At 32.6% G+C, this 72,089-nt stretch overlaps 1 pseudogene; it reads left to right on the top strand.

Annotated features, from left to right (window-relative positions):
- Positions 1-40,243: 40,243 nt before the first annotated feature.
- Positions 40,244-48,873, top strand: LOC138340623 (uncharacterized; annotated as a pseudogene).
- Positions 48,874-72,089: the final 23,216 nt, after the last annotated feature.

Below are 72,089 nucleotides of genomic sequence, written 5' to 3'. Positions count from 1 at the left end.
CGTGAACGTCTTGGTCGTTCCTTGCCATTTGACTTCAAATTCAACCTTATTGACTTCAAAAAACATATACACATTTATTAAGCTAGTTAAGAGACCTTAAACCACTAGTGAAGCTCTAGATATGCCTAGTTCATTTTTAGGGTTGTCACAATTAGGAAGTGAAGATATGTGCAGAACGCATGATAAGAGGTAGAGTAAGTGTTGCAAGTCAATATAAGCTAAAGTATACCTTAACTAGAAAGGGATTATGATGTTGTGTCATTGTGCTAGTAATGAACAGTGTAAGACGTGAATATATAGAAGGACAATAGTATTCTTAAAATGATAGATCTAATCTAGGATTATGAATTTTGAAAGGAGAAACTCATGTTATTCGAGGATGATAGAGCTATTTGTGATATAATGTGCAGCAAGTGAGTACATGGTATATAAGTTTTGAAGTGGAATGTGATGGTAATTTGAGTATGCACACTGAGAGGTAAGGATTGACTAATTATCATGAGGTCCTAGTGGACAAGTGTTTCTAAATTGCCGTAGTAGTGTTGAGATATAAAATAGTAAGCGAGCAATCACATTGATATTCAAATTCAGAAATAAATATTATGCTTGAATTTGAGGTGAGTGTCATTATTAAATGAATGGCAACATGAATGTGATGATGTCAGTCTTGAGATTTGATATGGTAGACTTAACCTAGAATAGGTGAGGAGTTGAGATAGTTGTTCAATGTATGCAAGTAGTAGAGACCCTAACATTTAGATAAGGACAGTGGACTGGTGCTAAGTCAAAAGAGTAACAAGAGCATTAAGAGAATGTACACCAATTAGAGATGTGGAATAGGTCCATAGCTTTATAGTTCTAGCTTTATGACTAAGTGTGAAATGATAATATGAGAAATCAAGTAAAGTGTTGAGAATAAGATAGTAATGAGTTCCAAAGTGATTGGGAGTCTAAGGTTTTACAATGAGAAATAGTTAAACGAGAGCCCATAGGTTGTTCCGAAGGAGTTTGTTAGTAGGATTCCATGGAGTTGTTAAATTACTAAGCTTTAATATGGTGGTAAATAGTAACAATCTTGGGATTAGATTTACTATAGAGAGATATAGAATCCGAACATAAGTATTTAGTTTAATCTTGACTGTAGTATGAGCAGATCATTAGATGTAGAATTTAGTTAGAGTAACTCATTTTATACTAGTCTAGTGATCATTGGAGGACGAACGATCCCAAGGGAGAGATATTATAACAACTTGGAATTTATTTTTACCTAAGTCTAAATCCATTCATCCTTTTGAGTAAATTTTTTGCAAAGAATTTAGATTTCATATGTGTTATGGTTACTAGATCTAGCAACTTAAGTTCCTGGAAGAACCAAAGAAAAAAACATTCAAGTCATTCATAAGTTTTCATAAATATTTGGTCAACTTATGTCATAAGCTAAAAAGAGTTGTGAGAGGCACCCACACTTAATCTCCTAGGTAGGAGAACCTACAAGTTTAACCCCAACTTATAAAATAAAATCACAATGCGGAAGCTTAAAATCTTATTAACTATTGTTTCCCAAAACCTGAAAGTCATCACATCAAGGACATCTAATCTTCAAAATACTAAGTCTAAGGTTATTAAATAACAAAAATAAATGAATACAATAGTTTATGTATGAAAACTAAGGACATCATGCCATGAGCAAGAGAATCCAACACACTCTTGAATGAATAACACACTCTAGAACCTTATATGTTGTAGATTGACTAGAGCTGAGCGCAAGCCAAAGTCGTTGGTACACTCGTTGCACTCCATAAAAGGAAACAAAAAATAACACAAGTAGAGCTCAGTACGGGGCAACATGTACTGAGTAGGTATCATCGTCCAACCCAAAATAGGAACTAATAAACAATGAATAATAGTATGAACTCAAATATAGAACTTAACAGGTGATAAGAAACAAACAACATGAACCATTGTCAACGACACTAAAGTAAGTATGTCATAAGTTGACAATATTGAAATCATCCATGAGGACTCATGCCTCTAACCAAACAATTTGGGAAATTGAGTTCTTTGAGATTGAGTATATTCCGATAATTCATATGTTTTTCCTTTAATATTATCGTGTCAGAACGTGACACTCCGATCAAATTATATCATGTCAGAACATGACACTTTGATCAAAGAATACCGTGTCGAAACATGACACTCCGATCTGAGAATACAGTGTCAAAATGTGATACTCCGATCAAAGAATATTGTGTCGGAACGTGACACTCAGATCTAATTATACTATGTTATAACGTGACACTCCGATCCAATTATACCATTAATTTATTATTTATTATCACCACTTTAAATTCATTGATGATATTTCATCAAGCCTTCTTTATTCAAGGCATCACTTCTATAAGGAGGTTTTCGTAATATAAATTTCACGATCTCAGGTTTTCACACAAATCACAAAACACACAACCAAGCCACACAACCAAACAATCAAGTACATAGAAAAATTCACAATATCACTCAATTTATATCAATTTCTATTAAGAGTTTACTATTAAATAGCATAAACATAACCTACCTCAACCGAAGAACTGAAGACAAGGAAGCTACTTCACCAATACTTTCCCTTTCCTCCATGCTCCGAAACTTTCCAATATATCAAATATATATACGCATAATTTGTACGTTAACGATTCTATTAACACTAATATTATCCTATGTCTATCCTAGACCCTAACACTCACTTAATTCTATAATCAATTTGCTAACGTTCGAACTAAGGATATGTTTTACATCCTCCAATTAACTTATCTTTAGTGGAATTTAAATAATTCTCTACACCTAATATTTAATTGCCTTTCTCAATGTAATAAAATTTATTTTATAATATGATAATAGAGTAAAATAATAATGATAAACTTAGTTTATTAGCAAACTATGGCGTACTACAAAACAATGACAAAATGTTTAAAACTATAGCATTACTCAACCCAATAATCTGCAATAATCAAGCATAAGGACCAATAAAAGTTGTTATTGTTAAGTTTCAAAACACCACTGCAGTAAGACAAATTGGACCTTACTATTACAATTCTAATTCTATCCTTCTTTCTCAATTTCAATAGCACCTTAATAATATCATAGGATTGCTAATCATCTCCTTTATTTTTATTTAACCATTATTAAATTAATGGCCATAAAAGTTTTCCCCACAATCACATAATCAGCTCGTCGCCAAACATTATTTCAATTGAAACTCAATTCTTGCCGACTAACAACAATAATATAATAATCATAAAGCCTTTTCCACATTCACCATGTACATATTTAATTTTGCTTGAAGCACTCGTTGTCCTATCTACTAATTGGATCGCCGTAGTTAATGTTCTTTGAGTTTTAAACTCAAGATGGGAACCCCTAATTATCATTTAAGACTAAGTTTGATAGTAATAGAAGTGACCCACTATTAATTCTTATAGTATTTTTCTTAACAACTAACTAAATAAATTATAAAAACTACCCCATTAAAATTTACGGTAAGAGTCAAAATAGTTCTAGTTCTCAAAATGACCTAACAAGTCGCTACAACAGATACCAATTAACCCATCGTTTGTCCTCGAACGATCCAAAGAAAGGTGAATGTGAGAAAGGGTAGTTGTCTCAACAATTCCTTCAAAATATTTGCATCCAAGGTGAAAAGTATCAAACCAACAATTGGAGATCTACAACTCCTCCCATGTAATGCCTCGAATGGACCATTCCAATATTTTAATGATAACTATTATTGTGTGTAAGCTCAACTAACAACAAAACTATTCCCATGTGTACTCTTCAACTAGCCGATTCTTCCACTAGACATTTCCACAACCATCTACATAAATATTTTCTACAATAACCATGATAAAATCTTCAACCAGTATTGGTTAGAACCAAGCTTGAACCTTAACCAACAACCACACACTCGTAGTTAATCAACCATCAGAGAAATTATAAAGATTACATCTTCACAACAAAATATTTCCTCAAGCATAAACTATAAAAATACGATATTTAGACATTAATTAATCATCAAATAGAATCAAACTCATATAATCCAAAGATGGAACTAATCAAGTACCATCGAGTGATATACTCAACCATACAGAACCTCTTACAACATTGTCAAAATTCTAGATTAGTAGCTATTTTAGACAAAGCTTAAGAATGACAAGACTAGACAAAATGGTCCTCACATTAAATCACATATAGATAAAACATGATACCGAAGATGAAACAAAATCTTATGTCTATCAAAAAACTATGAAATTTCATGGTAGCTCTGTTATAAATTCTCATAATCAAAGTTGTATGTGTTAAGTCACTATTATACTTTAACTTTTTCAAACAACACCAAATCTTCCATAACTGGAATGGACAAGTCTAACCAAGGATGACACCCTACCAAAAGGACAATCACATAATAGGTACACCCATCCACTACTGCGAACTCACCCATAGAAGCGAAAACACACACGAACGTAAATATTAAATCCTAATCTAAACAACACCCAAAAAAGTAGTTGGTCACATAATAATGTACATAATCAAGGTTGAATAACTCTAGATACTCTTTCCATAATTCCCATATAAAACATTTTCATTCATCTGAGTCTATCTCTTTGATTTTAAAGCTATCCATTATCACAAATTTAATCCCTATAAGAATTGCACACATATTTGATTTATCGAACTCAACAATCACAAAAATCAACAATATCAATACTAAAAACACATTATAACCACATCGATCGTCTACCTTATCCCCAAGTCATCTTTAGTATTAAGTTTTCTTCTCAAAGACATGTTAAAACTCAATCTATATCTCAACCTATTTAAGCATTTTATAAAAAAAATGAGCTCCAAAAAAGGCCAATATTACTAATTCCAATTTGATAATACCATTTCATCAAGATAAAATTATTAAATAACCCAATGGTTATACGAGAGGTCTTATTCCTTCACTTTTCTCAAATTCTTTCCATGGTGAAAAATCTAAATATTTCAACCCTTCAATATTTCATTCTTTTGTTTCTCTAGCTCGCTAACCGATCTCATCGTTTAACTAACAACCCGTGACATTTTAGTTCACACTCTCAAAATCTGAAGTAACAAACTTATGATACAAATCATGTGTAATTTCTTTAAAATTCTCAAAAATCGATGCAATTAGTCATTTATTACCTAACAAATTCATATCTCGAGAAGATATATCACAACAAATGCATACTTATTATGGAAAAAATATTGAATTATCGATCAAACGATTTATTCCAATGCCCTTATATATCTAGAATTGCTTCTACTTTGAAGACTTCTATAAAGTCCTTTATCTTTGCTTATCAGTGATCGTAGCTTCATCGACCTTACCATATTCATCACGAAAAATTCAACCATACTCATTATTAAGTTCAATACTACAACAGATCTTATTATCTCACTTGAGTTGAATATTTGTACATACCTATGGTTTATCAAATAACATTTTAAGTGATCTGATGACATGTGACTCTGTCACCTAAACCAAGACAAAAATAGATAAAATCACGCATCCTTTAACCCGAATATGCTCCAATAAGAATTTTTTCACCTCCCTGGAAGCCAAATACTACCAGATTTTAGAGTATCAGGTCTTGCAAAGTTATTGGCTAAGGACTTGACATCCAAAGCCAAGGGAAATTATGCCAGATGTACCAATGGTAGACTACCTATACACACTATCTTTGAACCTAAGGCATCTACTATGTTGTGAACCAAATTGACCCTTTAAGGGCCCACCGGCTATTAGAGAGTTTTATTTTGTATCCTGGACCATTTAAACTTTGTTAATAGAGGACCAGGAGTTTGAAAAACGGTTATGAAAATTATGTCGAAGCTTTCACTTTTAGTTATCTGTCATTCTCTTTCTCTGTTCTAGTATCTCATCCACTTTTTGTTACCTTATTCTATGTTAATTTATTTGTTATTAGTATGTTATTACTTTATTGTGCATATTATGCGTTTTAATATGTATGCAGTGAATATTATATATATATCAATGTTTATATTGGAAATCGTGTTTGTTTCATATTGCCACATTCACTTTGCCAAAACAATAAATAATAGTCATTCCATCATCCATGAGAACTCTAATAATCTCCATTGTCCTAAATTAAGATAACTCTTATTAAATATTATACTAAAACACCTCATAATATACACGATAAATACAATGCCTCTACAGTTTTAGTGCAAGCACCACCCAATTGCAGCTGCTGTTCAAGACCAAAAAGTGATCTTGTGGACATCCAAATCCAATGTCCACCGCTCAAATAAACCACCAACATTTCCTGAATACATAGTTCATATTTTAGCCCGATGCAGTTGTTATTTAATTTAGATTAATAATTTAAAGGTTGCTGGTAGGAGAAAAGGTATGCAGCAAAATAAATATTTTTCCTCTCTTCTCTGTTGTGGAAAGCTCTCTGAAAACCTCCTCTATGTCCTAATGTATTTGAAGGAGAATTCTAATGAGTAGTTCAATTTTTCTCTTAAGATCATCCTCTATTTATAAGATTGTGTTTTTCCTTACAAAGTCAAAATCAACTACAAATAGGATTACCAGTTTTTTTCCTAACAGAATTGGAAACCAAATAAAGAGAATAATTTTAATTTTGTTTTCAACTAAGATTAGGCCTAGTGTCCTACTCTGAAGCAAATACTAAATTCGATATCAGAACCGGTGAAACAGTTTCAAGACTTTGTTGCCATTAAAACTGATTCTAAATGAGAATTTTTGATACTAGTACAACAAACATAAATCATATAGGTCATATATTACTTTTTCTTTTTACCATCATTCTTAGCTAGACCATTTCATCATCAAGATGTGAACCTTTTCCTCGACATGACACCTTAAGCTAAGGTATACCAATCAAATTTAAGGGACTAACTCTATTGTATAAGAATTTTCTTACTAAAATTTTTAATTTAGTTCACCCAAGTATAACCAATAAGACTTTCTTTCCCTACATGTTTATCATTTTAGTATCAATCTACCTTTTGAAGCTTAAGATTAAATCGTTTGTCCTCATTCAGAACCCTCAAGATACATTTCACAATCTAAATGTATTATTTTTGTACAAAAGATCCACCTCTAAAATTTTCCTTTAAAATAATGGTCAATCTAAGCTCCTGTAGTAATAAATTAGTTGGTTTCTGAAATGTGAATGCAACACTAAATCTTATTATCTGACCATATCATACAACTGGTAACTCCTTTAGTAGTTAGCATTCTTACTTGATAATCAACGTGCCCGTGTCCACATAACCCTAGTAATGCCACGCCGTGAAAGTCCATTAGACACCTCATTAGAACACATCATATTATCGAGAAGATCATACATCATAGCCAACATATATCTATACTTTGAATAGATCCAAGATATTATTAAAGTCATTCTTAGATTAGGTCGATGACATAAATAACACATGTCATAACTTTAACCAAGTAACTATCGATATTAGTGTAGTAGTCTTATCATGACCCTTTTTTGTATACAATCCATCTATAAAATCATAATAGAGATTCTGCCCTCAATTGACTCAACAAGATTTCATTATTCACTAAGCAACTCATATATCTAGTCGTCCCTTACAAACTTTTTGAATGTTGTCACCTTGGCAAAGCCAATTTGCTTCACTCCATCTACCTCATATCCATTAAGATCCATAGTATATACATTCCCATGAAGAATAGGGGTTTCAACTTGAAGAAATTAATAAACAGATCATACTAGTCACTAGTTATTACATGTCTATAGTGAATTGTAGAAACATATCAAATTTTACGGGTGTATACTCTCTTGCTGGTGTTGGTGTTTCCAACTCTTCTACTTCAATACTCTATAAAATAGAGTGAAGAAGGTTAGATACCGATATATATCACCTAGATACCAATTGGACTCAAGAAGTAGCACGAAAGAAAGACGTAATGAAGTTTTCTTAAAGTCCTATAGCCTCTCGAGGAAAAGTAAAGGCGTCCCCATACCATTCTGCAAGATTCTACTAGACTTGTCCTTCTGTGATGAGATCCCCAAACCTAACGCTTCAATACCAAGTATGTCAAGACCCAAAAGGAGTTGATAGTGGCACCCGCACTTAATCTCCTAGGTGGGAGAACCAACAAATTTAACCCCAACTTACAAAATACAATCACAATGTGTAAGTTTTAAATCTTAATAACTATTGTTTCCCAAAATCTGATTGTCACCACATCAAGGACATCTAATATTCAAAATACCAAGTCTAGGGTTGTTAAATATAACAAAATAAATGAATACAATAGTTTCTGTCTGAAAACTAAGGACATCATGCCATGACCAAGAGAATCCAACACACTCTTAAATGAATAACTCAGCCTTGAACCTTATATGTTGTAGATTGACTAGAGTTGAGGGCAAGTCAAAGTCGTTGATGCACTCGCTGCACTCCATAAAAATAAAACAAAGAAAAACACAAGTAGAGATCAGTACGGGGCAACATGTACTGAGTAGGTATATCGGCCAACTCAAAATAGAAACTAATATATAATGAATAATAGTTTGAACTCAACTATAGCACTTAACAGGTGATAATCAACAAAAAACATGAACCAGTGTCAACGACACTAAAGTAAGTATGTAATAAATCGACAATATCAAAATCATCCATGAGAACTCATGCCTTTGACCAAACCATTTTGGGAAATTCTGTTCTTTGAGATTGAGTATATTCCGTTAATATAATATGTTTTTCCTTAAATATTATCGTGTCAGAACGTGACATTGCGATGCAATTTTATCATTTCGGAACCTGACACTCCGATCAAAGAATACCGTGTCAGAACGTACCACTCTGATCCACGAATATCGTGTTCGAACATGACAGTCCGATCCAAGAATAACGTGTGAGAACGTGACACACTTGTCCAATTATATGGTGTTGGAGCGTGACCCTCTAATCCAATTATACCATTAATTTATCATTTATTATCACCACTTTCATTTCATTGATAATATTTCATCAAATCTTTTTTATTCAAGGCATAACTTCGATAAGGAGGTTTCCAGAATATAAATTTCACAGTCTCTAGATTTCAGACCAATCACAAGTCACACAACCAAGCCACACAACAACACAATCAATTACATAGAAAACTTCACAATATCACTTAATCCATATCAGTCACTATTAAGAGTTTACTATCAAAAAGCATAAACCATAACCTACCTCCATCGAAGAACTAAAGTAAAGCAAGCTACTTCTCCAATACTTTCCCTTTCCTCAATGCTTCTTAACCTTTCCAATCTATCAAATATATATATATATATATATATATATATATATATATATATATATATATATGCATAATTTGTAAGTTAACGATTCTATAAACACTCATATTATCCTATGCCCATCCCAGACCCAATAACTCACTTAATTCTATAAAAAAATTGTTAATGTTCAAACTAAGAGTAAGTCTTAAATCCTCCAATTAACTTATCTTTAGTTCAATTTAATTAATTCCCTACACCTAATATTAATTACCTATCTCATTATATTAAATTTTATTTTATAATATGAAAAAATGTAGAATAATAATGTTAAACAAAGTTGATTAGCAAACTATGGCGTACTACAAAACAATTGCAGAATGTTTAAAACTATAGCATTACTCAACCCAATAATCAGCCATAATCAAGCATAAGGACTAATCAATTTTGTTACTGTTAAGTTTCAAAACACCACTGCAGTAAGACAAATTGGACCTTATTATTGCAATTCTAATTCCATCCTTCTTTCTCTATTCTAATAACACCTTAATAATATCATAGTAATGCTAATCATCTCCTTTATTTTTATCCAACCATTATTAAATTAATGGCCATAAAAGTTTTCCCCACATTCACATAATCAGCTCCTCGCCAAACATTAATTCAATTGAAACCCAATTCTTTCCGACTAACAACAATAATGTAATAATCATAAAGCTTTTTCCATATTCACCATGTACATATTTAATTTTTCCTGAAGCACTCGTTTTCCTATCAGCAAATTGTATCACCGTAGTAAAAGTTCTCTTGAGTTTTAAACTCAAGATATGAACCCCTAATTATTATATAAGCCTAATTTTGAGAGTGGTAGAAGTGATCCACTATTAATTCCAATGTTATTTTTCTTAGCCACCAACTAAATAAATTATAAAAATTACCCCATTTGTTTCATAATTGTGGAATAGTTCAAAATATCCATTGTAAAATTTATAGAACGAGTCAAAATAGTTCTAGTTCTCAAAATGACCTAACAAGTCGTTACAACTTCAAATAGTCATAACTTTTAGTACATAAGGGTTTACGAGACCCATAAGATGTTAAATTAAATCCCTTCGACTCCTATTTTCAACACCACCAAGTTTGCTCAATTTTGAGCTATGAGTAAATAGTTATGACTGATTTATAAACGACGCGCAAACCTGACAACAACTCTTCTATGTAGAGCCAATATGGTTCTCATTGCCTCGTGAAAGATTATTCCGATTCCAAGATTTTTTTATTATTTTTTAAGGGTATTTCTGTCCTAAAAACCCATTAAAGGTCATCTATATTTCACTAAACATATTGAAAATCAGTTTTTATAAGTCAAACCCTCTCATCAACTCCAAGATTCTACGCTTAAGAAAACTAAGAAATGCTAAGGCTAGGGTTCATGTTTCGATGTTTTCCTTCAAGTTCTTCAAGAAGTTGATTTCATTAGGTATATAAGTTTTCAATGTGTTGGTTTTGTTCACCCATATGCAAATCATGTTAATTTCAGCGAATTTAAGTTCTTGAAATCTTAGAAGTTGAATACTTGATGGGTGTGTTGAAATTTCATTACATTCTTGTTGTTTTTAATTCGTTGAGGAGTTATTTTTTCCTTATACGTAAAATTAGGTTCAATTTTGAGTAAAATATGATGTACTTTGACATTTAATCGATTCTATGTTTTGTCTAAAAGAACCTATGTAATTTAGAGAGCTTAAAGCTGAAAAACGAAGAAGAAATTTCGTCGGACGAAAACCGGAAGTGGTGGCACATCGCGAGGCTGGTTCCCAGATTTGGGGCATTTTTTGCTTCGTGTTGTGAATCCTTCACAGACCGTTCTGCCTTGAAACATGTTTTCAAAACAAATTTTAAAAGCCTCTCCATATCGCGAACCTACTTTCAATTGTGAGTACATAGAGATAACTATTGTTTTGAACTATATCTTGAGGAAGTACATAAGAGAATGAGAAGAATTGTATACATGAAGTTCCATGTAGTTATGTAGACATTCGAGTTGAGTCGTTCATACCCATAAATTCCTCATGGACTCTATAAATTTGAATATCATGGAGAGGAGTAGTATCTTCAAGTTCTATTTCAACTTGAGTAGTTCATGCTTATAATTCCACATGAACTCTCTGAGTTGAACAATCTTGAAATGAGTGGTACAAATGTTGAAGCTTCTTGAGTTCTTAGTATTGAGTTTTATCTATGGTTATCGCAAACCTTGCATTGAGTCGTTTACGTCTATAATTCGGCAAACCATATTTAAGAAGTCTTTTACAAATGTTTTAACTTTTTTGAGACTTAAGTTTTGCGTTGAGTAAATATTACGAGTGAGATTTCCTAAAGCTTTTTGACCAAGAAAGGGAACATCAATTCCAAAAGAGAGCTTTTAAGCTAAGATTTGAGTAATAATTTCAAAACAAAGAAAATAAGTTATTTTAAAAACATATGAGCCAAGTATATTATTGGGAGTAGTAATGAGAACCAATATGGGGGTGCAAGTTCATATTAACTCAGTCTCCATAAATCATATAGCCATCATGGGTAGAAAAGGATCATACTTTTTAGATGATTCATCAGTTCTTTTTAGCATAGACTAGTGGATATACTAAGTTAAGTCAAGTCCTATGGTGATGGAAATATATAGAATAGTCCTGGGAAGCATAAGATAAAGTGTCGTATCACTACTTAGGATCATTGTGGAGGTTGTCGGTTAGAGACACCCCCTCATAAATTATATTACATTATATAAGGAAATTCGAGTTTGTTATTCTATTTTCTTTCACGAACTAAGTTTATTTTACTATTTTATAAAACTTGCCATATATTTAATATGTATTGTCTCTTTATCTTGGTTTGAGTAACCAGAGTTGAGTATCATATCTTTGAGTTGAGTAGCTAATATCTAAGTTGAGTATCTTATCCTTGAGTACTTTTAAGTTCAGTAAGTTTAGTAGATTTGAGAATCTTTGAGTATTCTTGAGTTAAGTAAGTTTTAAAAGTATAAGTATATTTCCTTTTTTATCAATTTCAAGCTTACGTTATACTTTAGAGTTCAACTTACACTGAGTTATTTGGCCTGCATCTTCTCATGATGCAAACACATGTATTCACGATCATCAGCATGAGCTTCATTGATACATCGGAGAGTTAGAGTTAAGTATGGTGAACCTCCTTGGTTTCGGAGTATTTCATTTACCTTTAAATTGTATCAGTTGTTAGGATGTCATTTTTCTTCTACCGATTTGAATCTTTATCGGTTAGAGGCTTCATAGATAGTCACTATTTTTGAGAAGTATGTATCATTGATTTTGTTAATCTTTTTAAAGGCTTAAGTTGCCTATTGTATGGAGAGTTGAATATATTTATTTTGTTTAGATTTTTTTATTTGAGTTGAAGTTTTGAATTTCAGTTACATGAATATTTATTCAGTTCTATGATTTTGCATGCTTAAGTTAGTAACCTATTTGTAGTCAACTAGGATAAGAGTTCTTTGAGACCAACCATGGTTCTTGAGTGCCGGCCATATCCATGGTGTAGACTCGGGTTATGACAATCATTGACTATTTAACATAACCTACTAAACATGAATTTCCACGTCATTTTTAGTGACACATCATAATTATTTATTTATTTTCAACTACTTATCAGAAATTAAAATTTTAGAAATAAATAATATACAAAGAAAAGAATGTAATTTTCTCTCTCACACACATTTCCCCTTCTTCCCCTATTCTTCACTTTTAATGTGTTATTGGTACTCATTAGTTACTATGTTTTTTAAGATGTGTCGATAATTCTTTCTTTATTTTTTTTATAATATGATAGATTGAAAATTTAAAACTTTCACATATCAGAGTTCTATCTGAAACAAAAGATCTTAAAAAATTATGTATACTTAAATAGTGAACGAGTTCACTGGAAATTTACGTCCCGGCAAAGACTTATTTTAATTGTTTTTATAAATAATAGTAAGAAAGGTGTTCGTCAAAGAAGAAGAAATTAGAATAAGGCATAGGGTTTAACCACTAAGAAAGAAGAAAGAGTGTTGATCAGGCGGGTGAGTGGGATAAATAAGAAGGAAGAGAGAACAGGGGTTGGATCGGGCTGAAGTAGAATAAGATAATAGGGATGAGTGGGGCTGAAGAAGAAGAAAAGGATGAGGAAAGGATTATTTTATTTTGTAATTTATTATCATTTTATTTTTTTAAATAAAAATATAGTTTTTACTTTCTTCAAACGTGTGTTGTCATGCATTTATGCAACTCAACTATTTTAATGCCACATAAGATTGATCAATGGTCAGAGGAGTTTAAAGACAGTGTTTCATTGAGTTAAAGTATTCATTTGGAAAAATAACGAGTAAGACGATCTAAGTAACAAATGAAACAAAGTACATGGGTCTAGTTATATATGTTTTTCTAATATTGATTTGACAATTTTAGTAGTCATTTGTCATGTCACGAGCCTACATACTGGAAATGGCCAACACTCAAGAACCTTTACAAGTCCTCAAGAGAACCCTCATTCTGGCTGACTACAAGCCGAAGACTAACTCGAGTATACAAAAGCATCAAATAAGAAGAAATAACTAAAAACGATTTACTAAATCTCAAAACTTTGTTAAATATACTGAGTATGAATCATAATGTTTAAATGACACATCTAAAAACTGAATGACTTTCAAAAACTGTCGATCTATGAAGCCTCTACTATATATGGACGAGTGTTACAAAAACACCCACAACTACTCCAAATGATATTAATACTAACAACTCACAAAAATGGAGTCCTATGGAAGCAAGAAGACATCACTCGAATGCTGCGAGCAGATAAAGTGATATTAAAAGACTCTTGTTGAGGATCTTAAGAACCTCTATTTACATCATTATAAGATGCACGTCAAATGAAAATATTACATTGAATTTACGAGTATGTAATATAAATTAATGTCATATAACTAAATTAAAGGACTACAATCGATAACATGTACTCACATTGAATGTAAAGAAATAAAGTAGTTAAATCTATAAATTATTGAAAAAATTACTTTTATATGAACTCAACATATTCGGTGATATAATAACAATACAATTTTAATTTTATTTAGGAGATTATCTAACCGGCAACCATTACTATGAGCTATATAATTATATAGTGTCTCGCCCACGCTGCAAGATTTGTCCTACCATTGGCAGGGTATAGAACACCTCAACTAAGTGGATCATTTTAGGAGATTCTCTTACAAGGGGGAGGTAAGAACCAAAGAATTATACTAATATTATGGGTCCAGGAAGTCCTTAAAAAAGTTTGAATTAAAGAATGTTTATTTTAACACTCCGCCCGCTCGAAACGTTTAAGTTTACCGTTACCTTTTGGGAGAAGACATAAAATGGATTTTATGATAATGAGGATGTTTTATAAGGTGATATGGTCGCCCAATGATCGGAAGTAAATTTTTGAAGTCTAATAAGAGGGGAAATAAAAATTGACAAAGGTTAGAGTAAATTTCTTTGATAAACCTTTTGAAATTTGGTTAAATGTCTCAGAGTTTTTCTCCAAATATATAAAGCTTTAGAAGAACCCCAAAGTATGATCGAACCTCTGTAAGTCTACTTTACAATGTACTAAACCATTTGTCCATATGACTTCCGATTGAGGGATATCCATATTTTAGTGAGGCTGCAGAAGTAGGCACGTCAAGGTGGGACAATAGCCCTATATCGGTATAGCTTTATAATATCTGATTTTTACTTCATCTTATCTCATTTTTTCTTACCAAAATAAGAATCAAATAGTCATAAATCCTCTATAAAGGTTCCCCTATCATCCAATCAAAGATCTACAAGATTTCAACTTCGTTTCACCCTCGAAATGTTTATAGAGATTGTGTTACTTCTTTCCTCCTTGTTAGTTGTGATTTGAAGGATTCCTCATGGTGAAGGAGTCTCGTTTTTATTTTGTGTTGCTGCTTTTTATAGGTAATACTTCTCGCCCTTCATTTATTTAGTGATTCCTGTTAGGTAGTGGAGCCTGATTAATTTTAGGTTTTCCTATTTATTCTCTATTTTAGGCTTTCCTATATATTTCTACTTATTCTCTGTAACCAAAAATACTCTGATTTATTAATATAAATATACCTCACCGCCGTGGAAGTTTACTCACGGGGTGTTACCACGCAATATTGGGTTTTCTCTTTCTCTCTCTAGATCTCTCATCTCTTTCTCTTTAAAGTTCTTGTGTTCTTTACTCATCTAGTGTGTGTGCGTGAATTCGATCCTAACAACAGGTATCAGAGCTATGGAGATTCAACACGATCACAGAAGATGGATAGTTCAAAGCTTGGAATCGAGAAGTTTGATGGATCCGATTTCAGTTTCTGGAAGATGCAGAACGAAGATTATCTGTACACGAAAGATCTTCACGAACCGTTGACCGCGGTGAAGCAGGAATCCATGAAGAAGGAGAAGTGGAAACTCAAGGATCGCCAGACTCTAGGGTTGATCCAGTTGAATTTGTCAAGAAATGTGGCGTTCAACATCGTGAAGGTGAAGACTACGTCTGGTTTGTTTAAGGCACTGTGAAACATGTATGAAAAACCATCGTCTATGAACACGGTATATTTGATGCATAGATTGTTCAATTTACAGATGTCTGAAACTAGATCCGTTTCTGATCATATGAACGAGTTCAATATGATTGTGAGTCACCTCAATTCTGTGGATATTAATTTCGAAGTTGAAATAAAGGCGTTGATTTTCATGTCATCTGTGACCGAGTCTTGGGATACTGTTATTGCGATGTGCAGTTCCCGTGGATGTGTGAAACTGAAGTTTGATGAAATTCGTGATGTTGTTCTTAGCGAAAGTATTCACAAATAAGAAGTGGGAGATTCATCGGACAGTGCTCTCAGCGTTTATCAAAGGGGGAGAAGTAAGATGAAAGGCCAAAATCAACATGGTTGATCAAAATCAATGAATCAAGGAAAATCACTGAACAGATCAAATGTGACTTGTTGGAACTAGAGAGAAAAAGGGCACTTTCGGACGAACTGTACAAAGCCAAAGAAGAAACATAATAAGAAATTTGGAGATGACAATGATTCTGTAAATTCAGCAGAGGACATTGGGGATGCTCTAATTCTTAGTGTTAATAGCCCGGTTGAATCTTGTATTTTGGATTATGGTGCATCTTTCCATTCGTCTCCAATCAAGAAGTTCTTCCAAAACATCAAATCTGGAAATATTGAAAAAGTATATCTTGCTGACAATAAAGCCTTAGAGATTGAAGGAAAGGGGGATGTTTGCATAAAGACCACCTCGGAAAACAAGTGGACATTGGAGGATGTCAGATATATTCGTGGGATCAAGAAAAATCTTATTTATGTTGGTTAGTAGGATAGCACGAGATATGCAGCAGAGTTTGGGAAATGTTCGTGGATGATCGTGAAAGGTGCTATGGTAGTAGCTCGTGGCACCAAATCTGGAACCTTGTACACCACTGAAGTGTGTATAAACATGGTCGTTGTTGCTGAAGGTGCTTCTTGTTCATGTTTGTAACACAACAGACTTGGACACATGAGTACTAAAGGAATGTAGATGCTGTTGCGAAAAGATCATTAGAGGGTCTGAAGTCTGTTGATATGGGTCTTTGCAAGAGCTGTGTTATGGGAAAACAGAAAAGAGTAAGCTTCACAAAGACTCCTAGAGAGCCAAAGAAAGTGCAGTTGGAAATGGTCCATACAGATGTTTGGGGACCATCTCCAGCATCATCACTTGGAGGATCCAGATTCTATGTTACCTTCATTGATGATTTCAGCAGGAAGGTATTGGTTTACTTCTTGAAGCATAAGTCAGATGTGTTTGCAACTTTCAAGAGGTGGAAAGCTGAAGTTGAGAATCAGACCGGTTTCAAAGTCAAATGCCTAAGGTCTGACAATGGAGGAGAGTATGACAAATCACAGTTCAAGGCATTCTGTGCAGCAGAGGGAATCAGATTGATTAGAAGAGTTTCTGGTAAGGCAAATCATAATGGAATTGCTGAGAGGATGAACAGAACATTGAATGAGCGTGCTAGGAGTATTAGGATACACTGTGGGCTGCCCAAAACACTTTGGGTGGATGCTGTGAGTACAGGTGCATACTTGATCAACAGGGGACCATCAGATCCTTTAGGGTTCAAGATTCCAGAGGAGGTGTGGACAGGAAAAGAACTCAAGTACTCACACTTGAGGACTTTTGGTTGCACTGCTTATGTTCATGTTGATCCACAAAAGAGAGACAAGCTTGATGCCAAGGATGTGAAGTGTTACTTCATAGGCTATGGTTATGATTTGTTTGGTTACATGTTTTGGGATGAAAAGAACAGAAAGATCCTGAGACATTGTGACGTGACATTTGATGAGTCTATCCTATACAAGGGCAGAGAGCAGAAGGTTTTACAGATTACAAATCAAGTGGGAGTTTAGGTTGATTTGGAGAAGAGTAACCCTAGAGATGTCGAAGAAGATACTCAACCAACTCGTACTGAAGAATCAAAAGTGGAGCAAGTTACAACTGAGCAGGTGTTAAGGAGATCATCCAGATCCATCAGGGCACCAGATAGCTTTTCACCTTCATTACACTATCTATTACTGACTGATGAGGGGGCACCAGAGTCTTTTGATGAGGCCCTACAGGTGGAGGATTCGATCAAGTGGGAAAAAGCCTTGGATGATGAGATGAGGTCACTTGAGAAGAACGACACATGGGTGTTGACTGAGCTACCTGTAGGGAAGAGAGCTTTGTTGAACAAGTGGGTGTTCAGAATCAAGACTGAACCGGATGGCAAAAGAAGGTTCAAGGCTCGTTTAGTGGTTAAAGGATATTCACAAAGGAAAGGTATTGATTATGCTGAAATATTATCTCTTATTGTGAAGTTAACCTCTACTCGAATTTTGTTGAGTGTTGTTGCATCAGAGAATTTCCATCAAGAGCAAATAGATGTAAAAACAACAGTTTTACATGGAAATCTGGACAAAGAGATCTATATGCAGCAACCGGAAGGATTTGTGGTACCAGGCAAGGACCACATGGTGTGCAAGCTCACCAAGAGCTTGTATGGACTAAAGCAAGAACCAAGGAGGTGGTATAAAAAGTTTGACTCCTTCATGACCAAGAGTGGATTCTGCAAAGTTGAAAAGTATCATTGTTGTTACTTCAAGAGATACACTGATTCATATGTCTTTCTAGTCTTGTATGTGGATGATATGTTGATTGCAGCATCTAGTATGATGGAGATTAACAAACTGAAGACAAGGTTGCTACAACGTTTGAGATGAAAGATTTGGGTCCAGCAAAACATATTTTGGGGATGAAGATTTCTCGGGATAGATCTGCTGGCACTTAAAATCTATCTCAGGAGTTGTACATTGAGAAGGTGCTTAGCAAATTCAGGGTTAATGATGCTAAACCCAGGACTACTCCATTGGCAAATCACTTTAAAGTGTCAAAGGAACAGTCACCCAAGACTGTCGAGGAGCGTGATCACATGGCACTTGTTCCATATGCTTCAGGAGTTGGTAGTTTGATGTATGCTATGGTTTGCACTAGACCTGATATAGCACATGCAGTGGGAGTTGTTAGCAGGTACATGGAGAACCCTGGGAAAGAGCATTGGGAAGTTGTGAAGTGGCTTCTGAGATATCTGATAGGTACATCAAGTACTTCACTTTGTTTTGGCAAAGGCAAGGTGACTCTACAGTGTTTTGTGGATGTTGATCTTTGTGGGGATGTTTACTCTAGCAAGAGTACATCCGGGTACATTTACACCATAGGTGGAACAACAATAAGTTGAACGTCCAGGCTTCAGAAGTGTGTTCTCTTTCATCTACTGAGGCTGAGTATGTGGCAATAGCTGAAGCTCGGAAAGAGATGATATGGCTGGCAGATTATCATGGGGAATTGGGAAGGAAGCGGAGCGAGAAGACACTTTACTTAGATAGATAGATTGCCATACAGTTGGTGAAAAATCCAGTCTATCATTCGAAGACAAAGCACATCACAAGGCGATACCATTTCACTCGCAGGGCAGTGGAGGATGGTGATATTTGCTTGAAGAAGATACAGGGTGCAAAGAACCCGGGAGACATGCTGAAGAAATGTGTTGATGTTGGGAAACTGAGGTTATGTAAAATCTCGGTTGATCTTGTGTAGTTGTTGCTACAGATGTTGCAGTGCGGTAAAGATGTCGATGATAAAGAGATTATTTTTTGTGAGAATTTACTTTTTGGATGACTGAGTTAGTCTCCTAGTGGGAGAATTGTTAGGTAGTGGAGCCTGATTAATTTTAGGCTTTCCTATTAATTCTCTATTTTAGGCTTTCCTATTTATTCTCTACTTATTCTCTGTAACAAAAAATACTCTGATTAATTTATATAAATATACCTCACTGCCGTGGAAGTTTACTCACGGGGTGTTACCACGAAATATTGGGTTTTCTCTTTCTCTCTCTAGATCTCTCATCTCTTTCTCTTGAAAGTTCTTGTGTTCTTCATTCATATAGTGTGTGCGCGTGAATTGGATCCTAACAGTTCCAACTTTATATCTGCTATATAAGCAAGAACACAAATAGACATTTGGAAAAATAGTTTTTGGATAGTTACGTGACGTTGGGCTGTTTTGAAGGTTTTCTGATATTGTTGTTGCTCAAAATTTCAGAAATGCTTTGTATGTGTATGGTTCTTGTTTATTTGAGTCTTGAAAAGAAGAATAAAAAGTATAGATGGGTGTTTAATTGTAAGATAAATCAGTATAACTTTATTTCTATTATTGCCTTGCAATTTTCAAATTGTTTCTTCTTGATTTAATGTCTTGTGTTTAAGGAGACTGTTTGTTATTGGAAAGACATGTTAAAGTACTGAAAACTCCATCAAGTTTAATTTAAGGGTTTTCCCTTTTAACCTCTTATTGCGTATGAAGAGAAAGACATGACTCCAAATATAATTATTGGATGAACGTATAGAATGTTGATTGGAAGCAGTGAGTTCAAGTTATTATGGTTATACTGAACAATTATAAGACTAAATTACATGCATTTTTATGGCTACATTGCATACATTTTTATGTCTTTAATGGTTTGAAGATTCGTGGTTACGATTTGCAAATGGTTATTTTGGCGTTGGAAAAGAGGGGTATGGTGATACACTAATTTTTTATTATTGTGCAGACATACTCTATTTGATTTTTGTTAAATATTGCGTAGACCTTCGCTTGTTAATAGCTGCTGCAAAATTGTAGGTTATGTCATTAATTTGGGATTGTAATTTGGATAAGAATAGGTAATGAAGCATACACTAAAAATGGTCTGACGAGCTAATCACGATTAGTGAGCTCTAAAATTCTAATTTGACCCTGACCTGTTAATATTATGCCTGTAATGGTTGTGTGGCATGATTTCTTATGGACTACAAACTATAATGAAGGGCTACAATCCGTATTCATACAACAAGATCAAGAATTGAGGTATGTTAAGGCTAAGAATTGTACGACTTCTGAGCACGAATTTTTGAATCCTACATCGTCAAATATTATTTTACAACTCTATTGCTAGAAAGACCTTTTGTGAAAGGCACTGAGATTGGAGCTGGCGTATTTTTTTACTACATTATGTTGCTATTCCACTTGTTCGGATAAGTAGAGTATTCCGCATCTTTATGTCATTTTATTGATTTTCTTAATAATAGGTCAATGTTTACAAGTTCTTACTCTTCTTTAGGTGTAGTAACTTAAAAAGATTGTGGATGAACTATATGAATTTGAAATCAATCTTACTACCTCCGTAATATATGTTTTTGAAAAGTTTTAAAATAATATGTCAATCTCCAAAACTCAGAAATGCAAATCATATGTTTTAACTACTAAAGTATGGTTTTTTTTTTGAATTACTTTCTTTTGTAAAATACTGAGGAAATATATATAGATACTAAGGGAAGAACATTAAGATCCTTATGAATATTCTCAGGTTTAAGTTACCTTTCGTAATTTGATGTTTGTTTTCTAGTTTAATCTACAAACATATGGTTATAGAGATATTTACATGTGATACAAAAGTGAATGCGAGATTATGTCGAAAAGAGTACCAACAAGCCCAGATTAGCAACATGATTATTGTAACACAATTGCATTACAAATACATGGGAATAAATGATATGCATTCTAACTCTGAGCTATAATTGGAATGTATGGATCCTATGACCTATATTTATACGTATGAGACCACATATGGCAACAAGTTGCTGAATATGATGTCGATTCTCTAGCTGAAGGAACTACAATTGCTAGCACTTGGTTATATTTCTTTATGACATATGATTATGTGAGAATACCATGCATATTTGATTGATATAATGTTTGTTGATGTCATCCATGACAACTACTAGAGTTCTATTTCAAGTGGCATCTTTATTACTTTTTTTATAGCAACTATTTATCATTCTATTTTTTGCCTTATATGCAAGGATGTTTTTATTCGTATTGACGTCTCGTTTCATAGTGACGTTATATTTTTGTTTTGTGTATTCAGGTCCAGGTAAGGATTTTGATTGATCTCTTTGCTAGGATTCAAATTTGAACTGTGACTTGGTAAGATCCACAGCTTCGTAGAGCTTTCATAGGATGTTATTTTTATTGTACATTTTGGGTATAATCGGGGACTTATACTGAGCGCTGCTTATGTCACTCTTACAGGCTATTGTAGACACGATATTTTAGGCTTCATTCTTAAGCTTATAGTCTCATTCCCTATAGGTTTGTGATGTTCATATATGTATCATACGTATGTATACTTTCATTTGCATCAGTATCAGTTAGCTAGTACTTTATTATATTTTGATTGTCTACCTTCGTCTATATGAATTTTCAATATTCAGGTGGTGACCTTAAGGGTACAGTCGTAGTATTTTAGATATTATGAAGCCTAACCTTGTAGGTTGATAGTTGACTCTATATGTTTCGATAGCTAACTCGATCGCATAAGTTATCCATTACCACCCACGCCTCCCCTAATTTGGTGTTTGACAAACATGGTATCTGAGTAGGTCATGTCCCAAGGATTCCACAACCATGTCTTTTAGATTCTTGTTTATGGGTGTGTTGTGTATCACATGCATAATCAAGAGGCTATGGGGCAGTTAGGATTGGTCACATTTATATTGATTTTTTGAGATCATGCTATAGTACTAAGTTAAAAGTATGTATGAAATCTAAATCATGTTTTGATTTTATTTTATGCACAATAGGAATTATCGAGGCTTTATGTTGGAGATTATTGGTCGTTACAACATCTGGAGGTGATATAGCTAGAGATGGTCGACTTTGTTATCGGTACGAGCATGGATTTGTGGAAGCTTTGTTAGTCTATGTTTACTACCGAGAGAAGACGACTAGATTTTTGTTCCCAGCTTTGATTTCAAGACTTAGAGTTTGACGTAGAAGATAGTGTTTCCTAGAAAGTATTGCCAAGAAAGGATATCATTTGGTTCGTCAAGAATGAGAAGTTGAGTCCAAGATATGTAGGGCAACATATGATTTTTGAGGATCGTCAGGGTGGCATACGAGCTTCATATGAATTTCAAATAAGTTGTCCATCTAGTTTTCCATGTACCCATGTGGTAGAAGTGCATTGGAAATACTTCATGGATAATTCCCATTGAGTATATGTGTGTCTCTAAGGACTTGTCATTTACTGAGGTGTTAGAGTGTCTTTTTGATTGGCAGGCAAGAAACATTTTGACTAAAGAAGTTGTTTCTATGGTAGTGTTGAGGAAATAACTTGACAAGGTGAGGAGGAAATAAGGGAGAAGTACCCCTAACTATTGACAACTTAAGTTGAGTTGTGTTTTGATATTTGACAAGAATTCATGTAAGACCCCCAAAATAAGTTAGAGTGTATAGATCCTCACTTGTGCCTATAAGCTTTTTAAAACGTTAATCAATTGTTTTAAAGTATACATGGGTGATTTGAAGTCATTTGGAAGCCAAACGTCAAAACAACCAAGATGTTTGATGACTAGTCACATAGGGGACCTTATGTGTTTTTATGTGTTTATGGGCATCTCATGAGCTTATGAGTTACTTATATGAGTTATAATGATGTTTATAGTAATTAGTTGATTTTCATGAATCTTAAAGGTTGAACGTCCAAGACGTTTGAAAGTTAGCCCTTGAGAGATACATGTGTATGTTTTGAGTGTCCCTAGCATATTTGGACGTGTTACATGTAATTGTTTTGGGTGAGACTTATGTGGAAGGTCCTTGACATGTTAAGGTATACATTTACGTTTGAAATGCCTGGGTACGACTTCCCAAGGACCCTGCAAGAGGCCCTTTAGAAGGACCCATAGGTTGTTGAGACACTAACTTGGCAGTGTCAATCTACTAAGCCAAACGACGCCTCCTTAGTCCACCAATGGCCCGTCGATGGTGAGGATTCATTGGTAATTTAGACTGGAAAGTCTCAACCATAGGACAACCTAAGACACAAACGACGAAAGCCACAAACGGTCCATCGATAGGCCAAAGGGGCGTAGATGGCTGGCCGTCGATTCAGGCTGTAACTACCGCCTGGCGGTTGTTTCATTAAAGGAGTGAAATGGGGTATTCACCTCACGTGCTAACCTTACCCTACATTTAATTGATTATTTTTGGATGTATTTAAGGGATCAAAAGCATGATCACCCCATTCCATATCCATCCTTCAAAAATTAGACTTTCCCTCTAAAAATATTCTCTCTAGATCCTCCATTGAAGGTGAAGCTGAAGAACCACTTGGAGCTTGGATTTCTACGGGTTGAAAATATGAGTGGCAGAACACCACTACTAGGATTGTGGGAACCATAAGGACAATCTAGCTATAAATTAGTAATACGAGTAAAGTTCACCATTTCGCTCGAATGATAATGGATGGGTGATTTGTATCTGATTCATATGTACGAAATGGGTATGAAACATTCCATAGAATACAAGGAAATAGTGTAGGATTGGAGAATATCTTTAGAATGGAGAAGAGTTGGCGTTTATTTAAAGTATCGGTGACAACTTTTTTTCTTTAAAGTAAGAAATGGTAAAAAGAAGTACAGCCTATATAATATAATTCTTCTACATGTAAGGAACATTTATAGGTTATTCACTAAATTATATACCCTTTATTTATGTGTCTTCTTATTTTGCAATGGTAAGTTCCACGATGATCTTTAGATGAAAGTACATTACGAAAAAAATCCACTTAAATTTTTGAATAAATAATTATTATATTAACATATAATTTTTTTTTTAATTTACAAGGATCTATTGTAAGTACAGATCACCACAATTTAAAAATAGTCAAAAGTCAAAAAGAAAAGAAATTTTTGTAATTAACTAATCAACAAAAAACACAAGGGATATTTTCTTTAAATATTGATGATCAATTAGGAAAAAAATTAATAGGTTTCCAATGTAAATTGTTAGCAATGTTTTGTCACTTACTGCAACATCATTTTAAATTTACCAATACAAAAAGGGAAAACATATAAATGAAGGGAGAAAACTAAATAGATTTCAAAGTTAATTTGGTAGCAAAGCCGTCACTTATAACAATAATATTTTGAACTTACCATTTAAAAATTGTAGACACATATATGAAGGGAGATCATAAAAACAAACAACCTATAAATGTTCCTACATTTCTTTAAAGTATATTTCATAGTTGGAAATTCTCTCTACCATTTCATGCTTTAGAGGGAAAAAAATTTTCATTCATACTTCAATATGCATAAAGCTAAGTTTTCTCCATTTTTAAGGCATTCTCCTATTCAAGTTTTTTGCGCCCCCCCCCCCCCCCCCCCGCTTTGTGATTTTTATACTTATTCTGAATTTATAAATCATATACACATTACTCATCCATTATCATCTGAGTGAAATATCATTCTACATTCTTCTATATATGCACCCGGTAAGTTTTTACCAGGAAATCATCTATCAACTCAACCGGCGCCCTACAAAATTTTAGACCTAGAAGAAATGATTATATTGTTTTTCTTCCAACAACATTTTCAAATATTATAACCGTTTAACTAGTAGGGTAGAGCACTACCAATAGATAGACAAGAAATGGCTGGAAAAAATATGTTTGCATTGACTAGAAGGGGTGTAACACCAATAATGGATAGAAAACGAATGGAAACAAGGAACATATTTGAAAGTACAAATGAGGCTATTGTTTATTCAACCACACCATTTATAAATCAATTGGATGTTCCTATTTCATCAAATACAGATGAATTAGTTAACATAGTTGAACACCAAACTGATTTGGACTTGAACTTGAGGCTTTAATTAGGGGAAAAAATGTGTGGATATCTTCTTTGTAATAGGAGTATCTAAAAGTTTGTTTTGTTTGAAGTGATTTTTTAAAATTTTATTTAATATATGTTTGTCTTATAGAATGGTGTCAAAGAGTCTAAGTCTTGTTTTGTTTTGTTTTATTTGTTCTTATTTTGTTAGATAGACTATGTGTTTTAAAAGTATTTTATGGTTAAGATTCTAGTATTTTTTTTCCTAATAAATTATTGTCTTGATTTCCATCAACCATTTCTATTTGTTTGCCTTGTAATATTTCTATATTTCCATTCGAAAGATATTAGAACAAAAAATTGTAACTGTTCAAATACAATGAATTTCAGATACTATTACTAGACAAGAATGTCAAATTCTTGCACATCAACGCTTCTCTGCATTGAAATTTTGCATAAAATTTTAAAATTTCGATTGTATAAAGATATAACAAGTATTTGTTTTCCTCATTTACTCAATTTTTTTCTGTCTCTTCCAAATAGTTGTCAACTTTTTATTTTAATTAATTGTATAGTACTTTTGTAAATTGACAAGGAATTTGAGACAACAAATATTGAAATGAGGTATTATTTCTAATATCTAATTGAAGTTTATTATAATTATTTTAGTGGGATGAATTTCTATACTAAAGTACATTAATATATTCATAAGAAGAATTCTAAAATAGAACACCTTGTTGTACTTCATTAATGAAACTAAATTCTCTAGGAACATTTATGTTCTTTAAACATAAGTCCAGCATATTAAATATACATGACCAGACAATAAACTTTTTGTAGTTATTAAATATAGGGATTTTTTTGTAGTGTGAAGAACAAATTACCCCTACCTATACACAGTGGAATTTACATGATCTTTTTTAGCAGTGTCGATATATAATAATAAATAAATAAATAAATAAATAATTGGTTTGTAAATCTACATTCATAAAATTGTGTAAGTATACCAACGATTTCCTAGATAACTTAGTTTTAACTTTATAACTTATTGTTGTGTTGAGTTTCATTTCTAACAAGTGATTAAATTACTAAAATACTACACAAACTATATTCTAGTTTAATTGGTCCATTCTGTTCTAATTTAATTAGGAATAAAACGATGGAAATTTGAATATCAACAATATTATCTTTTATGCAAAAATATTTAAGAAAATGCATAAGTACTCTAAATTTATGCCCGAAATTCTACAGACGCATTTATAATATACGAAGGTCATATTCACTGAACTTATTTTACAAGTATTTTCTATCCCTTTTCGGCGTACGTGCACTAGTTTGAAAGAAATTGTCAACACGCGGTGGGCCCAGAAGATAATGTCACGTAGGATGAAATGGGATAGAAACTTATTTATAAAATAAGAGGGTAATAGGACCTAGGGGTGGCAATTTCAGCTCTTATATATAAAATTAGTCCATTTTGACCATATCTAATGACTGGGATAACTCATATTTTCATTGGTTAGATATGAGCTTCAAATATTTTAAGAGTCTCTACAAATATGATCAAAATGAGTTCAATATGGGTATTAATATTTGACCCATCATAGATCACTTATTTTTACTTTTCACTCAAAATTCTTAATTTTGCTAAAATAATAAAAAATGTAATATTATTTTTACAAAAACAAAACCTTTTTTGGAAAAACAGTTTTTTTTTTTTGTTTTTGAAAAAGAAAATAAGGTTAGGTTGATGGAAGGTTGGGGGGGGGGGAACATGGAGGGGGTGTAATTTATTTTTGCAAAACAATTTTCTTTTTGTTTTCGAAAAAAAATTAGAGATATGTTGATGGAAGGACGGTGGGGGCGTGTCCAAGGGAGGGGGTACAATTTATTTTTTTTAAATATTTAGGGGTAGGTTGTAGGAAGGTAGAGTCTGGCTAGTGGGGGGGGGGGGGTTGGGGGGGCGGCGTGTCAAAGGTAGGCGATAAAAAAAATTTATTATTATTTTAATGTTGAAAAAATATATTTTTTTAAAATTTTTAAAAGAAAAAAAAAATAGGGGTAGGTAGGTCGAAGGATGGGGAGGGGAGAGGGACCGAGGTAGGTTGGTGGAAGATGGGGGGGGGGCGCCCCAGGGGGCGTATGCCAGGAGGAGGGGTACTTTTTTTTTTGTTGGAAACACAGAGTTTTTAAAATGGGTTGAAAGCATTTTACCCATATCATATTTGACCAAATCCACATTTGGTCTTAATCTATTTGGTGGATTGTAATCCAAATAAATTTTGCTCAATCAATATTAAATTCATTCAGATCCGATCCAACCATTTGTCACCTCTAATAGGACCTTAGTATAGTATAACTATATAAGTGTTCTCTAAGATTTTGGACATATATTTGGTGAGGGAGAGTACTTCTGCATTTTCTCAAAATACATGCTATAAAAGCTAAACTCTAGCAAAAATATGCTCCTAATGGATCACCCTCGAAAATAGGCACAATTAAAGTAGTCAACAACATGCCAAACAGACAAGCCTAGAAACACATTTGTTTACAGAGTGTTATTTATATTAATTTTACTAGTATTTTTCTTTTTCATATTTATCTATATAATATTTAAATAAAACTGATGAAGGAGAGTTGGATGGCACCCCTAGAGATAGGGTCAGTCCGCACATGCATATAAAACCCCATGTGTCAATTAAAATCATTCAAACAACTATAAAACATATCGTAGGAACATTTAGGAACTTTAATTGATTAGATTCTTTTTTTAATATATTTTTATCAAAATCGTTAACATCTTTAATCACACCAGTGAGTAAAATATGTGTGTATTCATCATTTAAAATTATCATTTTAAAATCAATATAGCATTGTCTAATCTATAAAATCATGTGACCTAGAAATCTAACACCTTCATAGAAATTTTGAGCTTTGCGAGTTTCCCTTATTTCTCCCCTTCTTGTTTATTATATCATTTATGATTTTTGGGAATGGATAATGGTTTTTCTTATTCCTCCCTGTAACATCCGATCTTCGAAAGATCTAAATATAGAAAGAACTAATGTGGAAAAAGATAATTGAAAATTTTGCAAGTTATGGGTAAACTTCAAACAATCAAAACACTTATTAAAGGATGAGTTAGGTGGACTATCATATATGAAATTAAAAGTCTTGGAATCCTCTTTCCAATGCCACCATGTTTTCTACGTTTCGAGTTCGGGTGGGGAGATATGCTATTTTGAAGTCTGCCTTCGTAGTTAAGGAAAGTTACCCAAATAAATGAGGAGCATTTTGGTGTTTTCCTCACCCCGTCAGCTTAATATGAATTTTTTTAAATATTTTCGTAGTCAAATTAGATTTTGGTAAGTTTTCATAATCCTAAATACGCGTAGGGTTTTGAGAGGAGTTCAAGATAAGGACAAAAGAGGAAAAGTTCTAGGCGTTCGTCAAATGTTTAGGATATTTTTTGAGGGATTTCGCCAAGTTAATGAATGTATATTTTCATAGTGTACGATTCTTTCATCCACTTGTCAATTATAATTTACATATTCGAATCCATCCATAATTATGGCTGAATTTAAGTTCTTGATAAGTGTTCATGAAGTGTTGTTAATTTAGTGTTGTTTTGAGTTCTTGAGGCGAGGGTTATGGAATGAGTGAAGTTAATTGATAGTTCTCCATGTGGGTTTTTCTGTAAATGTTCGGTGGAATTCAAATATAGAAATTCTGACCTTAGATTTGCAAAGGGTATGAGTGGAATCGAGTGTGGGAGGAGAGGAAACTATCGGGCAAATAATTGTGGGCAGGACCTCATCACGACGGCACTTAGAATTTTAGTTCCGAGACATTCCTCCCCTCTCCGCATGGAATCCTCTACCTCCAAAATAATTTTGCGAACAAGAATTTAATTTTATCTCCGCATCGCGTTAGTGTTCGTTATATTTAGGGCTTTGCCTATTCTTGTGATCAACTATCTTAACCCTCTTAAATCATTGAGAGGTTCTACATTTCAAAGCATTACCCATAAATTCATAATTCCCATTCCAAGTAGAGTTAAGATTCAAATCTTGAGAGTTCGTTAGATTCATTTTGAAAAGTCTTTTACAAACTTTAAAAAGTTGTTTAAAGACTTAAGAACCCAAGTTCGAGGATGAGTAGACTTGAGTTCATTTTCTTTAAAATGATATTTGCTAACTAAGTATTTCAAAGAGTAAGTATTTTCACATTTAAGATAAAACGAAGCACTGATTTCAAAAATAGATCATGAGGAGTTTTGAGTACTATCTCTTTTAAGAGAAATCTTTTGAGTAATAATCACAAAGTTGAGTATGAGGAAATGTTATTTTTTTAAAAAAATAATATTTGAGCTAAGTATATGATGGGAGTAGTATTGAGCACTTATATGAGGGAGAATTCAAACAACTCAGAATACCCACTAATCATGTAGCCAACATGGATAAAGAGAGTCATACTTTTAAGGTGATTCTTTATTACTTTGATGCACATACTAGTAGATCCACTTAGTGAGTAGTTCTATACCCATAAAAAGTATAAGAATGTTTTTGTAGAGTGGGCTAGACGTTGTATCAACACATTACTCATAGTGATGGTTGCTGGTCAGAGAATATCCCGTAGAGTTATTTTGTATTTTCATACAAATTGTCTTCTTATTGTATTTTTCAATACATTGAGTTGTTATCTGCAATTTAAAAGCTTTTCTCTACAATGTATTGTTACTGCTGCTTTATATTGAACTAGGTTGAGTAATTTGAGTGTTCTTGAGTTTAGTTGAGATAAGCTGAGGTAAGTATGTTTCATTCCTTTCCATTTAAGCTTATGTCTTGTTTCATATTTCCCCTTGCATGCACACATATTCAATGTACTGGTGTCATTTAATCCGCATCTTTCATGATGCATATTAGGTAACCATGATCATCAACCAGTGCTTCGTTAATCTAGTAGAGTTCAAAATTTTTTTGTGAGACTCCTTATTTCTGGAGGATCCCTTCTTTATTTTTTAATATTTCGGTTTGTTAGGATGATCGGGGGTCTTTTCCCGACATACCTCAATAATTTGAGTCTTCATAGATAGATAGATAATACTTCATGAGTCTTATTCATTCCAATTGTCATGTTCTAGACTTGAGTTACCCTTTTAGCTAGTGAATCTTTTACCTCTCAAATATTCAGAGTTTTTTTTTAGATAGTTGACTGAAGTTCACATTTTGAGTTTATTCTATGTTGACTAACTCTTCTGCTACGATTTAAGCTAGTACAAGATTTCGTTTGAGGGCAGTAATGGTTCTCGAGTGTCACTTGCATCCAGGGTGTAGGTTCAGGGCATTACACTCCCCTTCTCATATATTCTGCGTATTATTTATGATTTATGGGGGGATAGGTGAACTAACTTTCGACAAGATCGAATGGTAACTAGGTTAATTATTTATTTTTTAAAGTAAAAAAGATCTAAATATAAAAATTAGTTCTCAAGCTAAGACTAAGAACGAAGCTTATAACTTTATGTGTGTGAACTGAGCTCTAAATAATTAACCCTGCTCTTTTAACAATAGAAAAATCTTGAGCATTTTGAGATCGAGTAGCTATAGTTTGCTCACACTGTATTCAGTTTGTTTTTTTAATTATCTTGTGTATATGTACTTTTAATTCTATGAGTATGTAATGTTTTTGATAACCAGCTAAAATGATCGATGTTAATTCATTGTTTACTTTATCTACCACTTCAATAAAGATTTGGTTCAACTATAAGAAAGGTGTATATTTATTGGCCATAGAGATGATTCATTTCATAGACATTTTTATATAGTATTTCTTACAAGACTTTAAATCTAAGACGAGGAGTCCAAGAAAGAAAGTATGCAACAAGTTTCAAACATAAGAACTCTCATTTGGGACATTCCCTACTTATCAACTCTCTGATCTTATTGTAGAAGTCACTATGTACATGTTACTGTGTTTTGTTTTTGAATATTTTTATTGATGTCATCTAAAGGTATGAAAATGTAATGTGTATGTAGAATCTTATTATTCTAAAGAGAGTCCCTTTTGATGTTATATACATGATAGCTACTTCTCTAACATAAAAAAGTTTGCTCTTATAAAAACTATATTCCAAATTGTTGTCATAGTTGGGCATGTGCACAACACAAGCAAAGAAGCATCTGATATCATTATATTATTCAAAAAATTACTCTATTATTATACTATAGAGTTGTACAAATATTAATCAAGTATAATTGTATATTGAGGTTTATGTACATTTGATCAATGATACTGATCATAAATTCATATATTTATTAATGTGAATAATTCCGTCAAAAATCATAATCTAAAAATAAAGGTGAGAGCTTAAATAAATGATGCATAAGAACAATAAAATAGTTTCACATCATTACATCTAAAGTAATAACTATATTCACTATAAAATACAGTAATGCTTCATTAAATTAATAATCAGTTATTTAATAACCTCTTTAGGATATTATTTTCCTCCGATCCTGATCTGGGTTAATTGAGGAATCAACTATTATGATAACATAATAAGATAATATAATTTTAGAAGACACTTTTATAAATATATGGACCTATTAACATTATAAGTTGGTAATTCTTTAAAAGGGCAAATATCTAAGATAATTTAGTGAATTATGATTCTTTCTTCTGTTTTGTTATTAAAATTTAAATCTAATTGAAGCTTTTTCCTAACTTTTGTTATTGCATCAAAATATTTCAGTGTTTTCTTTTGGAACTGTACCATAAAATTGCAAAGAATTTTAAATGCGATACAGCAAACTGGTTCAAAGGTATTATATTATCTTCAACTTTATCATCAACATTATTTTCTAAATAAATAATTATTATATTAGCATATAAATAATGACTTTTAATTAAAGTACAATACGAAAAATTCCACTTGAATGTTTTGAATAAATAATTGTTATATAAGCACATAATTTTTTTTTAAAATTTACTAGGATCTGTTATGTATAGTATAGATTATCACAATATAAAAAATTTCAAAAGTAAAAAGGATAATTCCCAAGTACCCCCTCAACCTATGCCCGAAATCCCAGAGACACACTTATACTATACTAAGGTCCTTTTACCCCCTGAACTTATTTTATAAGTAATTTTCTACCCCTTTTTAGCCTACGTGGCACTAGTTTGAAAAAAAAAGTCAACCATCGTTGGGCCCACAAGATAGTGCCATATAGGTCGAACAGGGGTAAAAAATTATTAATAAAATAAGTTCAGGGAGGTAATAGGACCTTAGTATAGTATAGGTGTGTCTCTGAGATTTCGGACATAGGTTGAGGGGGAACTTGTGCATTATCCCAAAGTAAAAATGAACTCAAATTGTTGTAATAATATAATGTAAAAAACCCCATAAAGGGTACAGTCTTTTAATATAGATGATGAAGTAGGGGAAAAAAACTAGGTTTCCAATTTAAATTGTTAGCGAAGTTTTGACACTTACTGGAACATTATTTTAAATTTATACTGAAAATATGGAAAATGGGAAAAAATTAACTAGATTTCAAAATTAATTTGGTAGCAAAGTTTTCAGTTATTGCAACAACAATTGGAACTTACCATTGCAATATTCGAAGGCACATAAATGAAGGGGATATCATACAATGAGTAACCTATAAATTTTCCTTACATTTCATTGAATTATATTGCATAGTTGGTAATTCTGCCTACTGTTTCTCACATTATTGGAAAAGATGATCATTTTATACTTCAAATATGCATAATGCTGACGTTTCTTTATTTTAAGACCTTATACTATCCTACTTTTTGCCCCGCATTCTATGAAATGTTTCATACTAATTCCGAATTTATATATCGTATACAAATTACTCATCCATTGTTGCTTGAGCGAAACATCATTTTACATTCATCTATATATGGATTGTGCTCTTTTTTAACCAGGAAATCCTCTATCAACTCAATCCGCAGTCTGCAAAATTTTAGACGTAGAATAAAATGATAATATTTCTATCCATCCAATACCATCTTCAAATCATAATCACCCAATTAATAGGGGTAAATCACTACAAACCGATAGATCACCAATGACACGAAGAAAGATATTGTATAGATAACAAAGGGTATAACACCAATAATGGAAAGAAGGACCATAGTTGAAAGTTCTTATGAGGCTATTGTTGATTCTACCACACCATTGACGAATCAATCGTGTGATCCAAAAATGATGAATTAGTTAAGATAGTTGAAGACCAAACTTATTTGGAATTGGAATTGAGGATTTATGTCATGCCTCGATGCTACCCCCAAGAAGAATACACATGACCTAGAATCAAGAGTAACCCCAACCTAACCCTGCTTGCATATCATAAGCATACTAAAGCAAACTGAAGTAAAGAAACATTGTGTGGAAGCTAAAAGCAAAGATAAACTGTAATACTAGGGAATACACATATACTAAATCTTAATATATGAAAACTGAAAGTTTGAGTATAAAGGAAAATCAAACACTAACACTATATTTGAATCTAACTATGTTAAAATAAAGCCTCTACTACTAGAAATTTTTTGACATGCCCTAGCTAAGTGATAAGTCCACATATTGGACTCATTTAGAGATATATTTTAGTAGAGATAATGTCCTCTAATATTTATTTTTTCTCAATATCTGATGAATACTCTTGAATTTTAGGTATTTGGAGTTTGAACGAATGCATGGATACTATTTTGCGAAAAGGGAAAAAAATAATGAAAAGATCGAAGAAATGGAAGCTTGAGGATCGCCATGTCCACTTGGCGGATAAAAAAAGAGGCCAAATTTGCCTTTTGTTCCAGTGTGTTGAGTCCAAAGGAAAGGATTAAATCAATGAAAAAGAGGAGAAGTCGGCACGTCGGCGTGTAGATTCACAAAGTAGTATCTAGTTGTCCAAAGAACAAAAGTACGACGATGCTGAAGGCTGTATCAAAAGGCGATGAAATATACCAATTGGTGGTTCACCGAGTAAATTGAAAATTCCATGTAACGCCACCAAACAAACATCTGAAGCACATTCTCAAGTTTGTAAGGGTTTTTAATGAATTGATGAAAAAGATGATTTTATCTCTTTCAGTTTGGAAGTGGGTCTCCTTGATTCATTTTTCTTTTATCAAATCAAGACTTTATTTATAATACCCATTTGATCTCATAATCATTCTAGGTATAATTTCTATTTCTTAATGTGTAGCTAGAAAACCCCATTCATGGTATGTGATTTAGTGAATATGGGTTAATATTATTAATGGGTCTTATTGGTTGGTCTTTTAAATGTAGTATAATGGTGATTTCATCTACTAGTTGTGGTTAAGTCTAATGGATTTGTAGTTACAAATACAAATTCACCCAAGTGTTTTTGGATTTTTGAGAGAGAAGTCGCTAAACGAAGACCACTAGATTGATGGCATAAGGAGTTGGTCGAGATAAGGCTCAGCCCGAGAGGGTGTGCCTTAGTTCAAGTCTCATATCCTAACACTGAGCTCAAGAGTGTGAAGGTGGTAAGGAATAGGCTAGTCTTCATGCAACAAATAGGTGTCCAAGAGGAACCCATTTGAAATGGGGTAAGTTTCTAGAGAGAGAACTTATTTCCATATAAATTTTAGCCTAATCACTATTTTTCTATAGATATTCTATAGAAAGAAAGTTCCCAAAATTAATACGTGTTGTGTCACATCCCAAGAATTCCCCTCTCATAATTTTTTCTCCTTACATTTTTACTATTTTAAGTTTACTTGTGACAAAACCCGTCTCCGATATTTGACACTTTTGTGTCACTCCCTTTATTTGTAATGTTTTTACTTGTTAATTTCTTTTTCTACGACAAATTAAAATGAAAATTTTATTATCTACTAATTTATAATACCACTCCCTTGAGAAACGACCCCACTTCAATATCTTTATTTAGATCTTCATTTAGTTTTTGTTCCATTTGTTTTATTTCATTTATTAATTCTAGCTCTTTATCTTTTTCTTTTTGTTTATTTTCATATAATAATTTTAACCTAGCTAATTCTTTTTCTAATTCACTTATTCTTGTATTTTTTATTTCTTCTAAATTTTGTACTTCTTGTTTTGCTTGTGTTTTTATTTTTTCAATTTCTCTTAATTTATCTATTTCTTCATTTTCTTTTGTTATTCTTACCATAGCTGTTAAACTATCTTCTAATTTTGCTGTTTCTTTTTCTAGCATTAAATATAAGTTATTTCCTATTTTCTTGTATCTTCTTCCTAAATTTGAAAATACTATTTTTATTATCATTCCGTCTTGGTTTTCATATGTTTTTTCGTCTACTGCAAATTCTTCTTTGTTCATTATGATCTATGTATTATATTATGTTGTAATTCATATTCAAGACAATCTAATTCTAATTCTAACATTAATATATCTTTTCTTTGTGCTAGTATTGATTTATTACATACTCCTGCTAATATGTTTTCTTCTAATCTTCTTTTTCTGTGTTGTAATTCTTGTTCTTTTTCAACCATTATTTCCATTATTTCTTCTATTAATTGTTGTTTATAGATTTCTCTGTTCATACTGTTTTTTCAAGTAGCAGACATATTTATATTCTATTTTTGAAATTATGTTTATCAATTGATTTTTTCTATCATTATCTGTTTTGACTAGTTGTGATAGTTCATATTCTATATATAAAGATCTTAATTTTTTCCATATTTTTCTTATCTTTTTATCTATCTTAGTTCTTTTTATTTTAGTATTTTTATTTTTATTTATCATAACTTTTTATATAATATTTTAAAAAGCCTACTTAATTTATCTGGATATCTAATCTTTTTTAACCTGTAATTCCTACCATATCGCTTTAGCCAATATTCAGTCATATTTATTATAAATTTCTCTTTTTATATCAATATTCAAATTTTTTAGTATATAGAATAATAATATCATATAATCAACATCATCGTTTAATAGGTAGGTTTCCATTTTTATTATTTTCATTTTTCACTAAAATTTTATTCCTTTCAACCTCTTAATAAATTATACTTGCTTATTATGCAAAAATAATGATTTAATAATCATCTAGTCTGGTCACTACTACAGCTTTCTTCTTTGATTAGTTACCCTAACAGCGCCTCAACTTTGTTTACTCCCCTAAACGGCCTTCTCTGCCTACCGGTTTCAACCTTAGGATGGCATAGTCTGGGCATACTTGTTCGAAGAATATTTCTGTAGCAAACTTTCTAAAGATGGTTATTATAACATTATTCAAACATGATAAACAATTATAATTAACAAGAGATTTTCAGGAATAAATTAATTTAGCTACTCATAAATATAAAATGGTATACCTGTTCTTGTAGATCATCGGTCATAGTTGATTTGTTTTCCATAGTTATTTAATTAACTAGCTCTGATACCAATAGAGGGGATGGAAGCGTAAAGAGTATTCAGAAAGATGAGAGATGTAAGGATGAAAGTGTGTTTTATTTATGAGGAAAGCTCCTCTATTTATACACAAAATTTACAAACTTTTGGCCAAAAGTGGCTGACACATACTTTACACATGGCCTCTCTTTATTCGGCCGACACAAGAAAACAAAATACTTACTATTACTACTTTATATAATTGGCCGACAAACTTTTTACATGATTGGCCGACAAACTATTTACTTTACGACTTTTATACAATTTGGCTTTTTATAGCCGACGTAACACGACAAAAATAAAATTATTTCTTTCTACATATGGCTGATATTCAGCCGACACAGAATTTTAACAAAATAAAATACAAAATTTTAACAAAATAAAATACAAATACTTTTTTTTTTACTTATTCGATTTGAACGTCTGGTATGACATTATCTTCTCCTTGACATTTTGAACATATATGGTCGGGGTATTATTGTCCAATAATTTTGCAATATCTGGTCAATAATTCTTCCGAAATAAACCCTTTCCTTAATGCTCTTGTTGTTGGTTTTTGCTCTGGCTTGAGTAGACTAAGTATCCATTGGCGTATCTCTTCCATATCTTGTTCTCTGGTTTCTTTAGAATTTGAATATATCATAACTTTCTCTCGTACATAATAGCTCCATACTGAGTTTCCGTTTAAATAATTGTTAGTTAGTTCATTTAGGATAGTTGCTATTCCTATAACTCTTTTGTTGGCGTAGAATTCTGGTATCTCAATCTTTTGTATTTCTTGTTGTATTCCGATATCTTCTGGAATTATCATATCTCTGGTCAAACCAATTTTTATAACTTGTATAATTATCTCATCATATAATATCTCTGCTGGTGCTGAATAAAACTTTATATAAAACAATGTTCCTTTAGTAATTCTTTTATAGTTCATAAAGGCTTTGTATAGCTCTGGTATGGTAGATATTTCATATCCTGTTTGGGTATAAACTGTATTAAGTAATCCATAACTATAACATGTTTTTACTAGATTTGTATTGGTGCCCGGTTGTGCTATTAACTTATTATATCCTTGTAGCTTTTGGGTTATAAAATCAGTATTAGGGTCTTTGGTAGTTGGAGATCTAGGTGTTGAGTTTAAATAATTTTGGATTTTATAAAGGTTTTCAATATATGAGCGGGTTATGTGGTTGTAGGCTTTTTTATCTTGGTTTAAACTTTCTGAGTAAGTATGTATTTGTGGTGGTATAAATAATGAGTCTTTTTGGTTCTTTGGAATAAATGGTTTATCCAAGATTTTGTTCATATTTAAATTTGTATATCTTATTCCACTAGCTCCTTTTGTTGTAGATGTGCTTGCTGTAGCTGCATTTAAACAAACATTGTCATGGGTTTTATGGAGTTTCCCAACGTCTCCTTCTAGTTCTGGCTTTTTACCGTCTGCCGAACGACGTAGCTCCGCATTTTTAGAGTCATGCTGCTGACTTGTAGATTCTTCCTTTTCTTCTAGCTTTTGAATTCTCAATCCCATACTGTCCACTTTTGTACAAAGTGTAGTTAGGGTTTTGAGTATGTTTTCCATAACATTATCTTGTCCTGGCTGTGTAACTCTGTCTTGATAAATAGTCTGCAATCATATTTTTGTCAGTTTTTATTACCTCAATTGTAAATGTAAAATTTAGTATGTTTAATACTAGTCTCCTTATTTCTTTTGTTGTAACTGAATCATCTAATTTTTTCGTTATCCACCATTTTACTTGTGTGTTATCTGTTCTTACAATAAATTTATTGTAAACAATATATGGTTCAAATGCTAATAAACATTTATATAATGCGAATAATTCTTTTCTATTTATTTCCCATTTTATTTGTGCTTCTGTATAAGATCCTGAATAATATCTACAATGGTGTTCTATTTTTTCTTTTTCATATTTGTATTTTAAAACTCCTCCATAACTATGATCACTTGAATTTGTTTCGACAATATAAGTAAATGTTTTATTTTCATCAGGAAAATATAGTTTTGGTAGTTTTTTACATAAATTCTTAATATTTCTTATATGTTTTTTATCTTTATCATCAAAATGATATTTTACATCTTACTAGTAGCAGCATGCCGGCCACAGAAACCTGCACCTTTCATGGAAGGATCTATTGATAAACCAGGTACAATATTTTCCGGACGGTTTGATAGTGTTTGGAGATGTTCGTGTCAGAAGGACAGTCATCAGAGTTTATTGAAGTTGCCATGTATTGATTGTTTAACGTTTTTGATGAACAGTTTATTACTCATCTCCAAAACTTGTGATCCTTCATATGAACATGGCACTTCATGTTTACGAGGACATTATGAGGATGACTGAGAACTTGAGTGAGAAGTATATAATTGGTTGTGGAGCATCAAGTACTGTATATAAATAGCAGACATATTTATATTCTATTTTTGAAATTATGTTTATCAATTGATTTTTTCTATCATTATCTGTTTTGACTAGTTGTGATAGTTCATATTCTATATATAAAGATCTAAATTTTTTCCATATTTTTCTTATCTTTTTATCTATCTTAGTTCTTTTTATTTTAGTATTTTTATTTTTATTTATCATAACTTTTTATATAATATTTTAAAAAGCCTACTTAATTTATCTGGATATCTAATCTTTTTTAACCTGTAATTCCTACCATATCGCTTTAGCCAATATTCAGTCATATTTAATCTCCAATATATAAATCATCATATAAATCATACATATCATAATAAAGCTCATTTTGTATACTTTGTATGGTTAACTCAGTCCAACCTTGGGTTGTTATTTCTATTATCTCATATGTTAATAATTTATTATAAATTTCACTTTTTATATCAATATTCAAATTTTTTAGTATATAGAATAATAATATCTTATAATCAACATCATCGTTTAATAGGTAGGTTTCCATTTTTATTATTTTCATTTTTCACTAAAATTTTATTCCTTTCAACCTCTTAATAAATTATACTTGCTTATTATGCAAAAATAATGATTTAATAATCATCTAGTCTGGTCACTACTACAGCTTTCTTCTTTGATTAGTTACCCTAACAACGCCTCAACTTTGTATACTCCCCTAAACGGCCTTCTCTGCCTAACGGTTTCAACCTTAGGATGGCATAGTCTGGGCATACTTGTTCGAAGAATATTTCTGTAGCAAACTTTCTAAAGATGGTTATTATAACATTATTCAAACATGATAAACAATTATAATTAACAAGAGATTTTCAGGAATAAATTAATTTAGCTACTCATAAATATAAAATGGTATACCTGTTCTTGTAGATCATCTGTCATAGTTGATTTGTTTTCCATAGTTATTTAATTAACTAGCTCTGATACCAATAGAGGGGATGGAAGCGTATAATTTTGAATTTACTACAAAAGATATGTTATTAGGAATGCCATTTCTAGATAAATATTATCCACACATAATAACAAAAACACATTGGTGGCTTACTACACCATGCGGAAATAAGATAGGAGCAAAAAGAGTAAATAATAAACAACGAAAAACTATGGAATGGATAAAAGGAAGTGAAAAGATAAACCAAGAAATGGAAAATATAAATAATAAACAAATAACGCAATTAGAAATTATTATATTTGTTATAGACAAAGTCAAATTAATTAATGAACAAATAGAACAATTATATAGTGAAGATCCATTACAAGGATGGGAAAAACATAAGACAAAAGTAAAAATTGAATTAATAGATGAAAATAGTATAATAACACAAAAACCATTAAAATATAACTTTGATGATCTAGAAGAATTTAAAATACATATAAATGAATTGTTAGAAAATAATTACATACAAAAAAGCAATAGTAAACATACAAGTCCAGCATTTATAGTAATAAAACATAGTGAACAAAAAAGAGGTAAAAGTAGAATGGTCATAGATTATCGTAATCTAAATGCTAAAACCAAAACATACAATTATCCAATACCAAACAAAATACTAAAAATAAGACAAATACAAGGATATAATTATTTCAGTAAATTTGACTGCAAATCAGGATTTTACCACCTAAAACTAGAAGAAGAATCTAAACAATTAACAGCATTCACAGTACCGCAAGGTTTCTATGAATGGAATGTTTTACCTTTTGGATATAAAAATGCACCAGGTAGATTCCAACATTTTATGGATAACTGTTTTAACCAGCTAGAAAACTGTATTGTATATATAGATGACATATTATTATATTCTAGAACACAAGATGAACGTATAAGATTATTGGAAAAAATTATACATATAGTAAAAAATGCAGGTATAAGTTTGAGTAAAAGAAAAGCAGAAATTATGAAATCACAAATAGAATTTCTAGGAATACAAATAGATAAAAATGGAATAAAAATGCAAACACATATAGTACAAAAAATAATTACTATTGATGAAAATATAGATACAAAAAAGAAATTACAATCCTTTCTAGGATTAGTAAATCAGGTAAGAGAATATATACCAAAATTAGCAGAACTTCTAAAATCATTACATTAAAAACTTAAAAAAGATGTAGAATATCATTTTGATGATAAAGATAAAAAACATATAAGAAATATTAAGAATTTATGTAAAAAACTACCAAAACTATATTTTCCTGATGAAAATAAAACATTTACTTATATTGTCGAAACAGATTCAAGTGATCATAGTTATGGAGGAGTTTTAAAATACAAATATGAAAAAGAAAAAATAGAACACCATTGTAGATATTATTCAGGATCTTATACAGAAGCACAAATAAAATGGGAAATAAATAGAAAAGAATTATTCGCATTATATAAATGTTTATTAGCATTTGAACCATATATTGTTTACAATAAATTTATTGTAAGAACAGATAACACACAAGTAAAATGGTGGATAACAAAAAAATTAGATGATTCAGTTACAACAAAAGAAATAAGGAGACTAGTATTAAACATACTAAATTTTACATTTACAATTGAGGTAATAAAAACTGACAAAAATATGATTGCAGACTATTTATCAAGACAGAGTTACACAGCCCGGACAAGATAATGTTATGGAAAACATACTCAAAACCCTAACTACACTTTGTACAAAAGTGGACAGTATGGGATTGAGAATTCAAAAGCTAGAAGAAAAGGAAGAATCTACAAGTCAGCAGCATGACTCTAAAAATGCGGAGCTACGTCGTTCGGCAGACGGTAAAAAGCCAGAACTAGAAGGAGACGTTGGGAAACTCCATAAAACCCATGACAATGTTTGTTTAAATGCAGCTACAGCAAGCACATCTACAACAAAAGGAGCTAGTGGAATAAGATATACAAATTTAAATATGAACAAAATCTTCGATAAACCATTTATTCCAAAGAACCAAAAAGACTCATTATTTATACCACCACAAATACATACTTACTCAGAAAGTTTAAACCAAGATAAAAAAGCCTACAACTACATAACCCGCTCATATATTGAAAACCTTTATAAAATCCAAAATTATTTAAACTCAACACCTAGATCTCCAACTACCAAAGACCCTAATACTGATTTTATAACCCAAAAGCTACAAGGATATAATAAGTTAATAGCACAACCGGGCACCAATACAAATCTAGTAAAAACATGTTATAGTTATGGATTACTTAATACAGTTTATACCCAAACAGGAGATGAAATATCTAAGACGGAATGATAATAAAAATAGTATTTTCAAATTTAGGAAGAAGATACAAGAAAATAGGAAATAACTTATATTTAATGCTAGAAAAAGAAACAGCAAAATTAGAAGATAGTTTAACAGCTATGGTAAGAATAACAAAAGAAAATGAAGAAATAGATAAATCAAGAGAAATTGAAAAAATAAAAACACAAGCAAAACAAGAAGTACAAAATTTAGAAGAAATAAAAAATACAAGAATAAGTGAATTAGAAAAAGAATTAGCTAGGTTAAAATTATTATATGAAAATAAACAAAACGAAAAAGATAAAGAGCTAGAATTAACAAATGAAATAAAACAAATGGAACAAAAACTAAATGAAGATCTAAATAAAGATATTGAAGTAAACGAAATAGATGGAAATGAAAATGACCAACAATCAGAAATAAGTGATATAAGTGAAACATATACAGAAATTCTAGAACAGATAAATAAATCGAAAAAATTAGAGATAAACACAGGAGATATGAATAGACCTAGTACGTCAAGAGTTAAAACCCCGGATAATAGTCCTAGAAATAGTCCTAGAGTTAGTCCTAGGAGAACACCACCAACTTATTATACAGAAAGCTATCAACAATCAGATAGAAATAATGCAATATGGAACAGTAGATTAAATAAAAATTGGACACCTAAACCAGCAGCAATACAATTTTTTAGATTTAGATTGTGTCGCAGATATAAATAAAGCAATATTAATATGGATAGGAAATATGTCTAAACAGTTAATAGACAATAAAATAGAAACAACAAAAACACCAAGATACATAGAAAGAACATTTGTAGGAACAACAAAATTATGGATAGAAAATCTACCCTCGGAAAGTTTAGAAGTACTTAGGAATGATAAGAAAATGGATGGATCTGCATCAGCAACAAATATAGATATACTAGATAAATATGAATCAGCAATAAGAAATGAATTTGGAGGCATGACTACAGATATAAGAGAACAAAATAGAGAAAAAATAATAAATAGACAACTTATGACAAAATTAGCTATATGTAAAATGTGTTACTTAGAAGAATATACTTGCGCATTTAAAGAATATTATTACAAAGCTAAATACAATTTAGACGAAGCAAAAGAAATAAGAAAACAATATTATACAAAATTACCAGAACCATTTAGTACAAACGTAATAAAGGATTGGAATAATGAAGGAATGATAGATACTTTAGGATCTAGAATAAAATTTTTAAATCAATGGTTCATACAACTATGTGAAAACCAAAAAGAAAAATTAAAAATGGAAAAAGTACTAAATAAAAATTTATCATGTTGCAAAAATAAAATAGCACCACAATTTGGATGCACAACTAAAAAACAAAAATCTAAAAGATATAAAAATTATAGAAAAAAGAAATCTATATATAAATATAAACAACCAAGACGAAGGTATTATGTAAAAAACTATAAAATAAAAAGACCATACAGACCGAAAAGAAAGATATCCCAATGTACTTGTTATAATTGTGGAAAGATAGGACACATAGCTAAAGATTGTAAATTACCCAAAAATCCAAAAAGAAAACAGATAGCAGAATTAATTATAGATAATGAAAAATATATGCAAATAGAGTACATAGATTATGAATTAAGTGAAAATGATAGTATATATGAAGTATCAGATATAGAAACTGAGAATGAAGAAGAAAATATTAACATAGATAATAATGAAACAGATGAAGAAATATAATGTCTGAAAATGAAATAAAAATAATATCTAAGGAAGAATATCAAAATGAAAAATCATCAGAACAGAAAATTATATTTGATAATACGATATTTGAACAAATAAAAGGAAAAGAATTAGATTTAAGTGTTGAAAAAGTATTAGAAATACCTATTTTAAGAAATTTGTTTAAAAGACAAAAAGAAGAATACTATGTAGTTAGCCAAAAAGAACATATCATAGATTGCAAATACACAAGAGGAAAAGCATATATACCTATAATAAATAAAAGAATGATAAACAAAGAAATACAAGATATAAAAGCTAAAACACCAATAAAATATGTACATTTAGGAGGAACAGAAATATTAATAAAAGCCTGCTTTAGAGAAGGAATAGATACACCTATAGAAATATATTAAGCAGATGATAGAATTGTACACCCTATAGAAAAAAGCGTAATTAGTGCTGTAAAAGGAAACTTGATATATCAAAAATTTAAATTTACAATAAGTGCTAATTATACAGTATCATTAACAGATAAAAACATAGATAGATCATTAGTTCTATATTGGAAAATGTCTGGAATAGAACTAGCACCAGGAAGCAAATTATTTACAGCAAGATGTAAAAATTTATATATACTAACAACAAAGCATAAAATAACAGCTAAAAATAAAATTAACAAAATAAAAATAGAAAATTCTTTTGAAAAAATAATTACTGTAATAGACAATAATGACTATAGCTATAAAGAAATTGATATAGAAGAAGATTTAGAGATAGTAAAAGAAAGATTAAGCACTTCAAGCGTACCAAATACATTGACAAGAGCTACCTCATCAAGGATGAGTACATCTAAAAGAAAATATGAAATTCCACAAAGCCTATTAGATAAAGAAGAAATAACACCATATCATTATTTCATAACAGGAATAATAGACCAAAGAAAATATAAAATATTAATAAATACAGGACAAGAAGAAAATTATATAACAAGAGAGTTAGTATTAGAAGAAGAAATTATAAGAACAGGACATACATGCCCTGGACTACCTAGTGAGATAGTAAACACGAATGAAGAAACAACAGAAAAAGAAATAATTATAGGAGGAATACTCTTAATAATACAATTCAAAATATACCAAGGAGATCATAATATTACATTAGGAATAAAATGGTTAGAAAAAGTTAAACCATACAACATAGAAAATGAACAATTAACAATAACTTGTCAAAATAAGAAAATAATTATAAAAAGGACAAAATGATTAATGAAAATATTTATACTTGCAAAAATTATAGTAGAAGGATATTACAACAGATATTATACACCTATGATAGATACAGGAGCAGAAGCGAATATATGTAAATATAATTGCTTACCAGAAGATAAATGGGAAAAATTAAAAACACCTATGGTAGTAACGGGATTTAACAATGAAGGAAGTATGATTAAATACAAAGCAAAAAATATAAAAATACAAATATGGGATAAAATACTAACAATAGAAGAAATGTATAATTTTGAATTTACTACAAAAGATATGTTATTAGGAATGCCATTTCTAGATAAATATTATCCACACATAATAACAAAAACACATTGGTGGCTTACTACACCATGCGGAAATAAGATAGGAGCAAAAAGAGTAAATAATAAACAACGAAAAACTATGGAATGGATAAAAGGAAGTGAAAAGATAAACCAAGAAATGGAAAATATAAATAATAAACAAATAACGCAATTAGAAATTATTATATTTGTTATAGACAAAGTCAAATTAATTAATGAACAAATAGAACAATTATATAGTGAAGATCCATTACAAGGATGGGAAAAACATAAGACAAAAGTAAAAATTGAATTAATAGATGAAAATAGTATAATAACACAAAAACCATTAAAATATAACTTTGATGATCTAGAAGAATTTAAAATACATATAAATGAATTGTTAGAAAATAATTACATACAAAAAAGCAATAGTAAACATACAAGTCCAGCATTTATAGTAATAAAACATAGTGAACAAAAAAGAGGTAAAAGTAGAATGGTCATAGATTATCGTAATCTAAATGCTAAAACCAAAACATACAATTATCCAATACCAAACAAAATACTAAAAATAAGACAAATACAAGGATATAATTATTTCAGTAAATTTGACTGCAAATCAGGATTTTACCACCTAAAATTAGAAGAAGAATCTAAACAATTAACAGCATTCACAGTACCGCAAGGTTTCTATGAATGGAATGTTTTACCTTTTGGATATAAAAATGCACCAGGTAGATTCCAACATTTTATGGATAACTGTTTTAACCAGCTAGAAAACTGTATTGTATATATAGATGACATATTATTATATTCTAGAACACAAGATGAACGTATAAGATTATTGGAAAAAATTATACATATAGTAAAAAATGCAGGTATAAGTTTGAGTAAAAGAAAAGCAGAAATTATGAAATCACAAATAGAATTTCTAGGAATACAAATAGATAAAAATGGAATAAAAATGCAAACACATATAGTACAAAAAATAATTACTATTGATGAAAATATAGATACAAAAAAGAAATTACAATCCTTTCTAGGATTAGTAAATCAGGTAAGAGAATATATACCAAAATTAGCAGAACTTCTAAAATCATTACATTAAAAACTTAAAAAAGATGTAGAATATCATTTTGATGATAAAGATAAAAAACATATAAGAAATATTAAGAATTTATGTAAAAAACTACCAAAACTATATTTTCCTGATGAAAATAAAACATTTACTTATATTGTCGAAACAGATTCAAGTGATCATAGTTATGGAGGAGTTTTAAAATACAAATATGAAAAAGAAAAAATAGAACACCATTGTAGATATTATTCAGGATCTTATACAGAAGCACAAATAAAATGGGAAATAAATAGAAAAGAATTATTCGCATTATATAAATGTTTATTAGCATTTGAACCATATATTGTTTACAATAAATTTATTGTAAGAACAGATAACACACAAGTAAAATGGTGGATAACAAAAAAATTAGATGATTCAGTTACAACAAAAGAAATAAGGAGACTAGTATTAAACATACTAAATTTTACATTTACAATTGAGGTAATAAAAACTGACAAAAATATGATTGCAGACTATTTATCAAGACAGAGTTACACAGCCAGGACAAGATAATGTTATGGAAAACATACTCAAAACCCTAACTACACTTTGTACAAAAGTGGACAGTATGGGATTGAGAATTCAAAAGCTAGAAGAAAAGGAAGAATCTACAAGTCAGCAGCATGACTCTAAAAATGCGGAGCTACGTCGTTCGGCAGACGGTAAAAAGCCAGAACTAGAAGGAGACGTTGGGAAACTCCATAAAACCCATGACAATGTTTGTTTAAATGCAGCTACAGCAAGCACATCTACAACAAAAGGAGCTAGTGGAATAAGATATACAAATTTAAATATGAACAAAATCTTCGATAAACCATTTATTCCAAAGAACCAAAAAGACTCATTGTTTATACCACCACAAATACATACTTACTCAGAAAGTTTAAACCAAGATAAAAAAGCCTACAACCACATAACCCGCTCATATATTGAAAACCTTTATAAAATCCAAAATTATTTAAACTCAACACCTAGATCTCCAACTACCAAAGACCCTAATACTGATTTTATAACCCAAAAGCTACAAGGATATAATAAGTTAATAGCACAACCGGGCACCAATACAAATCTAGTAAAAACATGTTATAGTTATGGATTACTTAATACAGTTTATACCCAAACAGGAGATGAAATATCTACCATACCAGAGCTATACAAAGCCTTTATGAACTATAAAAGAATTACTAAAGGAACATTGTTTTATATAAAGTTTTATTCAGCACCAGCAGAGATATTATTTGATGAGATAAAACCAATTATACAAGTTATAAAAATTGGTTTGACAAGAGATATGATAATTCCAGAAGATATCGGAATACAATAAGAAATACAAAAGATTGAGATACCAGAATTCTACGCCAACAAAAGAGTTATAGGAATAGCAACTATCCTAAATGAACTAACTAACAATTATTTAAACGGAAACTCAGTATGGAGCTATTATGTACGAGAGCAAGTTATGATATATTCAAATTCTAAAGAAACCAGAGCACAAGATATGGAAGAGATATATCTTTTCTTTGTGCTAGTATTGATTTATTACATACTCCTGCTAATATGTTTTCTTCTAATCTTCTTTTTCTGTGTTGTAATTCTTGTTCTTTTTCAACCATTATTTCCATTATTTCTTCTATTAATTGTTGTTTATAGATTTCTCTGTTCATACTGTTTTTTCAAATAGCAGACATATTTATATTCTATTTTTGAAATTATGTTTATCAATTGATTTTTTCTATCATTATCTGTTTTGACTAGTTGTGATAGTTCATATTCTATATATAAAGATCTTAATTTTTTCCATATTTTTCTTATCTTTTTATCTATCTTAGTTCTTTTTATTTTAGTATTTTTATTTTTATTTATCATAACTTTTTATATAATATTTTAAAAAGCCTACTTAATTTATCTGGATATCTAATCTTTTTTAACCTGTAATTCCTACCATATCGCTTTAGCCAATATTCAGTCATATTTAATCTCCAATATCTAAATCATCATATAAATCATACATATCATAATAAAGCTCATTTTGTATACTTTGTATGGTTAACTCAGTCCAACCTTGGGTTGTTATTTCTATTATCTCATATGTTAATAATTTATTATAAATTTCTCTTTTTATATCAATATTCAAATTTTTTAGTATATAGAATAATAATATCTTATAATCAACATCATCGTTTAATAGGTAGGTTTCCATTTTTATTATTTTCATTTTTCACTAAAATTTTATTCCTTTCAACCTCTTAATAAATTATACTTGCTTATTATGCAAAAATAATGATTTAATAATCATCTAGTCTGGTCACTACTACAGCTTTCTTCTTTGATTAGTTACCCTAACAGCACCTCAACTTTGTTTACTCCCCTAAACGGCCTTCTCTGCCTACCGGTTTCAACCTTAGGATGGCATAGTCTGGGCATACTTGTTCGAAGAATATTTCTGTAGCAAACTTTCTAAAGATGGTTATTATAACATTATTCAAACATGATAAACAATTATAATTAACAAGAGATTTTCAGGAATAAATTAATTTAGCTACTCATAAATATAAAATGGTATACCTGTTCTTGTAGATCATCTGTCATAGTTGATTTGTTTTCCATAGTTATTTAATTAACTAGCTCTGATACCAATAGAGGGGATGGAAGCGTAAAGAGTATTCAGAAAGATGAGAGATGTAAGGATGAAGGTGTGTTTTATTTATGAGGAAAGCTCCTCTATTTGTACACAAAATTTACAAACTTTTGGCCAAAAGTGGCCGACACATACTTTACACATGGCCTCTCTTTATTCGGCCGACACAAGAAAACAAAATACTTACTATTACTACTTTATATAATTGGCCGACAAACTTTTTACATGATTGGCCGACAAACTATTTACTTTACGACTTTTATACAATTTGGCTTTTTATAGCCGACGCAACACGACAAAAATAAAATTATTTCTTTCTACATATGGCTGATATTCAGCCGACACAGAATTTTAACAAAATAAAATACAAAATTTTAACAAAATACTTATTCGATTTGAACGTCTGGTATGACATTATCTTCTCCTTGACATTTTGAACATATATGGTCGGGGTATTTTTGTCCAATAATTTTGCAATATCTGGTCAATAATTCTTCCGAAATAAACCCTTTCCTTAATGCGCTTGTTGTTGGTTTTTGCTCTGGCTTGAGTAGACTAAGTATCCATTGGCGTATCTCTTCCATATCTTGTTCTCTGGTTTCTTTAGAATTTGAATATATCATAAATTGCTCTCGTACATAATAGCTCCATACTGAGTTTCCGTTTAAATAATTGTTAGTTAGTTCATTTAGGATAGTTGCTATTCCTATAACTCTTTTGTTGGCGTAGAATTCTGGTATCTCAATCTTTTGTATTTCTTGTTGTATTCCGATATCTTCTGGAATTATCTAATCTTCATCCAAATAATATATTGGGGTTATCTAGTGAAAGTAAGACTAACCCAAATAACTAAGAATGAGACGGGAATTATGTCATGCCAAAACGTTAAATATGTTGCTTCTTGGGATGCACCCAAAGGTTATAAATGTTTAGGATTTTAATTTTACAAATAATGGTGTGTTGATGTGCCAGGCTAAAGTGAAGAAACGGTATAATGTTGAAGATTGGCGATCAAAAGATCCATTCAATGAACAACTAAGTAGGTCGGCGAGCCAAACTCAATCCGTTGTTTGGCTCAATGCAAGTGCAATACAGAAAATGTAAAATTCGATGAACTAGAGATATGTTTCAGCGCATCGCCAACAAGTTAAGTGACCTCGACTTAGATCTCCTACTTGATCCCCACGAAATTGAAGATTATATAGAAAAGACAGGATAAATGGACACTCGCCGTGCCGGTGATTGGGACGGCAAAAATGGCTAACGACGCCGGATGGACAAGAACTGGACGGTTATATATGGCCAAAAATCTCAACAATTAAATTTTTAGTACTATCCCACATTTTAAACACCTTAACTTCATACAAAGGTATTTTTTTTTTATAGATTTTAGTTTGCTATTAGTATTTTAGTTGGTAATTATTTCTTCGGATTTGATTTCTTTGCCAACTAGAATTTTAAAAGAATTTTTATCGGCAATAAAACTTAATCCACACCAAATTTATTCTGAATTTTTTTGCACTCATTTGCAATATTCTTATAGAGTTGGTGTGTTGGGCCTCTCTATTAGTAATGGATTGCTTTAATGCTGCCTTTAATTTGAATCCTTCAATTGTGATATTCTTTTCTTCGATTGCCCTTAGTTTTTGTGATTTATATCAAATGAATTTCCATTAGGTGATGCCTTATTGTTGTTAGATTGGTTGGGTGAAATCTAAGTAACCCATATTTGTGATAAATAACGAAAATTTCCTAGTGATAGAATGGGTGACAACATTCTTAATAATGGTCATAGTTCAAATGGCCATGTATTGTAAAACCGAATCAAGTTTAAGTATTCAGGGGTGATAGGAAGTATGAGTCTTAATTGAATTCCAATGGTGCATGTTGTAATTTTATTTTTAGGGGTTTGTAAAGTTATGTCGGAGAAGTTGGTTGAAAAGGGGCATGTTGAGCTATTCGGCTAGTTAGGTTGAGCTCGCCAAATAGGTATGGTGATTTGCCTACTTGTTTGACAACCTTTCTGATTTTTCTGTGTTTAAGTGTGATTTTTCTTCTGATAAACAAAAAGTTTTGTTGACATAATACACACCTACTTTAACACGCAACCCAAATAGAAGGTAGCGTAGGGTTTTCACATCAACAAAGGAATATCAAACCCTCTGAAGAGCGGAAGGGAAGAACTCCCACAGGGTAAACACATCTACAAGCAAGGAGAAAATATTCAGGCTCCTCCCACATGGTCCGACCATGAAGATATGCATACTCTATGCAACAAATGTAGATCATATTCTATATCCACCAAAGTATCGTCTGTATTCACCCATCCTAAACTAACTCCAGAGCCAACTCATGCATCTCTGATGGCCACTACACCCCTATTGCTCCTAATCCCGTCTACTGAACAAACTAAAGGATGATGGGGTACGAACCATCATAAAGGAGAAGTTTTATCTGTGGAGGGCTTGGAAGGAAAATATCCTGATGTCTTACAAACCATCTACCTCCATGAGTTCTCATTTCACAAGGCCCCGAGGCCCATATATAACTTCATAGGTAAGGGAATTCTACATAGCATATGACGAATAGGTTCCTAATAGCAAAAAGAAGGCAAACGAGTTTAGACTGGTCAAATCAGTCATAGTCACGTCTATAGAAGTACAGTACCAAAGTGAGAATATTAATATTGTATTAGTAGGTCATTACACTATGCACTTCCTTATGAAGGACATACTCTTACTACATCTTTAGACGATCTGAAGGAAAGGTTGGATCCTATGATTTTTAAAGACACTCTTTAATGGATTGGGGTAGAAGCACCTATTGAGAAGAGGGACCTAAATGTTGTTGCTAGGTTATTGTTTGGTTTCATCAGCAGTACCATTATTCCACCCAAGAATGATTCTAGTTTGAGCTTCCCTAAAGCAGCTTGTCTTGGGTTCATTATGTCTAGGTTTCAAATTGATTCTAGGGCTGTTGGCATCACAAGTGATGGCATTAAAGGTAAACATAAGCAGACTTCTCTTCCTTTTCATATTTTACTCACTTAGTTGTGCCCCACGTGCTGGGATGCCTCTAGACATTGTAGGAGACATCAAGGTCAACCTTTTACCCTCCACTGACATCCGGCGTATTGAGGCTTAGTACACACTAGGAGGCTGACCGTAGGAGAGCATCTCCAGCAGATTTCTCTCTAGATATCAATGTTGATTAGTTACCTACAGATGCATTTACACCCACTCCGAACTCAAAGTGATCAGATACATTAGTTTCTTCCTCCTATTAAAATGATCCAGGTGTTCTTCCTCTATCCAGCCAATAAGCATTACTCAGGACATGATCTTGATGATGGGGAATTTGGCTCAATTAATTCAGGCGAGTGAGTCCATATAATAGAAAAGAGTTCCATGAATGATCGAGAGTCCCATATCAGCTTCTTTCACCCCCTCTAGACGTCTATCGATTCCTTGAATTTTTGTCTTCCAACTTCTGAGAGTAGACAGAGGAGACTATTTAAGATACCGTCTTTGAAAACCAATGTCGCCGACTTACTGAAGGAATCTAATTATTTGAAGATTGTCGACCTCAACGATTTAATGAAGGCCATTGATGATGGAGATTCCCCTGCGACCTCAAAGATTCCTCCAGCTACCATTGGAGGTGTTTAAATGAGAGATTTAGAAAATAGGGATTTCGATGCCGAGACTATTGAGGGTTGGTGGCAGCACATGCATAGGAGATGAGATAAAGCCAATAGGAGAAAATCTTTAGAGATTTTCCAGATATGGTAGAGATAGTTGTGCAGTCAAAGATCAATACAACGCCTATTGGGATGTTCATACAAGATCCTATGGATCTTGCACTACTGTTGTTCTTGAGGCTACTTTGGGATTTGATGCCTTAGCACATGTGATGTTTTATGTCTTGATGCCCCAACAGGAAGAAAATTTTTATAGACAAGATCATTCTTTACCCCTCTCTTTATCTCACTTTGACTACAGTTTTGGATACTTTTATTAATAACACTTAAGGACAAATAATTTTTTTTGTTTGTGGTGGGGTGAGGATCACCATTGTGTTTTTCAAGTTCTGTCTTGCGGATATATTTGGGTTATCTACTTAAAAAAATTATTCTTCTTCTGCGACTGTTTAAGTTTATGTCTTCTTGTTGACTTTAATTGCAAAATATTTTTGACAATGATTTTTTTGACCCTTTTTGAAAAAATTTACCACCTCTTGTGTTGAATGTGGTTGTTCTCTTGCAAGTTCGAGTCTTGGTTTCGATCAATACCAATGGATTGAATAGTGCTATCAATTGATCAAACATGAATGTACGGCTGCGAGGAGATCAAATGAAGTTGTATAGACAATATGTGAAATCTTTTCATCTCGTTGTGACTATCCATGTGTCAATTGATTCTTTTGTGATGACTGTTGCATACTGGAGTAAAAGTGATGTCTTGTTTGATGTGAGTGTCAATTCCTTCTATGATAAGCTTACCTTGAACAATGCATGCCAACACCTAAAATTTTCCCTTTTACTCTATAGTAATGCTTTCCCTTGATATGATCTTGGGCAATTTTATAGAATGTGAGCAAATTTGACGTCCCTAGAGAGTGTGTGAACATCTCTTTAACACCTATTGATCCTTAACCTTCTTTTGAAGAAATTTGATGAAGATTAGACCCTTCTTGATCCTTCTCCTTTAATCTTCATGAATGATTGGTTTGATTGAAATAGCCAACTCATGCCAAAATTCTAAGATGGAGGTATGGTGAAAAGAAAAAGGAAAAATGAAAGAACTGAAAGGAAAGTCTCCCTTAACCCATGGTGCTGCAAAAAGATTGAAACCCTCCATAAAAAAAAAGGAAAAAAAAGGAAGAAAAAAAAAGAATAAAAAGGAAAAAAAGAGAGAAAGAAATGAAAAAGAAAAGTTGTGGAATAAAAGTCTAAAATAAATAGGGTTTCCAAGTAATCCATGGGAATTGAATAATAGGATTACTCATTTAGTATTAAACAAAAGAACGAAGGAGAAGGAAACGAAGTGTTGTGAGCACCACGAATCACGAGGATCATTAGTCAGTGAACCTAATGATAATATATTTGCAATCAGCCCCATTAAGACCCTTATAAAGACCTTTTTGATCTTGAGAAAGCAGAAACAAATGTTGACTAGAAAATACGGGCAAACCTATGGGTGAAAGCATGCATTATGTTCCTCTTTCTGAGCGTGAGCATTATATTTGATTCCCAAACTTTAAATTGATTACACCCTTGTGTGTGAAAAAAGAATCATCATTTGTGTGAGGGAATTCAAATATTTTTGTTGATCTTGAAATTGCATTTGAAGAAAGTAATGCGAGCTTGAGAATCTTTGGTAATGGTGTGTCACAACTTTAATCTTTGAGTACATAATTTATCCTTGCATAAGTTATTTGAGTGTTGTTATGTACATTCATAATTGACTCTTGTGTAGCACTATTTGATACATCCTTTTTGAACATCTGAACTTGAGTTTTACTTGAAGACAAACAAATTTTTATATTAGGGGTGTTAATGAATCCATAGATTGCATTCATTTACGGCTATATTTTAGTTAAAATGGTGCTCTAATGCTTATTTTAACTCAATATCTGGTGAAAACTCTCAAGTGTAAGGTACTTGATGTTTGAAGGAAAATATGGATATATGTCACTAAAAGGGACAAAAGGGCTGAAAAGAACGAAGAAATGAAATCCTGAGGGTCACCGACTCCACTTGGTGGATCGCCAAAGAGGCCAACTTCATCTTTTGTTGCAGTGTGTTGAGCCATAAAGGAAAGAATCAAATGGGTGGAATAGAAGAACAGTCACTTCATCACCGAGTAGCTTCGTGAAGTAGTATCTCATCGGTCAATGAAGCAAAGCAGGATGATGCTAAAATTTGTACTAGAAAGAGGTGAAATACGGTAATACTTGGATCAACGAGTCCATTGGCAATTCTGACTAACATTGCCGAACGAATCACTGAAGTACAAATTTAAAGAACTATAATACTAGTACAGTTAAAATTCTCAAGCGAGTCTAACATTAATACATTTTTTAGCACTATTTTATATTTTAACTCTCAAGTTTGTAAGGGTTTTTGAAGACTTGAAGGAAAAGAGGATTTTAACTCTTTTAATTTTGAAGTGGGGGTCCTTGATTTTTCTTTCTTTGCTCAAATTAAGACTTTATTTCTCACAACCATTTGATCTAATCATCATTGAGCGTATAATTTCTATTTCGTAATGTGTGGCTAAAGCCCCCCCCCATTCTTTGGGTGTGATTTAGCGAATATGGGTTAATATCATTGTAGGGTCTTGCTTGTTGGTAGATTAAGTGTAGTTTAATGGTGATTTCGTCAAGTAGTTGTTTAATCTAATGGATTTGTAGTTTCAAATACAAGTTCAACCATGTATTTTTGGTTTGCGAGAGAGAGAAGTTGATGAACCAATAGCACTATATTTATGGACTAAGAAGTGGGTCAACATAAGGCTCAGCCCGAGAGGGTGAGATCTAGTCCCATATTCTAACACTCAGCTTGAGAGAGTGAGTGGGTAAGACGTAGGCTGGTCTTAATGCGGCAAATGGGTGTCCGAGAGTAACCCATTTGGAACACGATAAGTAGATCGAGAGAGAACTTATTTCCATATAATGCTTAGCATAGTCACTATTTCTCTATAAAACTTCTACCAAAAGCATGTACCCAATAATCTAAATTAGTTCATATTGAGGTCATATCCCTAGAATTCCCTTATCTTAGTTGTTTCTCATTGCATTGTTACTGTTTTAAGTTTACATGTGACAAAGCCCTGCTTTGATATTTGAAACTTTCGTGTCAACCCCTTTATTTGTAATGATTTTACTCATTAATTTTTAGCTATGACTCATTAGAATGAAATTCTAATTATATACTAATTTTCATTAACACTCCATTGGGAGATTACCCCACCGTTGATGGGTTACTATATTATCGAGGATTATAGACATTTGAATAGAAAGTGCTATCATCGGTAATGATAAGCATCTCTATGTCTACCAAAACTGAAACTAAAAATAACATGGAAATATAATTTTGACAATTATGCTTGAAGAATGAGGACTCACCATTGGTTTTGTTGAACTAAAGATTATGAGCCAATCTATACGTGATCAGGCTGCTGAGGACCTAAACCTACATCACGAGAAGATGTAGCATAGGATATGCGTCAAACTTGATAGGTACTAATCCTACAGGATAGAATAAAACAAAACAATAATATTACTAAACAAGCGTAAATACCAAGGATAGAATATTCACATGATAAGGATGCTAAAAGTGTTGAACATGAATTAACTTAATACAATGACAAAGTTTATAACATACTAAACTGAAATATGAACTAAAACATATAACATGGTCGTTTTAATAAAATCTGACTGAGTGGTAAAGGAACTAATAATAACGAACATAAATCTATATGAGATAAATATGGAGTCCGATGTATAGTCCCCATCGCGAGGACCCAATAGTATAGAGGCATGCTGACGTGATCACTAATATAATGACCACATCGAGGACTTTGAACCTACATGTAACATAGTTCTAGGATTTGAGAGAGAGTAACGCTATTCTAATAAGTATTAAGCTTCCCTCATTTGATTTATTAATTATAAAATTATGACTGAAGTTTTGTAATGCTTGATAGCTCAAAGTACTTATTAAAAATTTATAAATGAAGCTCTCTAATACTTGATTGCTCAAAATACTTACATGCTAACTAAAAATGCAACATCTATATACTGATAATGAAACATTAAATATTGAGGCATGTATAACTGAAATATCTGACCTAACATATGCAATTAATTAACTAAACGAACCACATAATGAGGGTTCTAAATGCATGAAAGGATGTACAGAAAACAATACTAGAATCCTGATAAATAGATTAGGAACATTAAAGTAACGTATTCTTAATGATCCACTAAATTTTTAGAAACCCTAGGTCTAGATAATATTAAGGGAATAAAGAAGTTATTGACTGAATTCTAGGGACTTAATGTGCGAAAGGAACCCAGTAGTGAAATCCCACTACCTAGTGAAGAATTCCATGGAGAATACTTTCTATTTGAATGAATCCATAATCATCTTAGGTTGTGTGTTGATGAAGTGAGGTAAGATTATAACATATGCTTCTAAAGTGCATTAGAACTATCCAACTTATGACCTCAAGCTTGTACTCATAGTACTTACCCTTTAAATTTTGATACATTTAATTATATAGTGTTCATGTAGATGTCTTTACAGGAAATAAGAGCCTTTAAAATGTGTTCATCCAGAAAGAGTTGAATATTTGCCAGCAGAAATGACTTGAGTTCCTCAAGGACTACGATATGAATGTTCTTTACCATACTAGCAAGGACAATGTAGTAGCTGGTGCTCTTCGCAACCTTTCTATGGGTAGTGTAGCGCATGTTAAGGAAAAAAGTAAAGAATAAGCTAAAGATGTTCACCGAGTTGTTGTTTGAAGAGTTTGCGTCATGAGAATATTATATGGTGGAATAACAATAAAAAATGGGTCAGAATCTTTATTGGTAGCACAGGTTAAGGAGAAATAAGATAGTAACCCTATATTTCTTAAATTGAATATGGAAGTTCATCAGCATAAAGTTGACTTCAAGGGTAGTTGGAATGATCACCTTACTCTTATAGAGTTTGTCTATAATAATAGCTACCATTCCAGCATTCACATGGCCCCTTGTGAGGTATTGTATAGGATTAGATGTAGATCTTTAGTTAGATAATTTGAAGTAGTTTAAGCAACCTTTATAGGGCTAGATTCGGTTAATGATTCAATAGAAAAATTATGCTCATAAGAGATAGATTCAAGACAGCCCAGAATCACCAGAAGTACTACGCAGATGTAAGAAGAAGGGACTTAGAGATCAAAATTGATAAAGGGTTTTCCTAAAAGTATCACCTATGAAGGGGGTGATGAGATTTTTAAAGAAAAGAAATATCATTCCTACATATTTAGGCCCTTAAAGGATATTGAAAAATGTTAGTAAAGTGGATTATGAGTTTGAGTTGTCATTGAACTAGCAGCAATCCATCCGATCTTTCACATTTCGCTGTTGAAAAAGTGTGTGGGTGAACCAACTTCTATAATATCATTGGGATGTGTAGTTCTTAATGATAGTCTCAATTATGAAGATGTGCAAGTTGATACTCTTGATCTTAGGTTGGAAGGTTTAGAGGGAGCTACTTATGAAGCAGAAGTAGCCATGAAGGCTAAGTACCCTCATCTCTTTCCTTTGATTCCATTCCAAATTTCGATGGTAAATCATCTTCAATCTTTCAGTTAGTCATGTGTAGATTTGTTATGACCCAAAAATGAAACACCATAAACGAGTGTCACATGTTTTTCAATAGTTAATAAGGTGTTTACAAAGCGTATCACAACTTGTAATAGTTTGTGTGAAGAGGTATGATGTCAAACTCAAAGGATGACCAAGACGTCATGGAACTAGTCTTGTGTGTGCTAGTATGCCTTTGCATATTTCATGTGTTTTTTGATGTGTTGTTTTAGGTATAAAATGATAGGAGGGTACCCTAGGATCTAGATATTAATGTTTAGGGTCGAAAAGTGCGGGTAAAACCCCTCAAGGACCATCCTTAGGTCCTTGAAAAAGACCCAAGCTTTGGCCAAAAGTTGCCAAGACATCCTTGAACGACAACTCCATTTAATGCCCTTTCAACAAAACATCGCCCCATCAAATAGGGGTGTGGGTACACACTTAGTCGTGGGAGCTTAGCCCCAACTTAGGAGACTTTGACAAAGACAAAGGAGCACCAGTACAAGACGCCCTTTAGTTGACGCTCCATCAAAGGTTGGCTGTGATTTGGCAACTGCAACATTACTAAATCTTAGTCAAGTGAGATTCACCCGACATTCCAATTAAAACATAGACGGTTAGTTTGGGTGTTTTTTGGTATTTTAAGTATATCTTACCAATTAAGTATCCATTTAGGCATCACTCTTCAAAACTAACCCTCCCTCTTTTAAGTTGTCTAAAGATCACCATTGATGAACAAGAGAAGGAGGCAGCATCTAGGAAGAATTTCAGCAAGGTTTCAAGCTGAGGTTAAGGCTTTAATAAAAGGTATGTAATATCCTTTATTCATGAATTCTTCCATCCATGGAGAATCTATAGTTTCCCCCAATTTTGAATCCTAAATACCGCAATATAGTTTGGGTTCTGATTACATTGTGGGTAGGGCTTGTTTGCTGTAACACCCGTAGAAAAAAAAAGGACCAAAAACAGGATTTACAGAGAAAAAATCTGCAGGTGCAACAAACAGTGTCATCGACGGACCATAGTCTGACCCACGGTCCGTCCTGCACAACCGTCGATGGGATCAAAAACTCCCAAATATTTCAGCCTAGAGAAATTGGTTAAGTCTTGGATGACGGACGGACTTACGTTCCGTAGGATAGACGGCGGTTTGTACTCTGTGACCATCGATCAAAACTCCCGTCACCCACTCTCTAACAAGAGCTACGGATGACCAGCATGGTCCGTAGGTGGACCTACCATCCGTAGGTGGAAAAGTTGCAAACAGTTGAGGGGAAATGCAGTTGGGTCAATAACTCTTAGCACAAAATAAATTAGGTGTCTTATGACCTACCCGCAGATAGATAACTGAAATTTCTTTCCATAACCACCGTCCTTGGTAAAATAAAACCTCCTACTAAAAATTTATTCAGATTTTAGTAAAGGCCTATCGAATAGGACTAGTCAATGAACCCAACGACGGGGCGTCGGTCAGACGACGGACCGTCAGTCCTGGCCATCGTTTGGTCCGACAATAACTTAACCATGGATCTTTTGGACCTTTCCCACTTTGTTTAAGCCCTAAATTACGTCGTTTTGACCATACATTATCATATTTTTGTCAGTTTAAGCCTAGAAACACAACTAAAACATATTTATGTAAAATCATTAAATCATAACCTAAAAAACTAGAAGCAAGAAAGGAGAAAAAGCTCAAGAGCCCTAGTTCAAGAACGAAGCAAGTTTGCAGCAGTTCCATCCCAAAAATCTAAGTGTTTGGCCTTGAATTTTTTCAGCAGTCATGTGGGATTTCGCTAGTGGGTACCTTTCACCCATTGGGTCTCCAGTTTTCAGTTTTATTCTTGATTCCGTGTCATGATTAGATATAGGTTTTCTAGAACTTCAACTGAAATTTATGAATTTATTAGTTTTATGTTCCAAATCATATTATCATGCTATTATTCAGTTTATTGCATGAATTTCAGAACCCTAGATTTGTATTTCTTTAGTTCTTAAATTACACATGTTAGATCAGAAACTTCAGACACTTCAAATATACATGCCCCAGTTATAAATGCACAATTACCAGATTATTTGTTGTATTCATAGTTTGCGTGTTTAGTTTTTAGCTATCCAGTATTTACAGAAACTCAGACATAGTAAGTAAATGAATAGAATTTGTGGGAGTAGCATAATACCAAGTTAGACTAGGGTTTAGCATACCCAATAGTCCAAGACTACTACCCAAGTAGGTTGTAAGTCCCCTCTGTGGGTAATAAGTTTAGTGATCACGCCAGCATGCCTTTATCCCTCTGGCAGGGTATATTAGGTCCTCTCAAATGGGTGTATACATCGGACTCCACATTTAGCTCATGTGGTTTTATTATTGGTTATTAGTAGCTCCCAGAGTTCAATCAGACTCTCTACATTGACCATTTATCAACATATTTATTGTTTACTTTAGCATGAATTGGTCATTGCATCCAGTTAGCTCAGAATTCAGTTTAACATGTCAAATTATTATACTTGCTTTTATTCTTGTTTAGTTATGTTTTATTTAAGCTTTATTCCATCCTAAATGCTCAGTACCTTTCTAGTACTGACGCATACTTGCGCTACATCTTCTCGTGATGTAGGTTCAGGTTCTCAACATCCAGATCATGCATAGATCAATTTGCCAATCTCCAGTTCAGAAGATTCAATCGTGAGTCCTTATTCTCCAAGGACAACAGTCGTGAGTGTCATTTCAGTCTTAAGTCATTTAGTTTACGTTTTTTTGATCTAGTTGGGGCTTGTGCCAGTATTTCTAGTCCAGTTTTGTGGTTATTTCAGACATAGTTTGTTTCACACTAGTGTTGAGTTAGTAACTTTGTTTGCATATATATCAGTTTTGGCATATGGGTATTCCCCATCTTTTCATTATAAGTAATGATTTAGGTTCTACATCAGTTTATTATCCTTAGTATGTTCATGATCATGCTAGTAGGATTAGCTTGGGATCACTTAGGGTCCTAGGTTCCGAATCCGCGTCTCAAGGGTAGCTCGGGGCGTGACAGTTGTGATCCCAATTCAGTTGGTAGAATTAAATTATGTTATATGATGATTATGTGATGTTTTTATTTGAATTCCTTGATGAATTCTAATCTACGATGATGAAAGTGATCATGTTTAGTTTAGGCCATTAGAGGCAAGGTTGAAGGTTCTAAATTAATATTCTTAATTAAATTGTCTTTAATAATAATTGATCATAGTTAGGGCCATCTATATAGAAATTAAATTAGGTATAATTGAATAAGAAGGATATTTACTTGTAAACTTAAAATTGAACCTATATGATTAATCATGACTAGAATTACCTTCTAATGATCAAAGTGAATATAATATCTTGTAACTAGACATGGTCATGATGGAACGAAGCAAGTATTAAAAATTGGGCATGTAGCCATTGATATTAGGGCTTTTATGGTCAAGCCATTATGAGGTGAAAGTTATGAGTTGTGCTCTTTCTCACATAGATGGATTCTAGGTAGACCTAAGAACCTACGATGAATCAAAGCATGATAGACTATAATAAATTGAAATTGTATTGTATAATCATTTTTTTAAGGTAAGACCAAGATATAATAACTGGATTTGAGTTTTATGACTCCTCCATGGATAGTTGATTTATGTAGATATAAATGGTAGATCTCATGGTAGCTTGGATGATAGATCTCATGGTAGATTGGAATGGTGAATCACATGGTAGCTTAGCTTGAAGGATTTAAAATCTCCCATGGTTAGCTTGATCTTGCATTGGTAGAATGGTTGTCAGGGTGGCTTTAATTAGTAGTAGGCAAATTAGCGTAGGATGAAGGATCGATATTCTCCTAGGGTTAGGTTGGAGTAGCATGACTAGAATGCCTTCATGGTAGCTGGGACTTGGTTAGGCCAAAACCATTTCAAGGTAGCTTAGGATTAAGATATATAGCTCTCTTAAGCATACCTTAGGATTGAAATATTTTCCCCTATCGATAACCCGAATCTACATAAATGGTTTCATGGTGGCTAGGTTGGTATTGTTATATCCTTCTTTTATTTGCTTTGAATGTATGCTATGATGTTCCATATTTTCTAGGCTTAGCATGATAGAATGTTGTTCTTGATATACTAGTATGGAATATTTTTAACATTTAATAAGCTATCTTAAATGAGTACTTAGTATGAATGGTAAAACGGGATGCCTTTCATACATGTCACAAGTATGAATTTCAGCTACTTATGAAATGGTATACTATATGATGTATGCTTTGCTTGGATAGTTGCTTTAGTTTCATTCCATGATATGTTTGACTTAGATTTGTAGTTCCTTGTCAATATGAAGTGTATCGAAGATGAAACCTAAAGAAGGTTAGAATGAGTAGGGTAACTTTAAGATATGCTTAGTGTGTGAGCTAGAATGTGATGCCCCACATGCATTACACAAATGTGACTTGAGGTGACCTAGGGGTATAGTGCCTTTATGTCATGAAGAACTTAGATCTTAATTATGAAAGTGGATTATGATCAAGAATGACCAAAGAGAGGTAATTAGATTAGGTATTATAATGTAATGCTACCTTGTCCCTGCACAAATATACTTGGAAGTGGCTTGTGATGTAGTTTACTTGAGTAAGAAGGACAAATGGTTGAAGTATGAAGTTATGCATGTCTTATGTTGAAGTACTATGTTAAAATGCCTATGTTGGTTTTATGGTATGACTATGCTATTATCTATTCTGATTATGAGTCTTATTGACTAACCCTTTGAGATATCTTATGTTTTATATGTTAGATTTCATACTTGGTACCTTTTGTACTAATGCATGCTGCATATAATTTTAACCGAATGTAGGTCTTTTGGGAGATTGAGTGCTTGGAGGCTAGGTTCCTATGATTGGAGAACATTATAGATTGGTGAGTCTTCATAGCATTAGAGAACACCACCCCAATATTCCCCTAAAGTCTTTTATTATGTTTTAAGCTCTTGTAGGCTGCATCTCGGGACATTATTACTCATGTATTTCGTAGATTGTTTCCGGACACACTTTAGAAAGTCTTTCTGTGTTATGAAACGATTTTCGTATTATGTTAAAAGAAAAGTTTTTAATTCCCTCCATTTTTATATGATGTTATATAGCAAAGCTAAGAGACGTATATTAGATCTACGAGAGGTAAAATACATTGTTTTGCTTCTAGTGGGTACTCCCCTGTTGTAATAAGATCCAGTCTTAATTTCGTGTTTCTTTAGTTATACTTGCATTTTCAGCGTATTTGCATGTACTTGAAACTTAATTCAGTTAGGTCTCCGTTTCCCGTACTTAGTGGTAGGGTTTGTATCTCTTTCAATTCATATTCAGCTAGATTAGTCGCCATTCAAAGAAGAATGCTCCAATGGGGAGATAATGTAAAACCAAATATTCTAGACATTCGAAAAATGTAGAATTTTAGAAGTTGAAGGTGCCACATGAGGACCACAGATTAACCGCAGATTGTAGGTGGGGTCCGGGTTTGGCCATATGCAGCCATTCCCAGAAAGCCGAGAGACTCTAGATAATTCAAGAACCACACCATCATCTACAGATCATAGTGGGACCATGGTGCGTGGTCCATATCAATGGTTCATCACTCTCAAGACCATTCTAAGAAGAAAAATGATGGTTTACTACGATGGACTATACGTCCATTCTGTATGTGTCGGTCAGGTATTTTTTTGGTATTTTCCCTATTCATTGGACACCTAGAATATGTCGTTTAACTGCTAAACTACGTCTTTATGGTCATCCTTTTCCTAGGTCAATCCCACAGAAAATTTATTTACAAATAATATTTTGTGTCGCCTTTATCCAATTGCGGTTACTATCTCCTAATGAATTTAGGCTAAGAAGTAAAATTGGGTATGAATGACAATTACTAATTTCTAAAATTGAAATAAAAATTGACAGGTTTGATGCATAAACTACAACTATGTATGAATTGTTCAGTTATTAAGAATAACCAAGTTAGTGTTCACTATGACGATGACTATGAAAATCTTTTGCAATATGAGTTTTAGGAAATTATAAGTTCACAAGACTCAACAAATAAGCTTTATCTAATGCTTTTCATCATTGTTAGATAATAAAAATTTAGATTTTGTAATATTATTGCATTAAAAACTCGCTTATATTAACCTGAAGTTAAAATTATGTTCTCTTGAACTCTAGCTTTATCCTCAATTTCATAAGTAGATTTTTTGCTTCTTCCTAACAAGTGTTAGCTCTGGAACAAACTTGATACATGATCGTCTAAAGCTTGCACTCGTTAGTCTAGATTATGATTGAAATTTTTAAACTACGACAAGTAATCAAAGAATTCTCTACACTCGTTTTGCAGAATAAGATTCACAACATCATCATAGATCCTACACACCTGGTCAAAATATTTAGTACCTTATAGTTGCATGCATAAAGCAATTAACATGAACTGCGAACATAGTTCTAAATACTTACGGAGTTAACTTGCAGCTCAAAAACCACGTTGATAATTAAAGAACCAAAACTCCGTTGTTACAAAGTTATTTGAAACCTAGTAACTCAAAACTATCCAGTTCTGTCTTCCCCTCCTTCATAAATTTTTTAATAATCATCTAATAATTCTAAAATGACCTAAGTAAATCCCAATAAAATGTTTTAAAAAGAAACCTCATAAAAGTAGGACTGCATTGTTGACCTCTTTAACGACCACCATCACATCTCGTGATAGTCTTCATGGTCTTCCCTTAGAATATCCCAAGATTGGGCCTTCTCATTAACTTCTGAGTTTAACACAACAGACTATATCACGGACCATAAAAGATACCACGGTTCGTGAATTTTTCCATGGTTTACCTTTAAACATTCCAAACCTGGACTTATAACTTGTCCTTTGGACTATTATTCACTAGCTGGACCACGAACTGTCAAATTGATCACGTTCCGCGAAGTTGTCCGTAGTATTTCCTTCAACTTTCCCAAAACTTGGACTTTAAACCTATTTTTTGGATTTTTGTTCAAGAGATGGACCACGGACTGTAAAATTGATCAATGTCCATGAAGTTGTTCATAGTCTTGACTTCAACTTTCCAAAACTTTGACTTTCAACCTATTTTCTAAAATCTTTTTCACGAGATGGACCACAAACTGTTAAAGTGATCAAGGTCCATGAAATTGTATGTGGTTTTAACTTTGACTTTCTCATGTTTGGGTCTTCAACATCTTGCTACTGCAATCACCTTTTACGTTCAATCTCACGATCCATGAAATGGACCACGGACCATCATGGTTGACGTGATTTTTATTTTTTTCAATATATGCATGAGTTTTCTTGTATCATTAATAAACTCAACAAATCATACAAAATACACTCAATTGTAGTATTAGTTCCTTGTTTTAAAACATTAAAAAATGTACCCCTATATCATGGTACATCAACACCCTCAACTTAGAACCACTACTTTTCCTCAAGTGTGAGTCCAGCAATCCATCTACTTCTCAAAATCTTGTCAAATCATTGAAAATATGCAACAACTATTTTCAGCACATTTTATATCCCAATTCTTTGAATCTAAAATGTAAGGATCTATATATGACATCTCATTACTTACAGTAAATCATGCCTATATCTGTGAGTCATCAGCTTACTTAATTCACCCTCAAATGCAACAACAGTGTACTCACACCAAAGAAGTCCCTCACTAAGAATGGTTTGGACTGAGTACTACTCACACGCTATCAAAGATTATCTAGCACTAACAACAAGTACATTAGGCTAGCTCTCATTTTCTATACTCTATCTTTTAGAAAATTGGAATAGGATCAGCGTAGGGATTTTATTGGCTTAGTAATATAGGCTTCGTGTTAGGGAATGTGTATTTATATGTCTAGATTCGTGACTGACTAGTCCCTTGGATTCCCAAGGTTTTGTTTTTACAAATCCCCTTCTAACTAGGTCTTTTATTTTCTTTATTTCTGTCATCCAAGCAGCCACACCTTTATTTATTTGTTTATTTATTTTATGTATAAATACCACTTTTGCATTTTATTTTGTTGGTTTAACTAGTTCTTTCTTGTTTTGGTTGCAGTCACCCTAAACATAGGCTTTTATCCTGAAGTGTGATTGACGTACCGTGGTTTCACGATGTTTCAAAGCTTTTTACTTAAGAATTGTGTGTGTTTACGTTTGTTTTGCAGGAAAATTGTCTAGAATAAAAATGCATAAGGAAGCTGGAAAGTAGTGCAAAAAGATGACCTATGAAGGACATTGACGTCCCGTCATTCAATCGATGGTCCGTAAGTGGTCACCATCAATGTGCAGTTCATGCGAAGGGAGAAGATCACGGGAATATGACTAAGTGTAAAACCACGAACTCAAATGAACTTTCGTTGATCAATTGACGGAGTGTACTAGTGAATCATCGACCGGTTTAGAGAAGGCTCCAATACCTGATTTCTCAAGATTCTAAGTATGGAATGATAAAGGAGCATTGACAGACTGTATACGAGTCAACAAACCTTACTGCAGGTCTGTTGTTTCATTCAAAGAAGATGCTGAGCAAAAGAAGAAAAATAATTGTAAGTCTGGACTGACTGAGGTAGTAGAACGAACATTGATTCATTAGTAGAGGTTGTCGATCAATGTCACATTTTTGGAAAAAAATTTCCTTATTTCAAATATTTTTAATTTATGAAAATATTTTCTATAAATAGGGATTAAAACCACATTTTTGGAGTTTGATATTATTAGTATTGTTCTTGTTTTTTTGGAGATAGGTTTTTGCAAACTTTGACATCTATCTTGCAATTTCAGGTTGATTTTCTAGGTTTATTCTTATTGTTGAAGTAAGTTCATGATTTCTTCCTTAAAGATTATGAACTGTGATCTTTCTTGCATGGGTAACTAAATCCACATCTAAGGTTGTGGGAACCATGGGTAATTAACAATGTAAACCTAGAGAATAAGCAATTCTCAAATAGGTTCTTGCATGTATTGATAATTCTTTCGCTTAGAAGTCCTTTTAATTGTGGACAACGTTAGAACTCATCTAGTTTCTATTTGCCGGACCATGGAGGTAGTAATTGGAATAGAATTATCACCGGATTTATTGGGATACTATCTAATAGGCTAATGTCAATTGGTGCAAGGTAATAACTAAGTCATACATCGATTATGATGTCTAATATGAAGTATATATAAGGGTTATATCTTATACACATGTAGTCGGACTAAGGTACGGGGTGAAATTCTCTAGTTGCCGGACCAAGGATGTATCGATACACACGTTTTTACTTTATATGCACAACACTAGGGATGAATTTCTATTGCTATGAATATGGTGTTATGAACCTATGGGGAACACATATACCCTAGTTTGTTTCACAACTTGATAAAAACTAATTTATTACTTTTGCTTACTTGTTAACTTTTAAGTGTTAAAGAAATTCGTTTCACAAAACCCATTCTTTTATTACTTATTATCGGAAAGACTTTGGCTAAATAGATATAATAATACATTGAAGTTAAGTCTAAGCCATTTTCCTCATGGGATAGACCCCAACCTACTAGTTGGGTTCTCTACTTAATTACGACCGCTTATACTTCTTTAAGGAGGTGTAATTTGAGCATATCAATGACAACGTACCTTTGGGTAAACCAAGGTTGTGAACTGTTTCGGTAAGAATAAAAATATATTTCAGGTTCATAATGGGTTCAAGTGGTAAGATTTTTATTTGGTTCTGTGTTCTGAATTTTTACTGGGATATAATAAACATGGCTTATTGATACTTTCCTATCCAAATATCCTCGGTTTCACACAATACGTAAATCAGCACTGACACACACTTACACATGATTCCATTATCTAATTTCTTAGTTCACAAATTTATCATTCAAATTCAGCAGCGTTCAACGAGTTAGTATCTAGAATGTCATATAAAGATCCTAAACATCACACCCATGTTCAGAATCATTTAGTCATTTTCTTTACTGATAGACATCTTTTTATTTCAACCTACTTGATACAACAACAACATCAAAAGACAGAGACAACTTCAGTTTTCTAATATCTATTGAAGGTTTCTCAACCACCCCTTCCCCAAAAGAAAGGAATTTTATCTCAAAGTCAATATAGAATGATACACGTAAAAAGCTATTAGAAGGGGGCATGCCTACAACGCTCTAGGCAACGGTTTGTGGCTCAAGGATTTAACCTTTATGAATAGGTGTCTGCTCATAACTGAGTAATGTAGTGGATAAATCAGACACCTTACTGATGGGTGTTGTACCTTCAGTGTGAGCAGGTGCTCCACTCTCAGACGCGCCAGCTAAAATGGCTTCTTGTTGTGCTCTTTCACTGGTTGCTCTTTCCTTTTTAAACTTCGTGGACTCTTTGAGAGCTTTTATTTCTACTTTTTGTGCCTCTAATATTGGGTTAACTAAATTTTTTCTCTTCTAGGTCATGAGTGTTATGCTCTCTCTTTTTTTATTTAGCAGGTGGTAATTCACCCAATCTTCATTAATAGATTGTATTGAAGGTGTCTTATTCAACATCTGCATTAGAGAATCTGGTAATCTATTAGCAGGCAGTTGTACAGGCTTCTTGGCTAAATTATAAATTTGAGATAACATTTCAGCCCCATTTTTTTTCTTTTGTGTGACTTGAATCTTGGAATCGGTCTTGCACCAGATTTTACTATACAATCCAGTCTCTCTTTGAGCCCCCTAAATCTTTTTGGACCTTGCTAGTGATCCCCTTCTTTGCAAAAGACACTTTTGTATCAATCAATTGAGGCATCCAGTGCATTATCTCGTGTGCTAATGCCCTAGTTTGGCAATGATTTGCAATATATGCTATTAAAGGGATAGTGACAAAAGTACCTGAAGGTTGAGCAGTGGAGATTGATTGTGGTGATTCTATGGAATTTTGAGATAACTCTCTTTTCTCGGCTGCTCTATCAGCTTATGGCATTTCTAACAAAACCAGTGGAGCAACAACCAGACTACCCATCGCTGCAGATTTAGCACCAAACATGTGGTTGGGAAAATTTTTATCTTAGACACCTAAATGATTTTTGATGCCTCACGACATCGATCAACCAAGAGGTTGGGGGCATCTCTGCTTGGAAACAATTTCCCTATCATATAAGAGAAGGGAAATTTTGCCGTCTCATTTAATGCCTGACTTCTCATTTCACTTGTTATGTTCCTCCCTGTATTTACTGGGTAACGACTTAGTAGTCAAGCTACTAGTGAATCAAGGGATGGGGAAATAGTGTTTTCACTGTCGTTGCTTCAATTGTGCCCGAACAACAGCCTACCAAACCTTGGTTTGAAAAGTCAGTGTATCATTAGCAATGCTTAATGGCCTAATAGTAATCCAACTCTTATTTTCTCTATATATGGCAATCTACTTGGCGATCCAATGTTACACCCTTTTTCGACAAGCCTGATCTTCCATGTTTGCTGCATTCGTAACCTTATGGTGTTTCCCTTAAAATAGTCCCACTGATAGTTGAGTAGTGTAGTTTGGTCTGTGCAACATTCATTTCAAATAATTTTCCAAAATTTCAATTGTCATGCCCCTAATGATGAGGATTCAAGGGGACCTAATATAGTAGCAAAATCATTGTGTCCTCTTTTTGTGGTTTTAATGGAAGCAATGAGGTTCATCAGAGTGGTTGCATATGTAGTATAAAACTCTTTTGTCAGGTGGATGGAGAAATTTCCAGTGCATTATCCATCCACTCAAACTTGTGAAATTGAAAAGTCTAGTAAATATCAAGAACTGCCTTGATGTCACTAATAACCACCCTAAACTCAGTCAAAATAGCATGATCCTCGAAGCTGCTCGTCTTGTTAAAAATTCCTCTATGGAAGAATTATTTTATTCGATTCATAGTCCATATAGAACGGTATCATTCAATGAGTTTTTCCCGCTAATCAAGATGAGATTCCTGAGCATGCACATACCAATGAATGGTCATTCATTCGTGAGTATATCATTAAGATCTCTCAAATTAACAACTACTTGAGCTGTTGTTTGAGGTTTTGTATGTGTTCCTGGAGACGAGGTGCAAGACACGCCAGAGAACTACTTTCAGCTGCAGCACTGCCCCATGAGTTATCATTTACGTTGTCGCCATAGTTATCACCATTACGGCTACTTGTAGCATACTAAAAGTGACTATTAGCATTTGCAGCATTCTCAAAATCATGCCCTCTTCTTTAGACTAAGAAGGAGTTTTGGGAGTATGCTCATTGTACTTGTGATCTAGTAGTATGAGGTAAATGCTTTGTTGGATTTACATTTAATTGAACCTCAGACCCACTAGCTTCAGATGCGGCAAGTCCCTTCGATTCGGAAGTTGAAGGGGACATGCATGTGTTGAATTCTTCATTCTTGGTCAGCGTGCCACTCTATCCTTAGAAATTACAATTCTTAGCACGAGTGCTAATAAGTTACACACTATCGGGTACTCAAACTCTCCCTGTGTTTAACATCATCTTGACGCCTTACCTTATGATTAATGTCACCAAACATATCATCGTAAAGGCTCACGGGATCAACAAGACATAGAATGAAATACTTAAAATAGAGTAATAATAAAATAAAAGAAAATCTTTAAGTAAAGTTCACGGTTGTTTTCGCTGTCGTTGAATGAACCACGGAGCGTGTAGTCCTCCGTGAAAGTGTGGCAAGAATCAATGCATGATGTTTCCTTCTTCATTATTTTCCAAGACATGTTCATGGTCCGCGGAGGTAACCACAGACCGTGATCTTGTCCTTCAACTCAATTTACCCACAATGTCCTATGCACATGGTCCACGAGAAGGTTCACGATACCTAGATACTTCTACGATATGTGAAGTCTAGCATGGACACACCATATATTAGTGTGAG

The sequence above is a fragment of the Solanum lycopersicum genome, chromosome 12 (genome assembly GCF_036512215.1).
Source record: "Solanum lycopersicum chromosome 12, SLM_r2.1".
Lineage (NCBI taxonomy): Eukaryota > Viridiplantae > Streptophyta > Magnoliopsida > Solanales > Solanaceae > Solanum > Solanum lycopersicum.
The sequence above is the reverse complement of the archived record's forward strand: the minus strand, read 5'-3'. Positions and strand labels throughout refer to the sequence as shown.